We start from the raw sequence: 71692 nt of genomic DNA, 5'->3' as shown, positions 1-71692 counted from the left end.
TCTCTAAACAGCAATGCCCAGGATTCCATAGGATGTTGCCATGGCAGTTAAAGTGAAATAATAGCACTATGAGAGTATAGTGTTCTGTCCTGTCCTTGGATTGTGAATAGGTACAGCTCCCTCTGCATTCTTTTCTGTTTCCCCCCCTTTTTTTCTGCTTTGGTTCTATTCCATTATTTATTCTTCCCATCTCTCCTTTCAAATCTGCAGAAAACAAAAATGTTTGGGCATCAATTTCCTCTTTCTCTCCCATTGCTCAGTCTCCCACTGTTGACTTGACTAGCTGAACCACCTCCCTGTTTCATTCTTTTCTGGATTTGGACTTCTGTGAACAATGTTGACCCTTCAGAAGTTTTACTTATCCCACCATCCCCTTTAGTGCTTAATTTCTTTCAGTTCAAGGGCAGCATCAACAGATATGAGGACATCTCCTGGGCCCTCTTTGATTCCATAGAACAAATCATCTTCTTCCACTTTCTGTATGACATGGTGTTCCAGTAGCTCAGGTACTGCCATGGCCAAAGTTCCATCTCTTGCTGTGGCAGGAACAGAGCAATGGCATTGGTTTGGTGCCATAATCTCACCATTGCTCCAGCCCTGACTTTCCATCATCACAGAATCAATCAAGGCAAAATCTTCATAGCAAGGAAGTTGGAATCTGAGCTGGCTTTCTGTTGTTGGAAACACAGTATTTGGGGCACTTTTCCACCTCTGTAGAAATGGACTGTTGGAAGTAGATTCCATTGAAGAGGTATCCATTTCTTCTTGCAGTGAAGCTAGTGGTGCTTGGCTTTGGGACTTCTTAAATTGGCTGAAATTTAAAAAAAATTGAAGGTCATGGTTGCCAATGCTGCTTGCTCAACTGTTTTGTGTTTCCACTGGAGAGTTTACAGTAAACCAAGCAGGATAGATGTTAGACTTTTTCCGGAACACCTTTGGTTCTGGAATGACCAGATTCATTTTTATTAGTTTCTCGGGCTAGTTTAAAAACCTTGATCTTGCCAATTCATCACCAACATTTGATATATTTTACACTCTCCTATCCCCAAAGAGAGGCAAGACTTTAACTAGAGGACAACTAATTCTACCACTATCATTCCTTGGTCTTGTAAAGTGCCGGCACCTTTAATGTTACAATTTCTCACAACTGTAATCTCTTCACTAAAAACCAAAGGAGAACTTTAGGTCTCCAAGTTATTTGCAGTTAGGCACGCCAGTTCAATTTTTTAAGGTCAGGAAAAACAGTGTTCTGCAACTGTGAAATCCAGCTATTGTTTTGTTCTAAACTAGTATCCAAATAAATTAGTGTTGCCTAATGTTTGTGCACACTTGACTGTCTATCTAATCAGTTGTGACTGGAAACTACACAAATACAGACTTCTTTGTAGAATGTCTAGAAGAGGATCATTACACTGAATTCACATCTTCCCTCAAAATCATAGTACCTTACCTGAGACTTCTTCAACGTAATGCCTTCTAGATAATTTGGATTAAAACTCCCATCACCCCCTTCCTGTTCATATGTTGGATGTGAAATTTATCCCGCAGATATACCAATCCTACATTTCTCTAAAGTAGTTTGCATTTTATTTATTTTGTGTGTAAACCTTGACATCAGCTGTCAAGATGTTTATGAGCATCCCATGGTATCACATTAGCTCTGGTCTGTGAAAACCTAGTAAGCTATTCTGTTTGCCCTTGATTTCCAGAAAACATATCCACTAGTGGCTGGTGGCTTCATACCAGTGGCACCAGGAATCTTGCCAAGAATTTGGACTAAAATCTGGAGCAAATTCTCAGGCATACTGACATCTGAGGTGCCAGCTGTCTGTCTGTCTGCCTGCCTGACTATCTATGCATCAAAGTATATGTTGTGGTAGAAGCTAGTCCAGTCTGAGATTTGAACATCTTTGAGCATATAATGGGAATGAGAATGTTAATCCAATTCTAAAGCTGTGACATATAAAAATATTTTATCCATTATGTCTATATATTACAACTTTAGAGTGGGATTAACATATATGTTAACAGCCCTTATGTTTTAGAAAACAAATATTTTCTGAACTAAAACCACATTATCTGTTCAACCAGAAAGAAGCAGCTGGCCAATCACTCTATGGTCTGGTGAATGGGCTTTTCATCAGCTATTTATTTCCAATCCTCTGACTATGAATCCTTGCATGTCTGCAGAGTATATAACAGAAACAATTGAAAGGGAAAGTGGACATAAGGAAGTGGTATACAATGCAACACTGCCTCAGGGCAAATTACAAGAGCTACTCACAAGTGCAACTTTGTTGCTCCCCTCTGTGATTCTGGATCCTTGCAAGTATCTCCATCACACTCTGAATTCCTGTGGACCTCTGCTTTGGCCTGGACAAAAGGCTGGATACACCCTCCTGCCTTGATTTGTGGGACTGGGGTAGGGAGGACTCCCAAGTGTTCTGCAGGGCTTGCCACAGTCTTCTGGACCTGTTCATAAGATGGCAGGCTTTTCTCATAGGCTTCAGATTCTTTCAAGCTGGTATAAGGTGTCTGTGAACTGCACAAATACAAGCATTAGTGGGATACCACTTCTCCTGGGACCTTTTCACACTACACAGTTATAGTGCTATATCCCACTTTTAGTGTCATGACAACCTCCTATAGAATCCTGGAGTTTGTATTTTTATGCCACACTAGAGCTCTATCTAGCAGAGAATTCTTAACAACTGCAGATCCCAGGATTCCATAGGATGTTTCCATGGCAGTTAAAATGGAAATTATAGTGCTATAATTATGTAGTATGAAAGGGTCGTTTATTTGTAATCCTGTTCCTTTTCATTACAGGAGAAGAAGCTAATTAACTAGTGATTCAGAAATCTGCATGACTTCATATTTTTGAGCCAATTTGGTTTCAGTTTAATGCAGAGCATGGGAAAAATTACTGTTTGGACTATAAATCCCAGAATGCAGGCTTCAGATTCTGGAGTTGTAGTCTAAAGAGTAATTTCCCAACCTTTGTTTTTACAAAACTAATTGCTTTGCTGTTTATTTCTAAACTGGAGCTATCAAAACCAATTCTATGCCCTATCATCCATTCCTGCTTGACTGACTGGGGAAAGAAACTATAGACTGATTTGTTCATTCCCCTGGCATGGCCATTTAAACATTGCTGAAAAAGTGGAAATGAATTCACTAAAACATAAGAACAAAAGAGAAAATACATTTGTCTATATTTTCTATTGACCGCTTTATATGTAGAAATGAAAGTTTAGAATCATAATAGAAGTAAGGCATTTCTAGGAGGTTGTTCCCACTATGGTTTAAACCGGATCTCGAGCCGGTTTAAACCAGCATGGTTCCCACTTAATTCGAATCCCTGAAGCAATTTGGAAAGGGGGGGCATGGTTTTTACTCATTTTTACCCATTTAACCCACGTCAAAGAGATGCTGGTAAAATGGGGCGTTTTTTGGGCTGAATCGATTTATTTGGAAATAAATCAATTCGCCCTAAATGGGAACCAAGCAGAATCGAATCAGATTCGAATCCGCCATGGTTCCTACTGGCAGCGGCTTTCCCAGCCATACCTCCATGCTCCGTCTTCAGTCCTCCATCCTCTCGGCCTGCCACTCTCCTTCTGCCCCAGCATGCCTCAGTCCTCCCGGCTTGCCTCTCTCCTTCCACCCCGGCCTCTCCTCCGTCCCCGGTATGGCCAAGAAGGACAGAGGGAGACATGATGGGGAAGCCGCAGGTCTCGCTTCCTGCATCGATTCTTGAAACTGGCACAAACATAGTGGGAACTATGCTGTTTGCTGAATCAGTTTCAGGAATCAGTGCAGGAAGTGATTCAAGAGGTAAGTGGGAATGAGGCTTAGGAAAGACTATGCCCAGATTACTAGTGAGGGGTAACATGCCAGTAGGCTGCCCATTAAAAATATTCATAATAGAAGTAAAAGGTTATTCCACATACTAGTAAAGACTATGCCCAGATTACTAGTGAGGGGCAACATACCAGTAGGCTACTATGTAAACATCATGTTCGACTAGCTAGGCCTTTGGCTCTCCCTCACAGATTCCTGTTTTCCCATAAGGTTCTCTGTCTTCATACCAGAGTTGGATTGGATATATCTTGGACTGGTTATCTCAAACAGAGGATGCCTCACACACAGGACTGTCCTCTTGCAGACCTTCAAACAGAGCAGGGCTCTACAATCTCTTCCACTCCAGTGGTGTTGAACTCCATTTGCCAAGAATTGTAGCCAACTTGACTAATGATAAGGCATGATGGGCATAATAATTCATCAACATACAAAAGGCCAAAGATTTTCGTACCCATGGAGTACAATCTTCATTGCACAGGACACAGGGTCATGTTATATACTACGGTACTGAGCCCATTGTATAGAAATTGCTCCTCTAATGAGTTGATGAAGAAGGTGGCCAAAATGAATTAGAGGCTGTAGATAAAGCAAATTCACTCACCAATATGTTAACATTCAAAACAAGCCCTTAAATGGGGATCTTCTCCTTTCTCCATCAGAGTCCTAAAGCCAGAAACTGTGCTGGGATGGAGAGATGTGCCACTATAGGTCCCATTAAGCCAAACCTGAACAATGATGGACCCTGTCTAGAAGTTACATTAGGATACATGAAAGGACTCCTCTATCCTAAAACTTACCATGAAACAGATTTATGAAAGATTGGTCCACCCTAGCCCTATTGAAAGACAGCCATTTAAGACACACTGATTTAAAATCACACATTTGAGCAAGAAAACATGTCTGTCTGGGGAAGGACTAATCCACAGTTTCCTTAATTTTATTGCTAGTCCCACTTAGGCTAAACTCACTGAATCAATGGAACTTACATAGTGTTGACTTCCCAAGCTTCCATTGATTCAGTGAGTCTACTGTAGTTGGACTAACAATAGGATTTAGGACAGTAAGGGCTGTCAAAGTCTTAAATCAGAAAATTAATGGCTTACTGGAATATATACAACAGGCTATCCTCTTACCCTTGCTCAGTATTCAGTTGAGAGGCACTGAAAAGGGAGCACTGGATTTCAGCTGGTGGACAGAAGACAGGGAAGATTATTTTGGCTAACAATTTATCTTGATTGGACAGTTGTAGTTTTCACATATCTGAGAGATGAGAGCAAGGGAGATGCTCTGGCTGTTGAACTGTGGAGTTGCACATGACTCTATCTCCACTCCACCCCCAGACCCTCATCCACATTATTCACTTGAAATTCTGGGAGATGTTATCCAGAGATTTGGGATCAGCGCCACCAGTAAGCTGATGATGAAAATATTTTTTACTTTCTGTCTGTATCCAAAAAAGAGTCAAAATAGGAAATCAGGAAATCAGTAAGATGGGCTTACACTCCCCAAAGATGCAGGTTTGCAGTTTGGGTCTACTCCTGGGTGGGCATTCACACTTACTTTTTTGTAGCGAGGAGAGCTGGGTCTCCTCAGGGATCTCATACCAGATCGAAGTTCCCACTATGTTTGCCACAACTGAATCTCTTTATGGTATTTTATCCCTGTTGCCATTCTCAGGGGGTGGGGGCAATAGGGATAAAGTGCCACAAGAGATTTGATTATGGCAGGAGGTGGGGGACGGAGAGAGGAAGAGAAGGAGAAGGAGGAGGGAGAGAAAGGAGGACAAGGGAAAGAAAGGAAGCACAGCAGTGGCAGATGGTGGGGAGGAAGAGAAGGGAGGAGGAAAAGGCACCAGATCATTTTGAAAATGGAGGCACCTCCATTTTCAAAATGGCCCCTTGTGATCTGGATCTCTTCAGTAGTGAGTTCTCACTACCAAAGATCCAGATCATTGTGATGCCACAAAAAACTCACTAGATGACCTGGTGTCAAATACACCGCATAAAGGGGGTTTTGGGGCTGCTCCACCACACACTGTACCAAGTGCAGTCATGGGGAGTATGAATGCCTATGAAATAACCTGTGTTCCACACTGGTTTATTTCATAGCGTAAATGGGCCCCTGGATTCAATCCTGAGCCTGGATGCCCAGGCTACTAAGGAAACTGGAAGTGCACTTGACCAGTTAAAGTTAATGCACCAAATGAACCATTCTGGGAGATGTATAATATTGCCTTGGTGACATATACATGCCTTAGTAGCAACCTGTTTTGTAAAATGGTCTACATGGGGTTGCCTTTTAAGACTTGAAGGAAACTGAAGCTGGTCCAAAATGCTGCAAACCAACTACTGACCCAAGCTGGTTACAAGGAACATTTAATTCTCATTTCAACATCTTTGCTGGCTGCCAGTCTATTTCTAGGCACAATTCAAAGTGGTAATTAAAACATATAAAAGCCCTTAACACCATGGTTCCAGGCATTCTAGAAAATAGTAATTCTAGAATATAGATGCCTTCTGTAGGTTCTATCAACTTCAGAAGCACCATACTTGCCAGCTGTCCTGATTTGGCATGGACAATCCTGATTAATCTTCTGTTGTCCCACTTTCTCAACTGCCTTAATAATGCTCCAATTTGTCTTTCCTCCTCCCACTTTCTTTTGCCTTGGCTTATGAACAGTGGTGCAAACTTATTTCAAAGAGCAAAAGTAGTTTGCACTGCATTGACTCAGCCTTGGAGGAAGGAAGGGGTGGAATCTTACCCTTCTCAGTAGATTCTAGCAAAAGCAAACTGCTGCAGTCTCTCATAGCTTGTCTGTTCTATCTAATTAATAACTTCTGCCATCTTGACCACACACTGATTCTGCTTGGCCACAGGCGTCCCAGTTTTAATCTGTGAAATGTTGGAGGGTATGACATGCTTTTGGTAAGGACACAAGAGAGGGCTTTCCTGACGGCCATTACCAAATTCTAGAACTCCCTTCCAAATCAGGTTATGCTAGACCCCTCCTTGCTGTTCTTCTGCCAGCAGGCAAAAGCCTTTCTGTTCAGGCAGTCTTTGAACAACTGATTGCCTGTTATACTCAGAGGATTTAAATGGATGTACCAGACTTTTTAATATTTCAGTTCGTATTTATTATTAGGAGGGCCATAAACTATTATAATTCATTTCATTTGTAGTTCAATAGGTCTAATTTATTGTGTTTTTACTGGAACCCTTTGCTAAATTATGTTGTAAGCCACCTTACACCCCAGACCTGGTGGAAAAGTAAGACACGGATTAAACAAACAAACAAACAAACTACCCTTCCCTAACCAATATAACTTCCTCAACCCACTATAACTCCTTGAATTCTGGACGGCAAGGAATATTCGAGGATTTGTACTCCAACATATCAGGAATTGTTATTTTGTTTGTTATTTATTTTGTCCTGGGCTAACTTTTCTCTGAGCTTGAAAAAGCTACTTTTTGGACAAAAATCCCAAAAAGGTAATTGAGAGGTTCTGGGAAAAGTAAAAAATTTCCAATATCGGTATTTGCTGGATGAGATGATATATATATAGAAGGCCAAGACACTGAAATGAGGCTAAATGTTGCAGCCAGAAGATCACCCTTTATCTTTCCTGAACTTTGGTCTCCAATGTTGTTCTGTATCTTAAAAATAATGAGCAAGATGGTGCTTTTCTTGTGCTTCTTTAGCTTTAAATAGACATAACATTTCAAGTAATTCATTTTCTCATGCCAAAGTTTCCAGAGAGTGACCTTGTCCCCTAGGAACACAGTTTATGCTATGTACTACTGATTAGCATTCTAATTAAAAAGAAGATTACATACTGTTGAGTGGAAGCCTACAAGTCTGGTTTTCTTAGATATACGTACCTACTCTTCTCAGGAATCTCATTTTCAACGCATGAAGTACTAGGCTTTTTTACAAGGAACTTCTCCGACTCTGAATAAACAGAAACAATTCTGACCTGGGGGGGAAAGGGGAGAAGTTAGGGGAGTTGGCTGAACTGAACAAAGTAGGGGGGCATAGCTTTCTTGGGGTACGTTTGACACATGCACATAGCTGCATGCTTTGACTTGTGTTCACTTCCACATGGAATGGGTAGCATTGATGGACACCTGTCAAGACCTTCATAGCTGCCGGGGACTCACTGCCAATTTATTATTTGTTAGTTAACTGTAAACCCTGCCTTTCCTCCAAAGAACTTAAGACAGCATACATGGTGCTCCTTTTCCACACTTTATCCTAACAAAAATCCTGTGAGGTGGGTCAGAGACAATGAAACAGTCAGAGAGATTGACTGGCCCAAGGTCACCTCAATGGGTTTCATGATTCAGTGGGGACTTGAACCTAGATCTAAGTTCCAACTAGCAAACTAGTACTCTTATCACCATACCACCCTGGCTTTCCAATCCCCAGAATTTCTTGTCCCTCTTGTGCTTCCTTCTTGCTGTTGCACAGCCTGTGGATTTGCTGTTTTTGAGTATGCAAGCAACTGTAAGAATATTGACCAGTTATGAGAATTATGTGGCCATCCTGATGTTGCTGGATTACAACATCTAGAATACCAGGACAACACAGCCAATGGTAAGGATTGCTGGGAGCCTCAGTTCAACAATATCTGGAGGTCTGCACTTTACCCACCCTGGTACAGATATCAGCATCCTCCATTGGCTTGCACTCTCCCTCTGGACAGGTATGTGGATGAAGCCAAGACAGAGGAGGCAAGTGGATTAGCAGCAGTAAGGAAGAGTCCCCCCTTCACTGACATAACACACACACACACACTTGTCCCATGTGGGGAAAGACACACCCTTTCTCTGCAAGGTCATCAAAATTTGTGGAAGCAAATGTAATAATGTATGGAATAAAGAGTAGAGCACCATCTTTCCTGCTGCTGTTTCAGTCAAATTGGAACCTATGCACAAATCAAAGCTTGGAAATAACACTTCCAAGTTACATTTCCCCCTTTTTAAAACAAGGTCCTGGTAAGTGGGAATTAATTACTTTATTGGTAGAATGAGTAACATTTTCTAGCTAGACTTCAGAGGCATAGCTGTGTTAGTCTGGAATATTGGTATGCAAAGGTATCTTGTAGTACATTTGAGATTGAAAGAAGTTGTAACATATGCTTTCGTAGACTTGACATCTGAGGAACTAGACTAAGTCTATGAAAGCTTATGCAGCAACTTCCTTCACACAGTTAGAGTCAAAGGGACTGCAAGATCCCTTTGCATACTGATTTTTTTAGCTATTTATAAAAGTTACTTTTTAAAAAGATCTTGAGGCATTTTTAAAGCCATTTGGGCATGAATGCTTTTTTACCGTTATCTTAGCATTCTCACGGAGTTATGCCTCATTTATGCTATGCCACTTTGATATAAACCAATGATGTTGCACAACCAAATTGCACATTGTGCAAATTGCTCATCCATGAAATCAATGTCATTACAACTATCGTGCAATGGCACAACTATTGTACAATGGCACCATGTGCATAGCTCCACGTATATAAACTTTAGCCAAAAAAATAGAAAATGCATGTGCAGGTGAACTCTCACATGCATAAGACACCACTAGGATGCCAGCCAGTATCTTAAAAATTACCTAAAACCTCCAATAGCTCGGGAATTCTTTTTGGAGACAAGAATCATATATAAAGTACGAAGAAAGAGAGGGAGAGAGAGAGAAGAGAGGGGATCATTTGTTGAGGTCACCTTTTTTAAAAAAGAAAGATTTGTTCCCTACCTTTGGGTAGCACTGGCACATACTCCAAATGATCCCGATTACTATGGTCAAGGCTCCCAGAGTGCAGAAAGTGATGTAGATCTGAGGCTTCTCTACGCTCATGATGAACATGCCAATCATCACCAGAAAGAACCCCACAACGATGAGTCCATAGCGAAAGGTTTTATTTTCATCCATTGGCAGCCACACCCCCAAGAAACAGAAATCAAATTCAATTTAATTTCTGAATAACTAATTCACAGAAGGGGGAGTTGCCCTGAAAACTGGGGTGCAAGAGGGCAAGAAGAGACTCCACAAAGGCTGGGGAGTCCTTCACCTGTCCCTGACCCAGACAGCAACCCTCAAGGAGGTGCACTGCAAAGAGGTATGCCAGAGGCTGTAAGAGGATGAAAGTCAGCTGCACCTTCAGACCAGTCCTGCCCAGGTCTGAGCCAGCCCATTTTGAATGGGTTTGTAATGAATGCAAACCAGATATTTAAATTCACACTTGAATAACACTGCCTCCAGGGAAGGCATAAATGTCACCTTTGGTATAAGCAGTACCAAAGCTAGGAATACTTTGGATCTTTCTAGTCAGAGTCCCACTGCTGGGTGACTGACAAATTGAAAAAACAGGCAGATCCCACAACAAGGTAGTGTCTGGGTCACATATCAGTGCCTGACACAAACTTGAAGGGGTTGGAAAAATGGTTCCTTATCTGTGCTTAAAAATGTTGATATGATCTTTATGGCATATTTAATTGCTCCGATTTATTGTTTATCCTTTCTTTTATCAAAACTGCTTCTCTTCCAGAGGATTCAGGGTCAGTATACAAAAGTGAGACCAATAAAATACTTTTCCACACAAATATATACAGCAGTGGAAGCATTGGCAGGGTCTCGAGGAAGTGAAGAATGAACATGCCACTAAGAAAGGCAAAAGAGGAGATGGTTTTGCAAACATTACTTGTTTGTACATGTGTTACACTGCAGCCAATGACTACCATGTCAGCACAGCGGACTGGGCCATGTTCTACTCATTGCCTCAAGGGGATGCTCCCTCCCCAAGAAAACATAAGCTGCATTACTTTCACAACAGAGCCTGAGAAAAGTTATTTTTGGATTCCAGCTTCTGGTTCAGGGATTCTGGGAACTGTAACTTTTCCAAGCTTTGTTTCACAAACACAAATACATTTAACTGAGCTATGTAGGTGAGAGTAAATATATAGCCCTCACAAAGATTAGCATTATATCCCCCAAGATTTCACAGATGAAAGCTGGGACATGTGTGGATAAGCAACATCATAGTAGAGTGAAGATGGCAAAAGTTATTAAAGAGGAAGCACACACAAGCGAGGAGAAGCTGCAGCAGTTTGCTTTTGCTTGAGTCTACAGGAAAGTCCAAGGCTGTGCCCCCTTCCTGTGTTCTCTCCCTACTGAACTGAATAAGAACTACAGTACTTCTGCACTTTAAACATTGTTTGCAGCAACTGATGTATGCCAGAGATAAAGGAGGAAAGTGGAAGGAAGAGTGAGAAACTAAGGGTGTGTCTACACTGCACAATTAAAACTGTTTGACACCACTCTAACTGCCATGACTCTATCCTACAGAATCCTGGGATTTGTAGTTTGGTGAAATATTCAGCCTGGTCTGTCAGAGATGTGTGGTGCCTCATCAAACTACAAATCCCAGGATTCAATATGATAGTCATGGGAATTAAAGTGGTACCAAACTGCTTTAATTTTGGAGTGTGGATACATCCTAGGACCTTTTAAACTCTTCTGAATAAATCAGATTACATAAAGCTAACTGAGATTGCCCCTGCCAGATCAGGACAGCTGGAAGATATGTAGCACTTCACCATCAAATGATCTCCATCACTTTTCATGTCAAGGCCTTAGCGTATGTTAATCTGTTACAGATTTGTTTTAACAAACTTCAGTCATCTCACTAGTTTTTAAAGCACGTGTATGGGGAATACATTTTCTTCCATCCTTCAAAGAACTGTTATCTCTTTAGGGAGCATTCACACAGTCTTGTGACAGCCTGTTCATGTTGAGAGTAATTAATGGAAAGATTTTAATCACCAACCCATTCTTCAAATGTTCTTGGATGAAAGTGAGTTTTTCCCCCATTGCCTTCTCTTAAAATTGCTACACAGTCATTGAGATCTTTCTTTGGAGGAGAAAGGGTTCATACATTCACAAGGTTCCAGGCTTGCTAGGGTTCTGACTCTTTCTCTTCATGGGAATAAATACTGTAATATGTTCTTTTCTTATACTTTTCCACCATCTTACTTACAGAAACAAAGTACTGGGTATAGTTTGCCATCTAGTGGTTTTTTTGCATAGCTACATCAATGCTTGACACATGGCAAAACCCAATGTCATGGTACTGTAAATTAAAAATTTTCAGATACTGTTTTTCAGAAGCTGATGTTTTTCATAAATCCCTGTGCTCTTTAATTTAAACATTCTTTCTTCCTCTTCTTCCTCCTCCCTCAGCTGTTCAAGCAAATACCATCAGTCCAGTTGATGAATAATCTACAAATGATGGAAGAACTTCATTTGACAACCTTTATGGCTCATATTATGAAAGCACGGGGGGGGGGGGGGGGGGAAGGTTCCTGAAGGGTCTGGGATGGTTTGGACCAAGATAATCAGTGGCCAAAGGGAATGATTAATAGCTAAGGCTTTAATAACATGTAAAATGCTGCTTTTTGACACCCTTGCAAAGGCAAAGATAGTAAAACAGGGAATCAGCTGAGAATTACAAGAAATAGTTAAAAACAGGAAACAGTTTGCTAAGTTAGCAACAAAATTTGCTAAAAATGGGAATTAAGAGCAGACTTGTGGTCAGACTAAGGAGATTATTGCACTAGGCACTTTTTCCCAGTCTGGGCATGGGCTGAGGCTGGGCTAGGAACAGGTGCTACCTCACAGCTCCTTGTCCAGATTGTTACCATCCTGTCCCTCTCCTTAAAAATGTTTCTTTTCCATCATGGGAGCCATTCTGGGGCAGGATAGTAACAATCCAGGCACAGAGCTGTGCTGTAGCACATCTTCTCAGCCCGTGCCCAGATTGGGAAAAAGGCAATACAATAATCTTCTAAGTGTTCAACAGAAATTAAAACAAGGGAGGGGATAGAGTTGCCATATCCCGGGTTTGTCCAGGACATTCCTGATTTTTCAGCCTTTGGGAATGTCCTGGCCTGGTTTTAGAAAGATGTCCTACCATCACTTTGGTGTGGCAGAGGCAGCCTGTGAGGCCTGGTGGCCTTGCCAGGCCTCACTTGGGACTGGGGAGGGAGGGGTTGGGGCCTCCTCGGCTGCCACCACAACTGCCTCCCTGATCCTGATCCGGTGATGTGGCAAAGCCAGGGAGTCCTTCCTGGGCCTGAGGCACAGGTGGTTTGGCAAGCCCTCCCTGGAACTGGAGGTGAGGCGCAGTTTGAATTGATATTAATAGTTTTGTGGTGTTTTTTAATTAATGTTTTTGGGTTTCATTTGTCACATCCCCTATTTTTCTTGAATGTCCTACATTTTAAATAAATAAATAAATAAATTTAAAATTGATATCCCGCCCCTCTCTCCAAGACAACTGGCGCGGCTTACAAGTTAAAACAGTACAGTCCCAAACCCAGTATCTCACTCCCCTAAAATAACAATTAAACAAGTGACAACTTAAAACATACCTTAAAATAAACAATCAAACAGTCGCTATAGCAGATTCAGAGAGGTAACGGGTTCCGATCTTTGGTGGCCAGTTATCTATTCAGGGAAAGCCTGCTGGAAGAGATGTGTCTTAACAGCTTTTTTAAAAAGCTGTTTAAGCTGGTAATGTGACGGATCTCCTCCGGCATGCTGTTCCATAATCTGGGAGTGGTTGCCAAAAAGGTCCTCTGGGTGGCTGCTGACAGCCTAGTTTTCATAAGCTGCAGTAGATTCCTCCCAGAAGACCTGAGTGCATGGGGTAGTTTGTAGTAGAGAATTATGGCAACACTAGAGGGGGCTGACCACAGGAGTTGGCCTCTTAGTGCCCAATGGTTTATTAAACCCTCATTACAATAATAATTTTGATACCCACATGGTGGGAGCTGGTCTTATAATTTGGGTTCACCTTTGGGAGGGTGCTCAGTACAACCAAAGTGATTTAAGAGGTAGGCAGGGAAATAGGAGGTGTTATTACATGTGGACTAGCCAAAAAACTGCACTCTTGCTTTTGTACCGCTGCCTGGCAAGGTATAAAACCACCTGTGTGTGGCCATGTCCTTTGAAACCTCGTTTTCCTGCACTAGCAGATGAGGCCGGTACTCGCTTGCAAGCGAGTCTACAAATAAAGAATCTCTTTTATTATGATCAAGGAGTCTTCGTTACTGGGTTGCACTGGGGCACGATAACAACTGTTTTAAAGATTTAGGTTTATTTCTTAATCTCTACTGAAAATATCCAAATATCCATTCTCTAGTAAGAATTGCTCTTTGTACACCATCAGCAATAGATGAATCATGAATCTTGTCTACAGTAGGTGTGAAGCCCACCATTCATAACTGATGGATTTGGATCCAGGTAGGTCATTTTATGAATGTAGGGCTCCCACTTTTCATGGAAGACACTGGGATCCAGTACAGGAAGTGGACACAGAGACCATCTTCACCCAAATTATTCCCTCTGCAGCTTTTCTGGCAGGCCCCTTAATCCTCCAGAACAACTCTTCAGGAGGTACAGGGGTCTGCAGTGGGAACAAGGTATTGCAAATATGACCTCCCTGCCCCTTACCTCCAGCTTGAATGCTCAGGACCACTATGGATCCAACCTAGTGATATTATTCCAGATGTTGCTGGACTTCATTTCACAACACCCTAGCCAGTATAGGGAATCGTCAAGATTGCTGGGAGTTGCGGTCCAACGCCATCTGAAAAACCATACCTTCCCCATCCCTGCAATAGATTCTCACTGGTAATTTGGAAGTCTTGTTTTTACAAAAGAAGAAGCAGTCAAGTCAGTTCTAATAAGCTGGTGTGAGAACTGATATATAGGTATACCTCAGATAATGAAGTAAATATGTTCCAGAGCATTACTTCTTTAACAAAAAATTTGGTAGCAGACGTAGAGATAACATGGAAAGAATAGGGTTAGGTTCCTGTATCACCAAAAAGGGGGGAAAATTGAATGAAAGAAGGACAGTTTCATGCGTTTCACTGAAGTTTTCATTCAAAACTAAGCCTCACATAAGTAAACAAAAAAAAAACAATTTGAACCTACTACAGCTCATTTAAAAGTTTCTTCTAAAATGCATTTTTCTTTCACCAGCCTCCATTTTTCTTATGATTTTCATTTTGGTTTCTAAACTTAAAAGGGTATCTGGTAAAGGCAGGCTAATTCACTTGCCCCCTTTCTTTCTGCTTGGTTGTTCAGTCAGGCCCAGTAAGGAATTCTAGAGGCAGCTGCTTTGCCTGTTTTAGGCAGGTACAGATAACTAGAATAGGATTGATTGAGAAGCATCCCATTTGTCTCCAGCTTGAGTTTTATTGCACAGTTTAATGCAGAGATACTGCTGCAACTTGGCAATTGAGTGTCTGTTTCTCCAGTCCTTCACAATCCTCCCAATGTTAATGCTGTATGGAAGAAAACTTCCAACTAGACAGAGAGCAAGGAAGAAAAGAGGAGGGACTGGGTGGGCAGAAAAAGACTTTGGCCTGTTACAGACTGCCCAAATAAATCTGCTTCGTGTCTCTTTGGAAGTACTGTATGCTATTTAAATGATGCATGGGTCCTAAGAGTCCGGAGGTTGCACCAAAGCCACACTCCATTCCTAAGCACTGGAGTGCAGCTTTGGTGCAGCTTCCGGATTCTTGGGATGCATGCATCATTTAAATAGCATACCTCCAAAGAGACCCGAAGCAGCTTTATTTTGGCAGTCTGTAACAGGCCTTTGTAAAAAGGACCTTCTTTATCAGAAGCTTCGTTAACATCTTTTACATCCTTTGTTACATGCTCCTAAGTTTTACTCTTGACCTACCCACAGGTCATAGGCTATAGGGACCACTTATCTGGGAATGGAGATATGCCAGCCTGTTCTGGACGGGATCACACTTCCCCTGAAGGACTCTGTTCACAGCTTGGGGGTGCTCCTTGACTCGAAGGTTCACTTGACAGCTCAGGTGGATGCGACAGTCAGGAGCACCTGTTATCAGCTTTGGCTGATATGCCAGCTGCACTCCTTCCTCAAGCCGGGAGATCTGGAAACAGTAGTACATACATTGGTAACCTTTTGATTTGACTTTTGTAACATGCTTTACATTGGGCTACCCTTATGCTAAGTTCGGAAACTTCAGTTAGTATAAAATATAACACCTGTATTGAAATCCCTTCACTGGCTCCCAATCAGTTTCCGGGCATGGTACAAGGTGTTGGTTATTACCTCTAAAGCCTTACATGGCTTGGGTCCAGACCACTTGCAAGAACGCCTTCTTCCATATACCCCGCAATGTTTGGTCATCTGGGAAAAACTTATTACATCTTTAAAAAATCAAGATTATCTGCTGTGATCCGGAGGGCCTTTTCCACTGCTGCTCCTAGACTATGGAATGACCTGTCGGAGGAAATCTGTCTTATTACCACTTTAACGGCCTTTAAGAAGGCCATACAGACGGATTTCTCCCAGCAGGCCATTCCTAATTAGTCACACACACACACACACCCCGAGCAAGTCACTTGTCTGCCCTGCAAATATAGACTATCCCGCCTCTGTCTTTTATTATATTTGTTCTTATTTACTCTAGTTCCTTGATTGTAATTTTTTAATTGGGTTGGGGGCTTGGGGGAAAACTTGTTTTAATAGTAACTGATATTTTACGCTATTGCATTCTATGGTTTTTAGGATGTTGTAACCCGCCTTCATTCCTTGAGAAAAGGCGAGCTATAAATAATAATAATAATAATTATTATTATTATTATTATTATTATTATTATTATATCAAAATCTATAATTTTCACCCCAAAACCGGCCCCCAATGTATGCATGAGGTCAAATTATGGTCAAGTGGCAGTTCTTCAAGTGGGCAGTAAATATAATTTCTACCCAGCCAAAATCTGCATACTGACTAGAGATGTAGGAAGCTGCAATCCAACACATCTCAAGGGTGCTGAGTTGAAGGAGGCAGGTCCAACCAGCCATTACAGTCAAGGAAGAAAGGCATAAACCTGAACTGGAAAACTCAGGCCTTGGGGCTGAATCTGCTTACACACCCCTGGAGCCCTGCCAGATCCTGCTCATTTTGTCCAGTTCAGTGAACCAGTCTTCTGTGAGATAACAGCAAAACTTTTAGTCAGCAACCAAAGCAATTAACAGTTTGACTTCTGCTAACCGAAGTACTGTACAGTAAACCCCTCCACCTCATTACAAACATATAGAAAGCATTACATTTTCCCATTTTCCACAACATGCACACATTTGCTCCTGTCCATTCACATGCCTCTATTCTCAGATGCCATTTCTTTATGTGAGATTGACTTTGGTGCTTGCTGATAGCCAGTGGGGTATAGTTGTTAGAGCATTGGACTAGGACTCTAGAAACCAGATGTGGGCGGGGCTGGCATAGCAGGCTCCATCTTGCAAGGCAACAGACTCCTCCCCTTATGTTCTCTCCCACATGCACAACAAACTTACTCAGGCAAGTGTGGTACAACTGTACCTTTAATAAGAAAATAGCTTTATATCCAGTAGATGATAGCTCAAAACATAAAGTCCAGTCTTTTTAGTCAGACATCTCCACATCCCATCGGGACATGGCTTGTTTCCCAGGGCTTCTCTTGTGGACTCCACCACTTGTCCTCCAAATCCTCAAGGCCTCTGGTTGTCCACTCCCCAGAGCCCGCAAAAGCCCAGACTCCCTCCTCTCGAGGGTTCTGTCCCCTCTCCTCCACTTGGGGCATCTGCTTTGGCCTTAGGGCCCTTCTTGGAAGAGGCACAGGGACTCTGTCCCTCTCTGGCCTCCTTAAACCCTGTTCTTTCCCTTCCCCAGCCGCTGCTGCCCAAACAGCTCTTCCACATCCATCCTCTCTCCCCACACACTTCAGCCCTTCTGCTTTTATAATCCTTCCAGCTCCTCCTCCTTTCTCCACTGGCTCCACCTCTGGGTTAACTTCCTCCTTCCCCTCAACCTCCACCACCTGGCTGCCCTTAGTCCCTTCAGCTCTCTCTATCTGGGTGAGTACCTCACTACACCAGGGTTTGAATCCCAGCTTGGCCATGGAAACCCATTGGGTGACCTTTGGCAAGTCACACTCTCTTGACCTTAGAGGATGGCAAACCCTCTCTGAAGAAACTTGCCAAAAAACACCATGATAAGTTGATCTTAGGATAGCCATGTTAGAAATAACATGAAGGCACACAACAAGAACCAGTATTACTCCTCCCCTGACATTAGCCAGCCAGCCAGCCACTGTGTATGAACACTACATGTCCCATCATGCGCTAATATATATATGCCCTCATTAACTGTCTTCAACTCATACTACTTGAACTCCACTTGAACATAACCATAAGCAGTAACATCATAAATATCAAACCCCATCTAATAATAGGTAACAAATTCAGACAAAAGACAAAGCAGCCACATACCCACAACCTAAATGTATTTACATGTATATACATATCATATGATACCCACAGCCTCAATGTATTTACATGTACATAGTTTCATGTGGTTAAAGTGAAAATTTAGTAAGATGTGATGTTTTTAACTAACGTTTTTTAAAAAATTAAAAAATAAATTTTAAAAAAGTTTAAAGTGGCCTGTTACAGACTGCCAAAATAAAGCTGCTTCGGGTCTCTTTGGAGGTATGCTACTTAAATGATGCATGGGTCCTAAGAGTCCGGAGGTCGCACCAAAGCCACACTCCATTCCTAAGCACCAGAGTGCAGCTTTTGGTGCAGCTTCTGGATTCTTAGGATGCATGCATCATTTAAATAGCATACCTCCAAAGAGACCCGAAGCAGCTTTATTTTGGCAGTCTGTAACAGGCCAATGTAATTTTAAAAACTCCAGTCTGGGGCCTCTCCTTTCTCTTCCCACTGTGCCTTACCCCACTCACAGCATCTTTTCATGTAAGTGAAGGCCACAGCCTGGTTCTGCTGAAAGCAGTGGCATTGCTTGTATTACTATATTTTGAGTATTTTGAAACGGCCCTCGGGCTATTCAATAAACTTGTTTGTTTAGAATGTCCCCTAGTGCATACCCCACACACTTCTAGTGATGCCACTGCCTGGAAGAGGTTCCCCACTCTTGTGCTGAACACTTGTCACCCTGCCAGAATTATCCAGATTGTCATTTGAAAACTGTTTCCTCAAGCAGGCTCATGATCACACAAATCCTGCAGAACCTCATGATTGTTTTATCATACATACTGCTGATGATTGACAAGTGATGAACTACTGTATTTGGAGAGCTTTTGACACTAGAGAGACCAGTAAATCAGGAGCAAAATGTTATGACAAATGTATTCATGTGAGGGTTACAAGGAACCTCTTGAGCAACTCCACAGTCCCACTAAAGGGCTTTTGGCTTCTTTTGAAAGGATTACTAGCAAAACCCAGGATTTCTTTTTATGATCGTTTTAAGATCTTAAGTCTCCCACTTCCACCTGTTCCATCTTTATAAACAGATTGTAGTCTGTCTCTGAGGCAATAATGTAATTCGAGGGCAACAAGATTAACCTTTCAATGAAATCTGAGATGGCAAATATAATGATGTTATTTCTTTTGCTTGTTATATTTCATGTAATCTTGCCAGTTCCCCCTCCCCCTCACACCTCCCAGCCATTGGCCCTGTTCAGAAACTATGTTCTCTATACTTAGGGTTGCCATATCTGAGGACCTCCAAACTGGGAAAAATGTAGGACAAGGTTTAAAAATGTAGGCCAGGAAATAATTAAAAAAGGTCCTACATTTTAAAACCTTGTCCTCCTTCCTGGCTTGGGAGGAAGCCTCGGCCTCCTCTCAGGCCGGGAAGGGGTGCGGGGTCCGCCCGTCATCGCGGCCATCGCCGCAGTGGCAAGCGGCCTCCTCCTCCTCCCAGACCCCGGTGAGGCCTTGGAGGACTCCGCGATTGCGGAGCCGCCTCCAAGGCCTCGCTGGGGCCTGGGAGGGAGCGTCTCCGCGGCCAGAGCTCTGGCCGCGGAGAGCGCTCCCAGGCCCCGGCAAGGCCTTGGAAGACTCCGCGCGCGTGTGGGGGCGGAGGTGGCTGCGGGTGGTGCCGTCCCGGTTTTGGTGCCAAACCGGACCAGGACCGGGTCGGCACTGCCCAAAGCGGGATTGTCCCACCTACAGGCGGGATATGGCATCCCTACTTTCCATATTATGGCAATTACATTATAGGGGGGGAAAAGGCATAGGAGTAGAGTTGTCAAAAAGCTGGCAACCTTATGTCCTTAAGCTTATTGGCATGAAGGTTATGACTGCTACCCCTTGCCACTTATCTAGGAATTAATCCCAAAGGACATGTAGGATTCATCTCTGAGTAAACATGCTTCGGACTGCGCCATGTATTTGGCCAGGCAGCTGAATAGTATGGGGAAAGATTGCAAAAGAATCCACTTTGAAAAGATAATCTAATAAAATGTACCATTAATTTCAGAGCAGAATGTTTCCCTGTAACCAGTAAAAGGGTGCAACCTTGCTAAAAATATCGGAGACTTAATTGCATTCCTGATGCTGCCAGAATCATTGTCTAACACCCACATAACCTATTCTTTAGTTTGAGGGAAGAAGTGATCAAACATGTGACAGAAGGTACCACTGCATGCACATTCCTCCCTGTCCTTGTGTTATGAGAAAATGAATTTGAGAATTCTAGCTGTAAAGTTTGCCAGAGCTTCAGTTGTTCAAGACATCTCTAAATGAACATAAAACTCACATATTCTTGCTCCTTTGTTTTAGTGACTTCAGTGATCATTAAAACATATATTTAAACTGTTAGCAAAATTCAAAGCATTACTCACATATTCTTATTAATCTTATTTCTTCTGTTCAGTGCTACTATTATTGCTGCAAATGCCGGGCAGAATCCTGTTGGTACATTACTCCGGCATAAGGCATCTTTTGGAATGGGAGGGACATGCAAGGCACCTTTCTCTCCTGATGGAAATGTCCTTTGTTGTTGTCTTCACTCCCACATTACTGCATTACACTCTTATAGTGCTACTATTCCACTTTTATTGCTTGGGCTGCCTCCTGTTGCATTCTGAGATTTGAAGTTCAGTGAGGCCTAAGAGCTTTCTGGCTGAGAATTCTAAAATGTTCCTCCCTCAACTGCTAATCCCAAAATGCTACAGGAGGCAGCTAGAGCTGTTAAAGGGGAATAGCAACTCTTTAAGAGTGTAGTGTGGTTATCTAGTCCATCTCCAGTCACTACAGTGGCTGTGGGTATTTTACCCATGCCACCATGCTTCCTCCACCACTATGGTTCCCAGATGTAAGGGCCTGGATACTCTTCTCCAGTCATCCTTGTGAACAGGAGGAACTCAGAGTGAGTGCTGCCTTGAAAAGTATGTGTGTGCATTTTCCTAATTTGTTAGACTTGATGATTTTTATTTGAACGGCACATTCTGTCATTGTGGGCTGGTGCAGAATAAATGCAGTTTGACACCACTTTAACCATCATGACTCCATTCTATGGCATCTTGGGATTTGTAGTTTGTTGTGGCATCAGAGCTCTCTGAATGAAAAGGCAAAATATCACACGAAACTACAAATCCTAGCACTCTGTAGCATTTGGCCATGGCAGTTAAAGACATGTCAAACTGCATTAATTCTGCTGTGTGGATGTACCTTTGAGCTATTATTGTATGGCTCCATTCCCTAATGCTACGTATTCTATAGCAAGAAAACAAAACAGCAGCTGTGAGGTAGACAGGAGTGTAGGATTGGAAGATTTTATTTTTAAAAATGGAAATAGAATGTTTGTAGCCCTCAAAATCTCCAGAATTCCCAGACTGATCTTTTCCTGGTGTTACCCCAGGATCCAGCCCTCAGTCACCCCTCTGTGACCCTTGATGTCAAATCAATATTAAAAAGGGAGGTTGCTGGCAGTAGCCACCAGGAGGCTCCCCAGCGCAGGAAGCCATCCATACCACATTGGGACTTCTGGATGGCTCAGCATGGGAGAAGCCAGAGGCACTTCTCTGAACTGATTTAAGATTGTAATCTTCATAATCCTTCACTAATGGAGTGATGATAGTGAGCTGCACTTGGAAATTGTTTACATACAACAGACAAAGGGAGTTTCCTTCTGGGAATGAAACTCTTTTGGTCTGAAGACATTCACACCAATTGTCTTGACAGCCTTGCATATTGCACCCCACTCGTTTCCCTTGGGAAAGTCACTTAAGCCTATCAACTCCTGAAATACTGCCCTCAGGACCCATTTGTTGCTATATATACATGAGCCCAGACAATGGCAAATCAGTTTAGTCTGAAACCAGGCAGAACCTCTGTTCAGTTTCAACTCAACACCTCAGTAGCCAGCCACTTCATGTGTCGCAGGTGGCTACTCAGCCATCCTCATTCCAGTAACCCTGCAACTGGATCTTCACTTCACTGCAACACACTGTTAATTCCTACCTTTCCATCGTTAGTTCGTGTGTGTGTGTGGGCATGAAAGAGTGTGTGTCTGTGCGTGAACTCCCTTTCTATATAAACTAAATTAATTTGGACACTGTCTCTGGAGTTCTCTGAGTATGGAACTATTATAAAAAGGCGGAGATCCTGGCTTTATGTTACTGAAGCTCTCTTGCTGCTTCCTATTGAGCTAAATTAATTTCCCCATCAAGTACAATTTGTGGGTGCCCTGTCGGGACGCCCTGCAATTAGATAACACTGGCTAAAATGAGATTGCTTGTATTAGAAGTCACATAGTACAACATTTTTACTTTTTAAATCGGTTTTAAGGCCTGCCTGCATTGTATTGTTTAATGTTTTTTAAAAAAACATTTTTTGAGAACCAGAAGTAGGCTTCTGGGAAGTTTGAGCTTCAGTTTTATTTTTTGGTAATCCTTTTGACACATGGATGGTTTCCGGGCATAAAAGTGGACCTCGGATCTGCTACAGTTGCCCACCCCTGGTTTATAAACACACAGGCTTACCATATTCCAGTCCATCATATCCAGGTATCTAATTTGCATACTATACAAGTTATTATAATTATGCATATAATTAATTTGCTTTCTGATCATGAAATTTCAACATATTAACTACTGCACTTTCTACCATTTTCTACTGTTTCAACATCAGCACCAGTACCAAGCTAAAAGCTGTCCCCCCCCCCCCCATCTTCTTTTTACCCCTAGCTGGTGTGATGAGGAGACTTCCAAGCAGCCCCAGAGAGTAAGGGGACTCCCTTTACTATTTTACTATTTTAACTGTTGTAAGCCGCTTTGGTTGTTTTAAAGAAAAGCGCGGTATAAATGAAAGTTTTATTATTATTTATTAGGCTATTAGGAAAGAAAGTCCTAGGCTCAAGCTGCCAGCACAATCAGGACACAACATAAGGCCATTATGCTCCCCTCTTTTCTTTTCCCATCTTCTGGGCCTTTTGGGGGAAGGCGGGAGGGATGCTACACCTGTGCAGTAGCAACCAGAGCCTGCAAGGCAAGATGAAGCTCCCACTAATGTCAATCTTCTTGCACAGTTTCCTGCTTCATAACATTTTAATCTACCCATCTGCTTTTGACGCAGGAGAAATCCAGGACTTACTGCTTCAACTGGCCCAGCCAGCCAGGACATTTTTTAGACCCTTCAATACAGGATTTTCCATGTTCTCTGGGACAAATGCCAACCCAACAAGCACACAGTAAGCAGAAAATCAACACTTGTATCTTTTACAAACCATGGAGATGCAACTAGGTAATATCTGGAAACTCTGCTTGTTACACAACTGGCAAAAATAAAGGAGTTTTGCCATTAAAAAGAAAAATGTGGCAGTTCAATATAGGGTGGATCAAGATGGGGAAATGTTGCTAAAGGCTGTAATATTTGTACCTGTAGTTCTTGGTTTCATTTGGAAGAGTCAGATAACATTCCTTTCATCCTGGGACATTCTCTAGGACCTCCAAGGCAAAACCACACTTTTTTGTGCCCACCCCTCACAAGTTTTACCTCCATGTTCTGTTGTATCCCAGAATAGTTCAAGATAAACACTACCCCTTTTGTTCTAGCCAGTTTTAAAAGGATCAGGAGGTGATGGCCCCTGTCTGAATGCAGAAGCAGCCACTGGGACAGTATGTTTTGGCACGTTCTGCATCTTTTTTTCCCCTTTAGTCTGGAACTGCCCATATTTTCATTCAGATACTGACCAAAAAAAGAAGGATAAAATGAAACCAAGAGATGAAAAACAGACCTGAAAAACACAATGTAGTGGATAGCATCCAAGATATGAACCAAACATCTTTTTAATGGCAAACATACTAGAGGTGATTTTAAAAAAAAAAAGAAAAGAAAACAAAAAATAATGGTTGGAAATGAATTGAAAGAAGATTACAAATACTATGGAAGCAAAGATGTCCTTAGTAGTTACTAGTTGGCTTGGAAAGCAAATAAGTCCTCACATGACTAACTTTGACCATCTCATCTTCCCGTGAGGAGCTATGTGTCTAAAATTGCTCCCACGTGAAAATCTCCAAAGTTACCATGCCGTCAGTAAAAATGTTAGTTCTAATGGGTTTCCTTTTACGTGTAATGAGATTTTCACGTGGGCAAAATCTGAGACAAATAACTTCCCTTGTAAAAATGAAGCAATGAAGTCATTGCTTGAGGACTCTTATCACCTCAAAATAAACATGTGACTCAGTCCTAATACTCCCACATAACAATCCAAAAAACAAAACAAAATGAAAACCTAAGAAAATAAGCTGATCCTTTTCATCTCACAGGCCCTCATAGGATCCAAATATAGTCTCAGTAGTTCCATTCTTCCACTGATCATATTTTCAGCTGAAAATAATTTTGGCTGCTCCTTTCCCTTTCTATGGCTGGGTTAATTAATACAGTAACCACAACCAATGCTCTAAAAATGAATTGCGTTATGGTTGTGTTTTCTTTTGTTTTTGCAACATATCCCACTGTATAACAAACTCAAGGATAACATGGTGATTCCCTCCTAAGAATCCCACCCTATTAAGCAGGCCATCACTGTTAGTTAGGATCAGATCTAAAATAGCTAATCTCCTTGTTGCCTCTTCCACCTTCTGGACAATGAAATTGTCTACAAGGCAAGTAAGGAATTAGTTGGTTTTTATATTTTTGGCGGAGTTTGACTTCCACAAAATATCAGGATAGTCTAAATCTCCCATTACTACTCTATTTTTCCTTTCTGAATGTCTAGTCATCTGTTCCAGGAAGGCATCCTCCAAGTTCTCAATCTGTCTTGGGTTCTGTAGTAGATTCTCACAATGACATTCCTGTTGTTTCTCTCCCCCTTATTTTTACCCAGATGCTCTCAATCCTGTTTCCCCGTGGGATCTTCCAAGATTTAAGTCATGGATCTCTTCACAGGTGTAAATACCCTTGACATATAATGATGCTACTGCTCTTTTCCTTTTTGTTCTGTTTCTCTGAAATAGGATATACTCATCTATTACTACATTCCAATCATGAGACTCATCTCATTAGGTTTCACTGATACCTATTATATTTGTTTTGCTTGTTAAAGGTTCACATTCATCTAATTTCCCATACTCCATGCATTTCCAAATATGCTTTCCATCCATACCTTATATATAGTTGGGGAGGGGTTCTTTGGAAAAAGCTCATCCTATAATTAGACAAAGTAAGGCAGCTTTAGATGCTGGGGAGCAAGAAAAGGGATTGTAAAGTATTGGTAGCCTTTTATTCTCTTGTGAGGTGAAGACCACTGTCGCATTATGTTTGACCCCTGAATCAGAAACAAGTATCAACAATCTGCTAAACAAAGAATCTTCAATTTGCTATGAAGTGGCATAGATCCATGGTGGTCTGATGGTTACAAAACTGACTCACTCGAGCAGTGTGCACTCTTTTAGGAGTTGTTTTCACACTAGCAAGATCCCATGGGGAAACAGGATTTAAATGAGAGTTAGAGAAAACCCAGAAATGCCCAAAGCTTATCACACGATGTCACTGTTAACATGAAATGATGCGAAGTAAAACTGAAATTAAACTGGAGAAAAATGACAGCTTTTTACTTTCAGGAAATTCCAAAAGTAAAAAGGTGGTGTTTTTCTGTTTTAACTTCACGTCATTTCACTTTAGCAGCAATTTGGTGTGATAAACTTCCCAAATTTGCATATTCTGTTTAAATTCAAATTTAATTTAACTCTTGTTTAAATCCCATTTTCTCACAGGATCTCACCAGTCTGGTAAAGCTTAGACACATTTAGTCCTAGATTTTGACTCTCTTGCAGTCCTATTTTTTTTCTCTTGTTAATGCTTCAAGTTCTGTATGCATTGTGACAGTTTTATACGATATTCATCTTCAGCAAATGAGTATCAGCACAAGAACTGGGGAACTGTGCTCTTCCTCTTGTGATACAAAATTTTATGAAAAGATTGGCTAATAGTTACATGTAATGGCAATGTGTTACGCTCATAAATTGAACAAGTTAGAATCTGACATACTACCCTTTTCTTTTACAGAGGAAATCAAAGAGAAGGAAATCTCATAGGGCATGCTGGACTTTCCACCTCTCATATCCATCTCTAGATAGGGCTTTGTAATTCAAAGTCCTGGTCTTCTCAAACATGATGCTACCTTGCTTCTCTATTCTGCTAGTTGTGGCACGCTATAATACTGACCTGCAGCGGGGTGGGCAACTTGATGGACTGCAAATCCCATCATTCTGTCTACTATTGCTAGAGAACATGGGAAGTCAATCAACACTGAGGAGGTCACAAGTTATACACACTGTTCTATGGATTAATTTGTCTGCTGTTTTTAAATCAGAAGTTCTACCTTCATTTGGGACAAATTAGAGACAAAACTATGCGTGTCAGTCAAACAGTTAGTAATGGTGTGAATAGTTTTTAGCCTAAATATGAAAAGTGGGTGTTCCAGATTTGATCAGGACCCTGGCATTGAAAGAAGACCCGCAATACTGGGAAGGTCATCAGGAATTTGTCAAACGATCACAATGGCTTCTCTCATCCAAAGTCTAAAATAATAAAAGAAAGTGCCCTTACTAATCACTTTCATGACAATTTCAATAGAGAGCAGGGTTTGTAAAGTTATTTTGCTACTACTGCTTCCAGAATCCCCCAACCAGTATGGCTTTGTCTGTATTCTGGGAGCTGTAGTCCAAAAAACAACTTTCCCAAGTTGAGATAGGAAATAAAGGTGCTACAGTACATCCAAGCTGGCAGAAATACCTAGAAGAGAAAGTCACTTGCCACTCCAAAATCTCTACTCTTCAAATGCTTCTCAGCAGTTCCTCAGCTAAATGGCCATTTTGTGCCCATGTTCCCATGGAGCTCTGTCTACCAAGTTCTGGGTCTTCGGGGAGAAACACACACCACTATGCATATAATATCTATATGATTGTCAATTAATCATCAGTTTATTAAATAAGTTTCAGAAACACTATTTTCCAGAGATGCATTCTGTATCATGTTGTTGTCCTGTATCAGTATATGCCTGTGTAAGTAGTGCTGCTACTTAGATTTTACTTTTAAAAGTTTCAACATATCCTGGATGGTCCTCCAAAGCATCTAGATACACAAGGCATACTGTATATATATGAGCCATGCATGGAAAAGCAATGTAGAGACTGGCCTTTGATCTTTTGTCAGCAGTTCCTACAAAAGACAATACAGTACAATGGTTTAATACTTTAATAGTTATTTGCTCCCATTCTAAACCAGCTTGCCACAGGAAAAGACAGTAGTCAATAGCAATTTAGATTCTCAACAAGCAGTGAATGAGGTCTCTAGATCATCCGTCACATGAGCCAATACTCTCATAGCTAGGTGGTGGTGTGTCACAGACAACAACTGCTTCATCCCACGATCCTGACTCTCGATTTGGTAGAATACTCCGGAACAAAATAGTATCAGAGGAACTGCGTCTGCGGCCTCCATGGCACATGCTGCTTTCATCCACCACTTGATATAAAGAGGAGTTGCTTTCTTTCAAAATATGAGATTCTGTGTAACTTGGAGCATTTCCAGCAGGCTGACAATTCAAAGCTTCCTCATAGGTGGGGACATTACTGGCTTCCCAGGTGCTGAAACAAAACCATGTAAAAAACAACAATAATGAATGTTGTGACCTGCCTGCATCTGTACAGCACCAAGACACGTGTGCACTTGTGCATATTATGTTCTACACCAAATGTCTTTGACTGTTTGGCTAAGGGCAGAGAAGAGTTAGCTTGGAAGGCTGTATTCATATACTGTATCCAGCAACCATTAATGAAAGGATTTTGGCTCTGTTATCTATCTCTATTATCAGGTGTGTCAAGTCTACTGATCAAATGATTGAAATACTTAATATCCCCAGGCAAGACTCTTGCTCTCCCAGTATGTCATCCTGCAGTTAGCAAACAAAGTAGTATTGGACAGGAAATGGCTAAAATACAAAAGGTCAGCTCATTATTTATGTGATTTCTTTCTTAAGCAGCTGCCTGTCGTGAGACATTACTGTTTTTTTAAACAAAGTAAAATCTTTAGGAAGTCCAGATGGACATTCTTTTGTTTATAAGGTCCCTTCTGGTTCAAAGGAACTTCTGGGCCCTAAGCTTACTTACCTACTTCAAATCCTTTAACAAGATCCCAGATTCAAGGGTAATTTCTTCTGTGGATGGAATATACCTGAAGCTTCAATCAAGGGCTCTGAGAGATGGCTTATGGAGGCATCATGCTGGTTTACTGCCTAAGCCTACATGTTGCTCTTATTAAGCTGAAATCACATTTTTAAATCACATGCAGAATCTGGGATTTTGGTTATACAATTATTTTTAGGTTATTCTTTCTATAATAGTCCTTTTCTGACATAAAGGACCTTGGTTAGCTTGCCTTCCTCTTTCACTACTGCACCTGGGTGTTGCTTCTGTTGCTTCTCCCCATGAAAGTCCAGTGGAACCAAGAAGGAACAGCAGCTTTTGTCATCTCAAAAATCTCTTTTGAGAAGTACTTCCTCTACACATTGTAACTCCCCAGTTCATCTCCCTTTTCTCTAATGGGTGTGTGTAAGAGAGTTTTTCAACCCTCTCTTTTTAGCAGCCCTAAATTTCAGATTGCTTAACCTCAAACCTTCCCAGCCTTGCAAATTTCCTTATTTGGGTCAGTATTTCCCTATCCTAAGGCAACTGTTCTCTTTTAGGTACTTATTTGTATCTTGCATGCACTATTTTTATCATTTATGAAGTTCTACCATAGTATTTGCTACTCGCTAATGCAATTATTGTGTGTATTCAGTAAAATCCCCCTTTTAGATACTTGTATATATGGTTTACTGACTCCAGTTTACTTAAGACACACTATTGCTAAATGTCACTAAATCCTTTAAAGGCATATATACGCAGAGCATGGATAAATTCACATATGTGCTTAAAGAGCACACCTGGTAACATAATGGGGGGATTGAAAAGATCTATATTTCATTGTAAAGTAACCACTGCAAAGATTGCTTTGTGTCATTTTTCAAATCTCAGCATAGACTAATTTCATGTGTCCATTAAGAATAATTTCACATATTATATTAAGAGCACCAGTGAAGCCAAAGTTCAATGCAAACTTACATAGGAATAAAACCTTTCCAAGAAAATTACATGATAGGTTAGCCTTAAGGTTGCCAAAAATTGGAAACAAATTGAAGGCACACAAAAACAAGGTATGTTAGAACTAGATAAGTGGGCTAGAAGCTGGATAAGTGATATATGAGAGAGGGGAAATGTTTAAATTTTTCTCTGCAACAGCTGCCTTACATTTTATTGTAGTGTCTGAAGAACAAGGATCTTTGTATACTTAAACATTTTTTTAAAAATCCCGCATCAAATGTGACCATATTCCCACTAATTAAATGTGCATTTCATGGGCCACTTGATCACACATTGCTGTTCCTTTCTCCATTGTATCTAGTAAGCAAACATGATTTGTATATAGGCAAAACTCTCCCATAACCTTTGATCATCTCACTTCCTCTTTTTCAAGGAGAAAGGTGTTCAGGGGTGGGAACCAGTAACATACTAGCATCACAGATTTCACTGTGAAACAGGGCCACCTATGGAAAATGTTCTTAAAATTATAGGTTCTCTCTTTTCCATTCTCTCATTGTGTAAATGGACAAGTAATTGGGTATTAACGGGAGTTTTCATTATTACCCAATGAAATGTCAATTACAGTTCATGTACGGGACAGAAATGGGAGAAGTGCAGGATGTGTGTGACAATCTTCCCCCTGATTGTGCTATTACCACGTTTTAATCACGTTTTAATGATGCTTGCCTCCCATGTGAAAAACTCCTAAGAAAGATAATTTTTCATTCCTGGTGTGAAAAGAATGTCTCAAAGCCATCATCATATCACCCTTTTATACAACAGAGGTCAAATCTGTATGAGCCAAAATCAAAATTCCAGCAGTTCAGATATGTTTTTTTACAACCCTGTTTACTTTACTAACCTGTGGGTATTACTTTTGAAGCAAAAGGCCCAGTAACACAAAAATTCCCAGCGTACTTTCAGTGATTTTATGAGATTTTAAGACAATACCTTGGGAATTTGAGTTGAGGAGAGTGGGTGAGAGTTCTCTCTCAGAGTTCTACATACTTTGATTGTGTATTCCTGCATGGCAGGGGGCTGAATTGATGGCCCTTGAGGTCTCCTTCAGCTCTATGATTCTACATATCTCATCAAACTACAAACCCCAGAATTCCACAGAATGCAGCCTTGGCAAGTAAAATAGCGTGAAATCAATATAACTGTATAATGCAGATATATCTCAGTCATGCCTCAACAAGCAAGTTCCTCTATCCAAAGAGTTTCCCCTCCTTCAATGGAGCCAATGGTTTGTGCCAGTTTACATTGGGATATCCCTTCAGTTCAAAGTTAAAAGCTAAGAAAGGAGTACTTTTTATTGCTTCACCATGTCATTTTGCTTCCTTACCAAACTTTGTACATAGAGTAATTGAACCTCTCTTTCTCACTATTTCAGCTCTAGCAGATTAACACCTCTTGACTGCAAATACTACAGTTGGCCCAATTTTGTGGTGGCAGTCCATATTAATCCTCTGGTATTCCACTTTTAAAGCTGGCATTGTCACATTCAGATGATGCACAGCCCAAACCTCAGTTCTGATGTGAGAAGTCCAGACCACATCTCACATGCTCTGCATCCCAGCATGTCCCACATCAGAACTTGAGCATAACACACTTGCAACATACATTGGCATTCTTACCCCTGGTGTCACCTGGTGTGGAGGAGGCTGCTAGGGGGGTGGCAGCAGCCAAAAGGGCACACTCAGTCTCCTCCTTTGCCATGGCAGCGGAAGTCTCCTTGTGAGGAGGCTGGAGCTGCCACGGCAAAGCTAGGAGAGGGGTGCTCAGTCCTCTACCACCATGGCAGAGGTCTCCTTGTGAGGAAACCTGCGCCACCACAACAAGCCAGTGGAGGGGCACTTAACTCTCTCCTTTGCTGTGCAGCTGGAGGTCCCCTTGTGAGGGGCTGAACAAGCATCACCCTTTTACTACAATATAACCCAGTGTGGGCTGCACCCCCTGTACCCCCCATAGCACCACTAACAACAAAGTAGTACCACACCATACAAAATCCTTAATAATTTTTTGTACTAATGTTACTCATAAATCATAATTCTTGCATATGACTGAATGTAATGGCAATAGTTGTGATATAAAACAACTAGCAAAAATAAAATTATACCTTTAAATTACAATAGCATACGAACAGCCTAAATGTATCTACATATACATAGTTAAATGTGGTTGAATTGAAATACTGGTAAAAGATGATGTTTTAAAAGAAATTATTAATATATATATATATTTTAAAAAATAAACATTTTAATTTTTTTTAATTAAAAATTTAAATTTAATTTTTAAAAAACCAAGGCCCTTTTCTTTCTCCTCCCACTGAGCCTCAGCCCACTCCTTCAGCATTTTAAAAGGACACAGGTGAATGCCACAGCCAGTTTGAGGAGCAGTGGTGCGTCACTCCCCCTTAAGGTGTCACCTGGTGCCATCCACACTCCCTAGTTTTGGCATTGTCTGTGCAGACAGCAGCGCAGGCACAGGATCAGAGACCAAGGTAACAAGGGGAGAATAGGGCAGCTATGGGATCGGGATACTCCAGGCTGCCCTTGGAATATTCCAGCCAGTACAGACAAGGCCTCAGTTTGTCCCCCCCTTCTCCTCCTTTGTCCTCAGCTTACTTCAGTTGTTGCAAATTGAAGTAAGCTGAGGACTTTTCAAAGTGGAAAGTACTTTGCACTCCATTAACTCAGCAGGGAGGAGAGGAAAGGAGGAGCAGAGTTTTGCCCATCCCAAGAGGCTCAAGGAAAAGCAAACTGCTGCAGTCTTTCCTAGCTTGTGTGTTCTTCCACATTTATATCTTTTACTATCGTGACATCACTCTGACGTTGCTTGGCCACATTTTTCATCTTTAAAATGTCAGTGGGTACGTGACTGTTACTCAACAAGTGGCTCAAACAGCCCACTATCCCTATCAAATATGGTCACAAAAATCTTGCTAACCTGCAGGTCTGCTTTTCAAGAGGCTCAACAGTGGAGTAAAGAAGGTCCCTGGAAAAATGGTACTGATAATGACGAGAAACTATTCCAGTGTTGGCTGACCACAGGAGGCCAAAAAGGAGCAGGAGGCCACCAATTCCACAACAGAAGAAGCTGATGGACCTGAGCATTGCATTTGAGGAGGTAGAGCTTGTCCCTGATTCAGCTTCTCCATGAGGCAGGACCTTCAGGTCACTACTAGAGGCAGTCACCCCCATTTCACCATCACTCCACCATGCAAAACAAAGTGTCCCTATTACCAGCAAGATAGCTCCAGTGATGGTCACTCCATGACGCAATGAAGCTGTTACCATTTTAAAGACCAAGGCCTACACAGAACAAAAGTCTTCACAGCAAGTCAGGTCTGATACTCTGGTCCATGCTGGAGGGAAAGAAGAAGAAGAAGAAATCATGAACATATACAGTTTGTATGACTGAAAAATAAAAACACAAACCCCGATTTCAAAGAGTCCATACAGTTCACTATGTGGCTTTTAAAATCTTTGAGCTTACCCCCTGAATTGTCCTAATTTGGCAGGGATAGCCCTGATTAAAGTGCTGTCAACCCAACTTTTCAGCTGCATTAAAAAGTCTGTTTCTCTTCTCTTGTATCGCTTTCTCCCTTTACCCTTAGCTTACTTCAATTGTTGCAAACCATATTCAAAGTGCAAAAGTAGTTTGCACTGAATTAACCCAGTAGGGGCAAGGGGACAGGATATGAGGGGGTGGAATCTTTCCCTTCCCAGTAGACTCAGGAAAAATCAAACTGCTAAAGCCTCACCTAGCTTGTGTGCTCTTCCTCATTAATAGCTGCCATCCTGACCACACTCTAGTGTTGCTTGGCGACACATTTTCATCTGTGAAATGTTGGAAAATATGTCCATGTCACCTCCTTAATGGCAACAAGTATAAAATAACATTTTCAGTCTTTATTTCAACAGAGAGTTGCTTCTTTTGAGGCAAAAATTATCACATTAATTTTTGACATTTCATGTCAAATCTTGTTGGATCATAAATATTAATACACTTTCTTATCATACATATATAAAAACTAGTTCCTGAGTTCCAGTTCCCTCTGTCACATTCTAGTGATTCCAAGGACTGAAATCCATGTTTATAGTCCACAGTTTAAGATGTATCATTTGTATGTAGAATGGACTATATAATAATTCATTAAGTCTGAGGTCAGCTCCTCTACTGTTAACACTAGAATTCAACATAAGGGCAATAAACCTTTAGTGAACCAATGATATGCAAGCTATTATCCTTTGCCCCCATATCTTGAACATCCTGCCATGATCAATACCCTCCATACTATTTAGATTCTATAGTGAAGGCTGCACATGATGTACCCATAGATCTAGTCTATGGTGTGATTTGATCACTGCAGTTGTGTGGCTGAGTCAATCATGATAGGAAAAAATGCTTCATATGAATCAGACCTTAATCACAAATATATTTAGTTTCAGATTAAATGGAAAGGCAAAATGAAATAGAGACAGAAAGATGGATATCCCAAAAGCTATATTATTTAGCCCAACAATAAAGAATCTTATGCAAGATGCACAAATTCAATTACTAGAAGAAAGCCTTTAATATTTAGATTTTAAAAAAATATTATTATTAAACACCTATTAAAATTCTATAATTCTATAAGTAAGCACTGCACAAAATAACTGTAGAGTATAGTTCAGTCTGAAGGTACACTTTAGAACATGACAGAAGTGTGTATGGGCTGTGTTTGTTAAGAAATCTTTTAACAGTGAATAGTCACATCTGTTTGTTCATTCTGTAATACATATCTAACATCTGATGCATATCTGAGTTTCAAATATTTTTTTCCAGAAAAATAATATTAACTTGGCATCTAACACAAATGAACCTGTATATTGCACATGAGCAGAGCTAGCTGAGTGGAAAGGAGAATTATGTCAGGCTGAAAGAGATCCTTCATGATCTTATCCATGTTTAATGAAGAAATGTGATGAAATCAGATGTATTGGAACTGAAGATAGGCTGGATAACTCTGACATTAATGAACCTTGTGTATCTTTCAAGATACGGTATGTCTCTCTGGCACAGCCCAATGATCCTTGATTCAGGTCAACGCGAGACTCCTGCAGAGTCAGTTCTGCCCCATACATAATTTCCAAGGGCCTTCAGTAGGTATTACAAAATCTAAGAAGCAGTAGTCACCTGTACCTGAACAAATTCAAAATTAACACCTTGGTGCTACATAAGTTGTTTCCACTCTCCTCTCACTCACATGTCTGGGTTCTTCTCCCTTCCTTTAATTTGACTTCTAAAAAATCTAGCTGGCTCTTACATTTTGCAAGAGCCAGTGTGGTATAGTGGTTTGAGCATTGGACTACAATGCTGGAGACCAGGGTTTGAATCCTCACTCTGCCATGGAAACCCACTGGGTGATCTTGGGCAAGTCACATTCTCTCAACTTCAGAGGAAGGCAAAAGCAAACCTCCTCTGAAAAAATCTTGCCAAGAAAACCCTGTCACCATAAGTTGGAAATAACTTGAAGGCACACAATCAGCCCACATGCAGACTCATTTTACCTGAGATTACTTGGAGGGAAAAGATTCCACTCCCTTCTCTCCTCTCCCCTCTGCTGAATTAACTAAGTGCAAACTATTTTTGTACTCTGAACTCCTTTTGCACAAACTGAAGTAAGGTGAAGACAGTGGGGAAAGTGGGGGGAAGACAATGAATCTGGGACACTTTAAATGCAGCTGAAAATATTACTACAATCTATAGTATTCCCTCTTCAGGGAGGGAAAATTTCCATCAAAATTAAAACAAGCAGTGATTAAACCATTAAAAAAAAACCTCCCTGGATCCCCTGGCAAGAAATAATTACAGACCGGTCACCCTTTTACCATTCTTGGGCAAAATGATCGAGAGGACAGTTGCCTTCCAACTCCAAGTTGTCTTGGAAGAAGCCGAATATCTGGACCCATTTCAAACTGGCTTCAGAGTGAGATACAAAGTTGAAACTGCCATGGTCACCTTAGTTGATGATCTCCGTCTGGGCATCGACAGGGGAAGTGTGACCCTGTTGGTGCTCTTGGACCATGGTATCCTCTTGGAACGCCTGAGGGAATTAGGCATTGGGGGCACTACGCTCCAGTGGCTCCGTTCCTACCTCTCGGGTAGATTGCAGATGGTGAGGCTGGGAGGGGGCATTGCTCTTCTAAAAGAGAGCTGACATCTGGAGTCCCTCAAGGCACCATCCTGTCCCCCAAGCTGAGTCAGTAATGGGCTGGATGAGGGAAAACAACTCAAGTTGAATCCAGAGAAAATGGAGGTAATAGCGATAGGTACCCCAAGTCTGGGGAAGAAAAATTGTCAACCTGTCCTGGACAGGGTCACACTTCCCCTAAAGGACAAAGTTTGCAGTACTCTTGGACTCGTCCCTGCAGTTCTCATCTTAAATAGACGAGACAGCCAGGAGTGCTTGGTATCAGCTTCAATTGATACACCAACTGCGCCCCTACCTGGACCAAAAGGACCTTGAAGCAGTGGTACACACACTGGTAATCTCTCGTATTGATTTCTGTAATGCGCTCTACATGGGGCTACCCTTGTACCAAGTTCAGAAGCTTCAATTAGTTTACAATATGGCAGCCAGGTTGGTCACAGATTTCTCAAGGGTTGACCATATTACACCAGTCCTAAAAGACCTTCACTGGCTGCCAATTAGCTTCCAGGCACAAAACAAGGTGTTGGTTATTACCTTTAATGCCCTACATGGCTTGGGCCCGAGTTACTTGTGGGAACGCCTCTCCCTACATAATCCTCCCCGCACTCTCAGAATAACTGGGAAGAACCAGCTAGAATTACAAACAACTAGACTAGTTTCAATGTTCCAAAGAACCTTCACTGTAGTGGCTCCAAAATTATGGAACAGCCTCCCGGAAGAGACCTGTCTTATCACCTCCTTGGGTGCTTTTAAGAAGGCAGTTAAGATGGCTCTCTTTCGGCGAGCTTACCTGCCTGACCTCATATAAGAAATATTGTTCCTTGCCTCTCTGAATCTGTATATTTCCATTCCACTGCCAATTTTTGATAGAACTTGTTTTAACAAAATTATTAGTTAATTTTATTGTAATTTATTGTTATGCACTGTATATTTTATTGGGTTGTAATCCCGCCTCGAACCATGTGAGAGAGGCGGGAAAATATAAATAAATTATTTTATTATTTTTATTATATTCAAGTTGTGGATACTTGAATCTATGGATATGAAGGGCCAGCTATATAGGCAGATGCTGAAATTAGATCCAACTGTGTAGTGTGATCCTAGAATTAGTCCCATTACAACAACACTTTGATGTTTATCACACTATGCTCTTAAAGAGCTACAATTCCAGTGTGACTCCTCTAGCAGCCTCCTGTTGCATGCTGGGATTGGCAGTTTTAAGAAGCTGAACTTCTCTGCCTGAGAATTCTAAATACCCCTCCTTAAAACTGCCAATCCCAGCATGCAACAGGAGGCAGCTAGAGGAGTCACACTGGAATAGTACCTCTTTAAGAGCTCGTCTGATAAACACCACTGATTTCCAAGGAATGCCTTCCTGGGCCTTGGAAATATGAGTGCATCAATCCATTTAAAATACTCTTGAAGGATTTGCATTATCCTGAGCTTAGGCCATAGTACCAATGGTATTACAATACCAATTAATTAACCTCATAGAGACTGCCTGCTTAAATAAATTAGATTACAGGATCAGGCTCCTTTCATATCAGATCCTACATAGATTGCTTCTTAGTTTTGTCAAGACCAGAATTTCAAAGCAGAGAGCTATAACTGAAAAGCTGAGAACTGTTTCATTAACTAAAGTGCTTCAGTCGCTGCTTCACTGACTCACACAAAGAGACAGAAAAAACTTGCTCATCCATTATATGCCAAGACTGCAGGCAATGTATGAACCAGTGTTCTAGATCAGACTTCTCCAACTGGGTATTGGACTACATCTCACAGGACTAGGGTGAGGCCAGGGGGGTGCATCCTTATATCACAAAGCATCTAAAGAGCTGTAGCAACATTGCTCATAACAGTACAATTCTATATATACCTTTACTTAGATGCATGAGTCCTACATCGACCAGTGAAATTTACTCCCAGGTAAGTATACGTAGGATGTGAACCTCAGACTGAAAGTTGCATAATCCTCACTTTAAGTATGTGCTCAGCCAGGAACTCACTGAAAAAGCAAAAACACTGGACCTTATCACACATGGGGAGGGTTGCAGCTCAGATCCGCAGTCACTCCTGTTCTAGCAATGCAAAGCATGATGCTTTTCCACACCAGATCCAGAGTCACTCCTCTCTAGCAATTCGGATTGAGGTTAAAACGTCATGTTTTTCCACACCTGGTTGCCTTTCTGTTGTCCTTCTGAAGTGAGGGGCAAGCGAAGTCTGTTCAATTCCAAGCCAGTCACGTGATGTGGACTCAAGCAAAGGGGAGTGAGTGCATATTGTATTACCACACCAGAGCATACTTTAAGGGGTCAACGATTCGAATCGGCACCTTTGCACATGCTCAGTGGGGCTCTGGATGCTGCCCTCCTTCCCTGCCCCCTCCTTAGCTGTTATCCTTCATCGGGGTCTAGGAGAAGGCAGGGGATGATGGGATAGCTCACTGGGGATCCCTGGAGCCAGGATCAGGATGCAGAAGCAGTCAGGGGATGATGGGTTAGGTGGCACAGGGGTGAGATCAGGATGGAGGAGCATTCAGGCGATGATGGGTTAGGTGGCACAGGGGTGAGATCGGGATGCAGGAGCAGTCAAAGGATGATGGGTTAGGTGGCACAGGCGGTGAGATCGGGATGCAGGAGCAGTCAGGGGATGATGGATTAGGTGGCACAGGGGGAAGATGGGAATGCAGAAGCAGTGAGGGGATGATGGGTTAGGGGGCACAGAGGGTGAGACGGGGATGCAGGAGCAGTCAGGAGATGATGGGTTAGGTGGTACAGGGGTGAGATCGGGATGCAGGAGCAGTCGGGGGATGATGGGTTAGGTGGCACAGGGGTGAGATCAGGATGCAGGAGCAGTCAGGGGGTGATGGGTTAGGTGTCAGGGTGAAGGAGGGGAGCTGATCGGGATCTAGGAGGATGCAGGGGATGATGGGATCAGCTGGTTGGCAGAGAGGAGGAGATGGCATGAAGGAGGAGGAGGGGAATGACAGAGCAGGACGCAGGGGCCACGGGGGGGGGGGGTTGGATCGGAGTGCTTTTCCACACCAGACCAAATTGCAGTGCAATCGAAGGCCGCCAGGAAGCGAATTCTCTGAAGCCACTTTTTTCCGTTTTAACCAAAATGAGGGGTGACTTCAGAAACGCTGCTGAAGCAATTCGAGGGGCTCCCATAGAAATCAATGGTGTCTGATAAAACGGTCCCTTTATGAGGGAAACCACATCGTTGGAAGTGCTATCACTTCGGAAGTGAGCTGGAACTGAGCTAAAAAAACACCCAAAAGCTTCGTGTGATATACTCCACTATCAAAGCAAAATAGAAAACCATGTGCTTTGCCTGCAATAGGTTACAGGTTGAATCCTGGCCATCTCCATTTAAAGGAATCAGGCACCAGCTAATCAGAAAGAAGTCACCTCTCTGCTTGAGACCCTGGAAATCTCTTGTTCAGCAGAACAGAATTTTGCGTTATATAGAGAAATGGTTTAGCTGATATTACACTCGCTCCTGAATTTCCAGGTAGCCTTGCAGAAACCATCATAGCCACCCAACTCCCAAAGTCCTATAAAGATATTATAACACTGTACTGCCATACAAGGCTGAACAGGAAAAGACTGCACATATGTCTTTGGTGTCCAATTTTTTTTTGATAGCACATCACAAAATCAAGTATTGTTAATGTTACACTATTGGCAATTTACTACACAGGGCTTGAGGTTAGAGATGGAAAAATTTGGGCAAAATTGTTTCCTTTTTATCTCCAAAATGTCTGGGAAAATGTTCCTTATGGAATTTATGAAAACATTATGGAATGTTTTCTTTTAGAATGATCAATAAAATTCTGAAAACAAAGTATTCTTATAACTATTCTGCATTATTTCTAAAATCTATGAAGAAGATTGACTTTTATGTAAAACTATGTAAAGCACTTCACATCATTGAAATTCTGGCTCTTGCTTTCCTTTTCTCACCTCTTTTTATGGGAACAAGTACTTTATGTCTGCTTGGCAGTATGGAGAACTAAAGGAACCAAAATATTTTTCTTTGTTTTACAAATACTGATGTTTTCTCCTGTTTTTTAACCAGGTTCCTTCCTTCCTTCCTTCCTTCCGTCTTTCTTTCTTTAATACATAATAATAAAAGATTTATTTCTAGCCCACCTTATCACGGAGAATCTGGGCGGATTACACCAGTAAAATACATCAAGGTTACAATAAAATCCAAAAAAGAGGGGGGGGGGAATCAATCCCTATGCCCACCCCCCAATCCCAATGCGAAAACAGGATTAAAACAATCATAATATAAAAACAGTAGAGCAATAAAAACATTCAATTAAAATTTGGAGGAAAATAGGCAGATGAGGAGGTATTTTTGTAGTCGTGATCATGTTCATGTCAAGTTCGTATCCAGATCTCTATATCCAGATCTCTATATCTCAATATCTGGGGAGGGGAAACTCTTCTTTCTTTCTGCCAACTGTGCAATAACTGGGAAAATTGAAGAGATAGGTTATAATTCAGCTATTCTATACTGTTCATGACCTTACAGATCCAATTTTAACAAAAAAATTCAAAAGGGAAATCAATTTGAAACTGTTTCTGAATTAAACTCTACTTTAAATATATCAAACATAATAATTTTATACCTAACCAGGTTATGCATAATGTATTTTATGTTCCTAAAATAACTTTCAATATATAAAGGATGATGCTGTTGCTTCCCCCCCCCCTTTTCTAAAAATGCCCAATTTTCACCACCAAAAAATGGAGAAAATTATGCCACCTCTAATGGCTTCAACATTTTTGCCAACTCCAAATTAAAATGTTTCTTTTTCCCAGTATGCTTTGACAATATACTTCCACTGCAAATTCAGAAGTGCTTGTGATGATATTTAAAATCCTAAATGGCTTGGGATCTTGAGAAACAGGACCATTTATAAAAGCCTTTCGACCTCACTGATATAACTCAAATGTAAAGGGTTTTAAACTGTTTTAATCTTTTACATCTATTATTAATAAGTTAAAATAGATGTTCAATATTTTTGTCTGTTTAACTTATTGTTATTTTAAATTGTTTTCATTTGCTAGTATTGATTTTACTTGTATTCCGCCCTGGGATCTTTTCTTGCAGGTCACGATAGAAATATTTAAATAAACAATAGCAATAATAATACTATTTCAGATATTAAGCTCACTTTGAAATTATTTGAATTCGCTGCTATTATTCTACACTTGTTTGTATTTTGAATTAACACAAAATATTTCCAAGTGGCTAGTTTTCAAAAGGCAGTTAAAGAGTCATTACTTTTACAAGAGTAATTTTACATAAGCAATTTTACAGGGCAATTAGGAATCATTAGTTTTACAAAAGATCTACTCCTAGTAAAAAATAGAACTAGTAAAACAGAGCTGGCCTAACTCCTCTAAAGGTACCAGATTCCATCTCACCTCAAAAGCCAAGCTGGATCAGCTGTGGCTAGTACTTAGATGGAAAACAGATAGCAGCCAGACCTTGTCCTACATGGGCAAATGCTACTAAATAATACAGTGGACCCTTGTTATACGCTGGGGTTTGGTTCCAAGATCCCGCGTGTATAACAAAATCCGTGTATGCTCAAGTCTCATTACATATAATGACATAGCAAATTGGTGTCCCTTATAAAAAATGGAAAATCAAGGTAAATGTATACTTTTTGGAACATTTTCAAACCGTGTATGCTTAAATCCGTGTATAAAAAATCCGTGTATAAGAAGGGCCGACTGTAATGCATTCATAATTTAATTGCAGTGTATGCAAAGATCTAGGCTGTCCTCACTATCCAAAAGGCACCAGGTCCCAGAAGCTAAACAAGATCAGCCATGGTTAGTGAGACGACCAAAGAATACCTGGCAATATTTCAGGCAAAACAACCTCTTTGAGTATTTTTTTTTCTTTGCCAGATACAGTGATGGTGAACCTATGGTATGCGTGCCAGAGGTGGCACTCAGAACTCGTGCCGTCGCCCCAGCACAGAGTTTGCCAGAGTTTGTTACTAGAAAGCCAGAGGGACATGGCACTTTGCAATAAATAAGTTGGTTTTGGGTTGCAGTTTGGGCACTTGGCTGCTAAAAGGTTCACCATCACTGCATTCAGAGGTTAGCCATAAGTCAACAGGTAATTTGATGGCACATACACACACACACACACACATATCAACACAACTGCCTGATTTCCTGGATTCTCTTTGGAGGCACCGTTCTTGTCATTATGATTGCCTGCACTACAAAAGACCACCACTGTTTAAGTAACACCATCTAAACAGATATCTGCTGGCTGCAATAGATCTAAAACTGATTCTAGTAGTCTTTTTGAACACTAGAAATGTGGTACTGTATATCAACACTATTGCATTGTTACTTGGTTATTTAAAAACAGAGGTAAGTGACTTTCAGGTAATCCAAAATGGGCCACAGAACTACCAAAATGCTCTTTCCCACAAAAAACCCCCCTAGCAGTAGCCAAAGTTTAATTCTGGAGGAGAGGGGAGTAGAATAGAAATGTAGCCCTCCCTGGCACTAGATCCAGGTACTACACCTTGCTTTAGAGGAGAATCACTGCTCCAAGGAGTGATGAGTCTCTTCTTTATTATTTTTTTCAGGGGGTGGGACTGCAAAAATGGGGAGGCAGGTCCATAATCTACATAGAATCATAGAATTGGAAGACACCTCAGGGCCATCCAGTCCAACCTCCTGCCATGCAGGAACTCACAATCAAAGCACCCCTGACAGATGGCCATCCAGTCTCTCTTTAAAAATCTCCAAAGAAGGAGACTCCACCACACTCCGAGGGAGTGTGTTCCTATTTATCTACATTGTTATCCTGCTCTCCAGCTAAAACACAGCTTACATCAGCCCTCCCAAGCAAAAGCAAACAAACACAAAAAAATCCACAAGGTAACACAAGAATTTGATCTTACCTGGAGGCTTACAAAAGACACAGAAACAATGATCCACAAGAACGGAGGGTTGGACTTACCTGAGAGACGTCCTTTTCCAGCAGAGAAGGTCCGAGCATCCTGACTTCGGGTGGCTCCGCCTACAAGGCTCCTGATAGGCAGGTAGAAAACAAAAGAGATAACCGGGGCCTAGCCCCACCCCACGGGCGGAGCCACCCTAGAGGAACCCCAGTCAGTTACCAGCTGAGGAGAAACTGGTCAAAGTGTAAGGAGAAAACAGAAAGGTCGCCCACCCGCGCCAGTAGGCAAGTTAGGGTGGGGAGGATGCTCGGACCTTCTCTGCTGGAAAAGGACGTCTCTCAGGTAAGTCCAACGCTACGTTTCCCAGCAGAGAAGGGGCGAGCATCCTGACTTCAGGATGTACAAAAGCACACCCAAAATTTAGGGCGGGCCGACTGGCGCGGAAGGCGAATCAGACACCACCTGTTGTAACACCCTCCGGCCGAAGGCTGCCTCGGCTGACTGGAAAAGGTCAAGCTTGTAGTGTCTGACGAAGGTGGAAGGGGACTTCCAGGTGGCTGCTCTGTAAATCTCAGCCAGCGGGGCATTGGTGGCCAGCACCGCCGAGGTAGCCGCACTCCTGGTTGAGTGCGCTGTGATGCCCCCTGGTGGTTGTAGGTTTAATGATTTGTAGCAGAGGGCGATGCATTCTCTAATCCACCTGGCCAGGGTCGAGACTGACACCTTTTTACCTTTAGAATTAGGCCTAAAGGATACGAACCGGGCCTCCGATTTTTTGAAGGTTGTCATCCTCTTAAGATAGATCTTTATGGCCCTGCGGACGTCGAGAGTATGCCAGATCTTTTCCAAGTCTCTGGAAGGTCATGGGCAGAAGGAAGGGAGCACAATGTCCTGGGATGTGTGGAAGACAGAGTTGACCTTAGGGACGGTCGGGTCAGGTCTCAGGAGGACCGAGTCTGGCCTGATGATGCACAGCTCTTTGCGAACTGAGAGGGCGCCTATCTCGGAGACTCGCCTTGCCAAGGTGAGCGCCGTCAGCATTAATGTCTTGAGGGTCAGGAACTTGAGGGGCACCTCCCTCAAAGGCTCAAAGGGGGGACTGTCAAGGCCTTAAGGATCTTGTGCAGCTGCCAGGACGGGAACCGATGTTTGGTTGGAGGTGCCCTGTTGGCGACTCCTTTGAGCAATCTGCGGATATGGGGATGGAGGGCTATCCTTGCTGCGTCGTCATGGGGAAGGATGGAGGTGATGGCTGTCACCTGTCTCTTTATGGTATTAGGTCGTAGTCCCTGGAGAAATCCGTCTTGGAGGAACTGAAGGACCATAGAGACTGAAACGTTGATGAAATCTTTGTCCTTGTGTTTACACCACCTTTTAAATGCCCTGAATGTGTATTCGTAAATTCTAAGAGTGGAGAGACGCCTAGATGACAGGATGGAATCGACCACCTCTGGAGAGTAGCCGTAGCCGGTCAGCATGTGGCGTTCAATTTCCAGGCATGAAGCTGTAGCCAGGTTGGGTCTGGATGGTGGACCTGTCCCTGGGCTAGGAGGTCTGACCTGGCTGGTAGGGCAAAACTCTGGGTTGCCATGCTGAAGATTTTGGAAAACCAGGGTCGCTGGGGCCATGCTGGGGCCACTAGTAGAACCTGAGCTCGGGTCCTGTGAATTCTGGACAGCAGCTTTGCGAGTAGAGGAGTAGGCGGGAACGCGTAGAGTAGTCCTTCTGGCCAGGGACAGTTGAGAGCGTCTACGTCTTCGGCCCCCTCCGCTCGGAACCTGGAGAAGAACCTGGGTGTCTTGGCGTTGGCTGGAGAGGCAAAAAGGTCCAGTATTGGCTTGCCGAAGCTGTCTGTTATGGCCTGAAAAATCTCTGGATGCAGGCTCCACTCTCCGTGGTCTATGTCCGACTGGCTTAGCCAGTCGGCTTGGGAGTTCAGGGATCCCTGAAGGTGTTCGGCCTCCAAGGCCGTGAGGTTGGCCTCGGCCCAGGACAGCAGGGACTGAGCTTCGAGCATCAGGGACCGGGACCTGGTTCCTCCCTGACGATTGACGTGAGCCTTTGCAGTGATGTTGTCCGTCTAGCGGAACAGGCCTGGAGAGCTAGGCGAATCGCTCGCAATTCCAGCCAGTTGATGCTGTGGGCCTGTTCCACTAGACTCCAGCGGCCTTGGGCTAACTGTGTCCTGCAGACAGCTCCCCATCCGTGGAGACTGGCGTCCGTAGTTATTTGGACCCTGGGGGGTTTCCAGATCAGGAGACTGTGGTGGATTGCTTCGGACGTCCACCAACGAAGGAACTGGTGCGCCTCGCTGGAAAGGTGAATCATCTTGGGCTTCTTGAGGGAGATGGCTCGCTGGTGAGGCAGGAGAAGCCACTGCAATGGCCTGGCATGGAATCTCGCCCACGGTAGGCACGGGATGGCCGCAATCATGAGACCCTGGAGGTGAGCAAGGAGCTGGAGACTGGCTCGCGGGGCTGAGAGGGCCTTCGATATGGCCTTGTGAATGGAACGGATCCGGTCCGGAGGTAGCCTTACCGTACCCGACTGTCTATGACGGCTCCCAGGTGGTGGATCTGTTGGTCTGGAACAAGGGTGCTCTTTTCCAGGTTTATCAGGAATCCGTGTTCCCGCAGAGACACGAGGATCTGGTTGGTGTCGAGAAGACCCTGACTTCTGGAGGATGACCGGATCAACAGGTTGTCGAGATAAGGGTAGACATGGAGCCGGAGTCTCCTCCAATGGGCGACCAAGGCTACCAAGACCTTGGTAAAGACCCTGGGAGCTGAGGCCAGACCAAAGGGGAGTGCACGGTATTGAAAATGTCGGTTGTCATATCTGAAGCGGAGGAAATGACGCGAGGAAGGATGAATCAAAATGTGTAGATAAGCGTCCTGTAAGTCGAGCGAAGAAAGAAAGTCGCCGGGTTGGAGGCTGTCTAGGATGGTCTTTAGTGTCTCCATCCTGAACTTCTTCTTGAAGAGAAATCGGTTGACGCCCCTGAGGTTCAGGATGGCCCTCCAGGAACCGTTTTTCTTTGGAAGATAGTTGAGTAACACCCTTGGCCTTTTTCTTTTGTGGGCACCGGCTCGATGGCGTGGATGGCCAGAAGGCAGTCGATGGCTTCCAGCAGGTGGCGATGTTTGAGCGGGTCGGCCGATCTGGGAGAGGGCAAGAACCTGTCGCCGGGCTTGTGATGAAATTGTATCTTGTAGCCGTGACGGATGGTGTCGATGACCCACCTGTCTGAAGTGGAAGTCTCCCAGATGTGGCTGAACTCCCGAAGTCTGCCCCCTACTAGGGGGATCCCGTCATTGCGGGGCATTTTTGCGGGGCTGTTTGGAACCTCCACTCTCCTTGGCTGGAAAAGAGGATTTGCCCTGCTTGGAGAACTTGGCGTCTCCCCATCTGGACCTGTTGGGTCGGGACTCCCTGGCTCGAAAGGATTGGGAGTTGGAAGGGTAGAAGGACTGAGAGGAGCGAAAGGAAGAGCGGTATCTATACTGTTTCCTGTCGTCCTTTTTCTTAGCTGTGGGAAGAGCCTTTTTCTTATCTTTACCCTCAACCAGCACTGGATCTAGGGATTCTCCGAAAAGCTTGGATCCCAGGAAGGGAGTGAAGGCTAGGTTCTGCTTGGATTTGGAGTCAACGCTCTAGTTTTTAAGCCAGAACTGCCTGCGAACTGCTACGGCTGCGGCCTGGGCTCGGGTGCACTGTTGAATAGTGTCCAGGGTGCCATCGGCTGCAAAGGCTGTGGCCTTGGCCAACTTGTTGATGGTTTGCCTGACCCTGGTGTCAGGATTGGGTAGGAGGTCTAGGAGTTGGCGGGACCACTGAAGGCTGGTGCACAACACCATAGAGACTGTGGTGGCTGCCCTAATGGCTATGGACATGGCTTCATGGGTCTTTTTGAGCACCCCTTCAGCCCTTCTGTCCTCTGGGTTACTGAGGGCATCCTCACCATCTCTACTGAACACAGCAGAAGAAACGAGCACCGAAACAGGAGCGTCCACCAATGGGACCTTTAGCTTCTCCATAACAGCTGGCTGGAGAATGTAGTGCTTGCGGATCATGCTATGGTTAGACCTGGCAGAGGCAGGCCTGGCCCATTCATCCCGGACAATCTGCATGATATTAAGGGGGCAAGGGATTTGTTGGACAGGCGAGAGGAGACTGGAAACAGCTCCTCGCTCACCATGGGGAGATCAGAGTCCGAAGGGGTGGGCTGCCCTGGGGGCAAGGAGATGCCCAAGGTCTTGGTTGCTTTTCTAATGAGTGGTACATAGTCCTCTGGCTTGAAAAGGCGGGAAGAAACCTGGGGTTCGCCATTGTCCTCCCCCTCATTCTGTGACAACTCCCCCTCCTCTGCCTCAGAGGCTGAGGAATCACGGGTATGCTCAAAGGCCTCTTCATCTGAAGAGTGGGAAGAGCAGGGACGCTTGCATGAAGAACCCCTGGCAAATCTGGGCCGTTTGGCAGGTGGCCGATAAGAGTGCTCGGAGTCGGAGAAGGAGCCGGCTTCATCCTCCTCCTCCCCTGAACTATGAGGCAATTCCTGGAGGCCTAGTTGGCTGGTTGAGGGCTCCGATGGCCTGTTGCCAGCAGATGGCACTGTGGCATCTCTATCGTGGCCCTCTCGCCCTCAGCGCCGACAGCACTCCCTAGTGGAGCGGGTCTCCTTGTTAGCCCCCTGGGAGGCGGGGGAGGGATCCCCCCCGCCCCCCAGAGCGGCCTCCCTCAGCTGCGGCCCCTGCGGCTTGATCATGGTGAAGGGCGTCCCCAAGCTGGCGATGCCCATGGCCCGCTGCGCGGCCAAGATGGCTGCGACCATCGGCAGCCGCATGGCCAAGATGGCAGCGCCCATGGGAGGCTGCATGGCCAAGATGTCCGACTTCCGGGTCATCTGGAAGTGGGTGGGCTGACCCGGGGGCAAGATGGCTACCTCCATAGGAGCAGGCATGAAGCCTGGGCTGCTTTGCTGGTTGTCCCCGGCTCCTGGCATCCCCCACCCTCCAGGAAAAAGGGGCCCTGGCCACATCAGGAAAGGGGACTCCCCTGCGAACGGCATGCCTCTCCATGCCAGCGGCGCACCTGCAGGGTTGCTGTCTCCCTGAGGGGCCCTGCAGAGGTGCGGGGCTTCCCTGGCGATGAGGGACCTGAACCACCGCCGCAGATGCGGCGGTGGGGGGGTGTCACTTACGTCCTCCTCACTGTCCTCCGGTGTCTCCAGTGAGGGCTCTCTCTCCTCAGACCCTGGCCGGGTTGTTTGGGAGGCCCTGGCTCCATCAGCAGGAGGGAGGGTGGGCTCCTCTGGCCGCTGCGGGCGTGCTTCCGCCACCGCTGGTGTAGGGGAAGCCCCACGGTGAGCAGCCGGCAAAGCCAGGGCTGGCCTGGGCTGAAGCTAGCTCCCCTAAGGCCCGCTCGTCCTCGCTGGTCATGGCTGGTCCGGCCATTGGGACAGGGAGGGTAGGGAAACAAAGAAGAGAGGGGTTTTTTTTTTTTAGAAAAAGGGGGGAAAGACAGAGGGAGAGAGAGAGAGAGAGGGAGAGCCAGGCGAGTCCAAGGGAGCTAAGTATTCCAATTGCTAGAAGCGAAGCAGAAATCCATCCTACCAGGAGCAAGGCAGGAAGAAGACTGAGGTTCCTCTGGGGTGGCTCTGTCCATGGGGCGGGGCTAGGCCCCGGTTATCTCTTTTGTTTTCTACCTGCCTATCAGGAGCCTTGTGGGTGGAGCCACCCGAAGTCAGGATGCTCAGACCTTCTCTGCTGGGAAATAAAAGGATAGTGAGGGAAGAGAAGAAACATGGCACTGAAGGATTCTATGAACAGTGGTCCAAAAGCTAACTCCTCCAAATTCTGTCATAATTGATGCGTTTGTAATTTGTAAGTATACAGCAACAGCAGTTGAACAGATATTTCTTTATGACTGGTTTTCAGGATAACAGTTCTTTGAAACTCACCAAAATATTTTAAAAAGGCTTTTTTTAAAGGGTCTGGCTCCTGGGCAGTTGATAGCCTGCTGATGGTACATTTTTACCTTGACATGAGCATATCCTTCACATCAATTGGCATACAGAATTAAAGATAATTCAAGAAAGCTTTTCTGGAGAGGAAAGTTTTTCAGGCGTTTGCTTGTGAATTACTGGAACACCCATATGGGCCATTGTTCTTATCTTTCTAATACAGAAGGAAGAATTTTGGCCAACTGACGAATCTCCTGAAAACTAGATATTTGCTTTCTCCAAATATATATGCTTGATGGTTCTAAGTATTTGGCCTTTTCCAAAGATACTTTGCTCAATGTGTTACATTTATAAAAATATATAAACATTTACAGTTTCAAAGATGTGTAGAATCTGTATGAGGTTAATTGCTCAAAACCCCTTTGACACTGTTCATTTCAATTTGGAATACCATGAATTCAGTGTTTCTTCTAACATATGCATCCTGTGCTTTTCAGATCTGCAACCGTACCAAGGCAAGGTCATAAGCAAAATAAACAGGAATCTGTCCTTGTGGGGTAAGAGAATTACAGATTATAAACCAAACATGAAAAGCTGGAAGATAAGAATTTCTCACCAATTCAGCTGAGACTATCTTACTCATTTTTCTGCATTTGAAGCAAAGCATAGAATAGTTTCCAGCTCAGCCTTCTAGGGATGATTTTTGTGGGGGAGGTTAACAGCTTAACACAGTTTTTGTCGCTTACAAAATACTAAAAGAGATTGACAGTTTTGTAGGGGGAAAAGTCCTCTCTCTCTGTATAAAAGCTGCAGCAGCGCCATTTCCAGAGTCCCCAGCCCACGCTGCCAGGAAAGGGGGAGAAGAGAGAAGTATTGGATCCCTACACCAATTGTTGCTAGATTTCCAAACAATGCAATCCTATGCATGCTTATTCAGATCCAAGTTGTAGAGATTTTCAGTGCAAGGTCTCCAGTAAAATACATTTAAGCCTGCACCTTAAAGATCTCAGCTATTTCTGGCAAAAGGGATCTGTCTTTAAAGTTTTTGATGGATTTTAGTGGTATTTTTTCTTTAATAGTTTGTTTTCATGACATGCATTAGAGATTTAACAAATGTGGGTACTGGAGTGAGGAACAATCTTACACAAATATTTGCTTGATACAATTTTGTTTTCAAAAATCCATTCCTTCCATATCTTCCATCAGGTTATGTTTTACAACTCAGGGGTGTCGTGACCTGAGGAAATTCAGTCTCCAGATTTCTAGTACTGCAGAGGGTTAAGACTGAAAATCGTTCATACCTACAACTATTATATTTTCTGTGTTTACATTCTGTGGGCAACTTTGCCTGTCCCTTTTCTTTGGATGCCTAAGCTGTACTTCTGAATGCTGACCTGAAGTTTTAAGTTATTGCAGTGCTAGAAATCTGGGGACTAAAGGACAATTTTAGGGAGGGATTTTAGGGAACAGTGCCCTCATTTTGCTCCTCTTTACCTGCATTCATTACAAAAGTACCCTGTCCTTCCTCTGAAGAATTTAAGTGACACACTGTGAATTAGCTGTCAGCTTTTATCATTATAGCCTGGGTGATGACAATCCAATGAGCTTCGTGGGTTAGTGGTTGTACACACCTGTCTTCCCAGTCCACATCCAATATTCAATGCAATATAAAGCGATGTGAAATGTATTAAAACTACCATATGAAATATATGGTAAATCCAACATAGAACACAGGGTCCTTATCAAGTTTGACTCACGAATTTCAGGAGATGTTCCAGACCTTGGAAATATCCAGCCAGTAGAAACACTGCCTGTGATATATATGGTTTTCTAGGAGTTACAATCCAAAGAAAAAGAAAAGAAACTTCTTTTCCAAGCTCTGAATACTACTGTATTGAATTTGATAGGGGTTATTTAAACAGGGGAAATCCACTGTGGTGTAATGGTCTGAATACTGCATTAGGATTCCAGGATGCCAGGGTTCAAATCAAAGCCACAGAAACCCACTGTCTGACCCTAGGCAGATTATGCTCTATCAGTCTTAGAAGAAGGCAATAAACAAATCTCCTCTGATTAAATCTTATCAAGAAAACTGCATGATAAGGTCATATAAATCAGTATGGTCTTGAGGGCACATAAAAACAACAATTTAGGCAGAGTTGGCACAATGTATTTTGCTGCCTGAGGCAAAAGACAAAATGATGCCCTGTTCTCATTTCATGCACAGAAGACAGCTACACTGGCCACTGAAATTTACTTCATTACTACAACAGAACAATGTTCACCAACACATATTTCTGTACTGTATATGAAACAAAGTCTGTGTACAATGAACCATCAAGAAGCAAAAATGTCACTATCCCAGTCAATAATTTAAAAAAAATTTTGGAATAGTTTGGATTTCGGAATTCTGGATAAAAGAGATTCATTCAACCCATTTGAAAGCCACATGTCAAATTGACCGTTTGTTCCATCACTTCAATCCATTCTAGATTGGAGAGGTTCAGAACAAAGATACTCATAGCAGGCCTTGCCCACTGCCATCTCTTATTGTGGGTCAACTTTAGGTTTGAGAGTTGATAAAAAGGTTCAAGAGTTGGTAACATGGGACCCTTTGCTCTGCCAGCCTGAATGTCTGCAAACAGCTGTACAAAAATCCTCATACATATGAAACAATATCAGGATGCTGGGCAACTAGTTATTCAAGTCATCTTGGGACCAGCCAAGATGGTGACTGCCTCTTCTCTTCCCCTCTCTCAACATCTTCTTAAATGTTACTCAGATTTCAGCCAATTTTGTTATGTTGCCATAAATGAGAACTACAGTATGGCCAATCCCACACTTAAATACAGTGTCTAGGATGCAGGGATCAATAGAGTCTCATGCACACTCAGAGGTTCAGTGCTAAAGAGAAATATCTAGCTGCCACACACATGAAATTGCATGTGTGTATTTGAGCATTATGCTTGCAATGGCCAGAGCTTGGAAACATTGTTTTTTCACAGTACAACCTTCACTTCCCCAGCCAGCACAGACACATTGACTGGATGATTCTAGGGAGTTTATCATGTGGACGGCAAATTGGTAAAACCCTATGCAGAAACGGAGTTTTTAAAATCCAGATGTTGTTTGACAGATGTGTTGGCACGAAAGAGAAATAATGCAAAAATAATCCAAATGGAAAGCTCTTTTGTACTTTTCAAATTTAGTGAAAGTAAAAAGGAGCTGGTTTTGACAACTTTGCGTTCAGGTTACTTTTGCGTTATTTCTCTTTCACGCAAATGTTATCTGAAAAACATCCTGCAAATGCAGGTTTTTCAAATTTCTATTTGGGATAACCCCGGATTTCGTCTGAAAAAGAACCCGCAAATGCAGGTTGTTTCGTCCCATGTCATAAACTCCTATCTAGGAGTATCTTTTCTGAACTCTGGCAACGATTGCAACCATGCAAGATGGACCCATAAGCAGCATGGACATTTCCTTTTTCTAGACTGAACACTTGTGGTATTAAATTATCCACTCTATCAACCTCAAAGGAAGGCAAAGGCAAAACTGCCTCTGAGCAAATGTTGTGATAAGGTCACCATAAGTCTGAAATAACTTGAAGGCACACAACAACAACAACACCTTGTGCTTTACACAGGGGTTTTACAGACCACCCCAAAGGGGCGGCCTGCAGTCACCCCTTTTTGCACTGGATCAGGCCTTCCAAGGGCGCAAAAAGAAGCCACAAGGGGCATGACTATATGGTGCCCTTTCGGTACTGCATCACCTGGACAGTGCCAGAGGCGCAGTATGACACCATGTGCTGTCTGGAGCAGCGCACGGTGTCAGGGTGCCCTGGGGGGCAGAGTCAAGATGCTGCGCCCTGACTCTGTCCCCAGGCCGGCCTTTCAGGCCGATCTGTTAAGGTCCACAATCTCCTAGACTGTGGTAATTACTCAAAGTATTTTAATTTCAGCAGACCTATGGGCCTATTCAGCAGCAATGTGGATGTTCCCATGGCAGTCAAGAAAATAGTTGCACATCACCATAGAGTCTGAACCAGTGTTATGAAACAGGTATTACTGTATATACTCGTGTACAAGTCGACCTCATATATAAGTCGAGGGAAGGTTTTAGGATCAAAATCTTGGATTTTGAAATGCCCCGTGGATAAGTCGAGGGCTGAATTTAGGAGACAGATTTTAAGGTTGGCTTCAAAGTGGAAGTGGAGGAGGGGAAGCTTGATTTTCAGTGGAAACGCAAGGAGGAGGAGGAGGAGGAGGAGCAAAGGTTTGGAGATCAGCTTCCAGAGAAAATGGGGAAATGCAAAGAGGAGGCAAGGTTTGGAGATCAGCTTGCAAACGGAGGGAAATTGGGGAAATGCAAAGAAGAGGCAAGGTTTGGAGATCAGCTTGCAAACAGAGGGAAAATGGGGAAATGCAAAGAAGAGGCAAGGTTTGGAGATCAGCTTGCAAACGAAGGGGAAATGGGGAAATGCAAAGAGGAGAAAGAAAAGTTTGGAGATAGGACTGAGAAAGGAATCACTACATGCACACTCACACTGTTGCCTCGCAGCTCTTTCAGCAAGCGCTGCTGAGGCATGGAGAGTGGGACATCAGGGCTACTTTTTAAAGGAGCTTTATGAACATTATTACTGCTTGTTGTTGTTGTAAGAGTGATTCAAGCCCCATATAAATACTAAGTAGAAAGACAGACAGATTTGAAGGTGCTTACAAATAATATTTTCAAGCATGCACATGTTTCTAGCAGTACATCCCATGGAACACAATGAGAAAGTTCCAATTAAACATGCATAAGGCTGTGTGATGAAAGGTCAGGACAACCGCTCATGGAACCAGGTGCTTAAGAGAATTTGGAAAAGTTACTTTGTGACTTCCAATTCTCAGGGGATTGTAATCCTATTTGGATTCTAGGATTTATAGCCTGAAAAGTAATTTTTACAAGCTTTCTTCTGTCTAAATGATATACATGCACCAATCTCATGCCCACCCAGCAGGCCGCACTGTCATTGCAGACCACTGCTTCATGTGAAGATCCAGATGCTATGGTATTAAAGGAGTGAGGCAGCCTTCATTTTAAATCCAGGAACATATCATGATCTAGCTCAAGGTGGTAAACATTTCAGATTAAGTATTCAGATACATAACCATTTTGAATAATGTCTTCAGCCTTTCCCAACCTTGCAGCGTCCTGATATGTGAGACTTCAAAATCCATACCCCATCATCCCCATCTATGTTGTATTGGGATAATGGGAGCTACAGTCCATATGGAGGGTGCCAGTTTGGGATGAGGCTGCCTTTGACAAACAATTCTAGCCTGCTGCTGTTGCGTGCCTTCCAATCGTTTCCAATTTAGACCTTAAGGTGACCCTATTATGCAGTTTTCTTGGCACATTTCTTCAGAGGGAGGTTGCCAATGCCATCCTCTGAGGCTGAGAAAGTGTGAGTTGCTCAGGATCACCCAGTGGCTTTACACGGCCAAGCTGGGATTTGAACCCTGGTCTCCAGAGTCCTAGTCCAACATTCAAGCCAATACACCATGCTGGCTTTGACAGACTAAAATTCTAGTCTATGAAAGGCATTATTTCCAAAGCTGATGAAACCAGGTGTTAAAGAGAATTTGGAAAAGTTACTTTGTGACCTCCATTTCCCAGGGATTTGTAATCCCATCTGGATTCTGGGATTTATGGCCCAAAAATCACTTTCACATCCTGCAGTTGTTGGTGGACTGCAAGTTCCAGCATTCCTCACCAACAGCTATGCAGACAGACTGCTGGGAGCTGCATCCAGGGTGACAAAAAGTGTTTGAGAAAGCAGGCACTGCCTTTAAAAAAAGCCCTAATGTTATAGAAAACTGCGATCTTAACAGTTTGGACCACTCAGACGAGCCCCCAAATTTTCTATAACAGTAATATGAAAGTCCTCCTTTCCACCACAAATTCTGAATGGAGGCAAATTTAGAATTTTCTCCTACAGAACGTCCCAGGAGGACATACTGGGAACTTCTAAAAATGGCTCACAGCCTCTTCGTTTTTATCCGTTATCGTCTTTATCACTTAATTGCCTTTAAGTGGCTTGGCTGATTAGTAATTCAAATGCTTTTTCTCCTGAAGAGACATGTTTGGTAAGTTTTAATTGCCATCTACACCTATTAGAGATTACCCCCAAACCACGAACGCAGGCGTGTAATAAAAGATTGTGGTAGAAGAAGGTGTTCTATATTGTTTAATATGTCTTATAAAAAAACCAGATCGTTGTGTAAATTTCTCCAGAGTTTGCACCGATAAGCCAACAATCCTACCCCAGGAGCAAAGAGATTTGTTCATATGTGTAGAAACAGTTCAGTGGTGAAACTCCCTTTATAAGCTGTTGTGGAGATAGCATCTTTACAGATTACAGTTTCAAGTTAATGACTGTATCCAGGTGTACCACATAAGCCTTTGCATTGTAAACCTAATCCCAGTGTTCCATAAATGACAGCCCTGTCTGATTTATTACAAAGGCCTTCCAAGACTGGTTTGATATTATTGTTGTGTGCCTTTGAGTCATTTTTGACTTGAAGAAGCACTAAAGCAACGTTATCACAGGGTTCTCTTGGCAAGATTTGTTGGGGAGGGTTGCCTTTGCCTTCCTCTGAGGCTGAGAGAGTGCGACTTGCTCAAGGCCACCCAGTGGGTTTCCAGGCCTGAACACGGATTTGAACCCTGGTCTCCAGAGTCATAGTCCAAGGCTCAAACTGTAAAACTACCCTGTTCTCACTAGACTGCCGACTCCATCAAAAATGCCTGAAGCGAAAGGTCTAAAATGGAAAGGGGGAAGGAATGTGAGTTTAGTGAACATAGACTCGACTATAAGTCGACCTTATGTATAAGTCAAGGGCAAGTTTTAGGGCCAAAATGATGGATTTTGCTATGATCTGTGGATAAGTCAAGGGTAAAACCTAGGGGCATCTAGCAAAGGATCTAAAGGATGAAGCAAAGCAAAACAATGCCAAAGAATTTACAAAATCCTAGCAGATATCCTTCTTTCTGCTTACTCTTAAAACTGGATGGATGAGAGAGTAGAGGGGGCTGGGGCTTCCAGGAGAGACTGTACTCTTGCTTTTCACCCAGGGATGGTGCCTCCTTTTAAATAAGAGTTAAGATATAGTACTTACCTTGTCCTGTGGATAAGTCGACTCAGGTTTTTGGGGTCTATTTTTTGACCCAAATTTCTAGACGTACACATCAGGATATACATTATACAATATACACTTCCAAGGTTTTTGGACTGTCCTTCCTATCCGGAGAACACATACCACTTACGGTACTTCCCCCCCTCTCCTTTTTTGTGTAAACAGCCCTTTTAGCCACCACAGAAATTCTTCCTCATGAGGGGAATAACAGAGAAGCAAGTGCACAATTAAGGGCACATCTGCACTGTAGAAATAATGCAGTTTGATGCCCCTTTCAGGGCTATAGCTCCATCCTATGCATTCCTGGGATTTGTAGTTTCACATACACACCTGCCTTGTCTACCACAGGGTGCGGGTGCCTGAAAAACTACAAATCCCAGGATCCTTTCGGATGCTGCCGGGACAGTCAAAGTGGTGTTAAACTGCATTAAGTCTACAGTGTGAAAGTTAAAGAGAAACTCCAATTTCCCCCTGGCTACTCTGTCACTCACTCATACACTTCTAAGGCACTGGGCTTTTAAAACTATAGATCCCAAACACACTGCAGAAATCATCCAGTTTGAGAGCCTGTGAACTGCTCTGGCTCAATGCTAGGGGTTCCGGGAGCTGTAGTTTTGCAGACCGCTTTGAGCCTTCCCTGTCTGAGAGCTCTAGGGCTACAGTGAACTACAAATCCTACAGTAAACTACACATTCCCCAGGTAAAGCGGTCTTAAGCTGGACGATTTCTGCAGTGTGTTTTGGGACCATAGTTTTCAAAGCCCCAGTGCCTTAAAAGGAACGAGAGAGGGAGGAAAGGCGATTTCCCCCTTGAAGGCTAGAGGGTCCCTTCCTCCTGGGGGGCATCCACACGGCAGAAAGGCATGCAATTTGACACCGCTTCAAATGCCAGGGCTGCATCAAACAGATGCAAGGCGCTTGGGGCCCAGAAGGAAAGAGGACAGAAGCGCAGCTCGAGGGGCCACCGCTAAAAGACCACCCCCTGAGCAGGGAGCACTGTCCAAGCGGTATGAAACCGGGTTATTTCCGCCGTGCGGATGCCCAGGGGGACACCAGGCATGGTCCCAAGGGGAGCCAACTCCTCCCAGGAGCTTCAACTCACCCAAAGATCGCAAAGGGCGAAGTCCTTCCTCCTCCTCCTCAGCCCCAGCAGCAGCAGTGGCCCCTTCCCTCGCCTGGCCCTGGGCTTGGCGCCTGGCTCCTCCCGGGCAAGAGCTGCTGCTGCACCCGATCCCCAGGAGAGCTCCGCCGGAGAGCCAAGCCTCTCCCCTTGGCAAGGCTTACTTGGCAGCCCCTGCAGCACCCTCCGGCGGAGGAAGAGCAGATTGCCATCGCCCACAGCCAAGGGGAGCCTCAAGGCACGAGACGAGAGCCTGAAAGAAAGACCTTGGCAGCAGGAGCTTTCATATAGACTTAAGCCTACTTCCTCAGATGCATTAAAATGCACCTGAGGAAGTTGACCAAAGCCTGCAGTCTAGATGGACAGACTCAGTTGGGGGGAACTAAATAGAGAAGTGGAAGACTGGGGTTCTGTCACCATGAGCTCAGGTCGACTCAAGGGCAAACGACAACAACAACATATCACCAAAAGTCAGGTTGGATCTGCACTGAAGAAATAATCCAGTTTGACCCCACTTTCACTGCCATGGCTCCATGCTATGGAATCCTGGGATTTGTAGTTTGGTAGTTTCCTTCGTCTTCCATTTCTTATACATGTCTCTTTTAAATCTCAGCCTATCTAAAAATTCTTTGTACATCCACCCCGCTTTCTTTACACACCTTTTCCCCCCTCTCATTGGGATGGTTTGCAACAGTGCCTTCAATATTTAACCTTTAAGAAACATTCATGCATCATGATCTCCCTTCTGTTTGGGCATTTCTGACCACAGGATCTCACCAAATATTTCTCTAAGCCTATTGAAAACAGCTTTTGGGAAGTCCAGAATGAACGTTTGACTATGTTTGGCTTCCCCTTTCCTCTGTATAACAAATCCCAAGAGAACGTGGCCACAACCACAAAAGGACCCTTCTGCTTAAAATGATAGAAGTATAGACTTGGAACTAAGGGGCCTCATAGACCATTGAGTCCCATTCCCGGCTCAGTGCAGGAAATCCAGCTAGAGCATCTCCAGCAGGTAGCTGTCTACCCTCTTTTTGAACATGTCCAGAGAAGGAGAACGCACCACTTTTCTAGGTAATTGATTTCATTGTTGAACAGCTCTTACTATCAAGACGTTCCTTCTAATGTTCAATCAAAATCTACTATCCTGTAACTGTAAACCATTAGGCCTGGGCTGTTTTCTGGGGCATCAGATAACAAACCTGTACCCACTCGTTCCACTCCATTGACAATTTATCTCTGTTAGTTAGGATCAGATCTCAAATAGATGATCTCATCGTTGCTTCCTTTGCTTTCCATACAGTTGAATTGTCTGCAAGGCTAGTGAGACATTTGTTGGACTGTACACTCTTGGAAGAGTGTGACTTCCAACAACTATCAGGGTGGTCTCCCATTACTAATATATCTCTCCTTTCTGGATATTTAGTCATTTGTTTTAGGAAGGCATCATCCAGATCTTCAGCCTGGCTTGGGGACTATTTGTTGTTGTGTGTGCCTTCAAGTCATGACCCTAGGGCGAACATATTGTGGGGTTTTCTTGGCAAGATTTGTTCAGGGGAGGTTTGCCATTCCTTTCTCCTGAGGCTGAGAGAGTGGACTTGCCCAAGGGCACCCAGTGGGTTTCATGGCTGAGCTGGGAATTGAACCCTGGTCTCCAGAGTCATAGTCCAACACTCAAACCTTTATGCCGCACTGGCTCTCTGCCTCTGTTGTTTCTCTCCACTTTCCTTTTTTACTCCAAGGTTCTTATATAACAACAGATAAGAATCTGCTTGCATGATAAGAAATACAAGAGAACATGGTTCCAAAACTGTGAAATAAAGGGAGATGGAACTTGGCATGGTTACTAAGGGGAACTTAGGTGCGTGCACCCAAAGTGGATTAATTAACTTTGATTAATTAAAATCTGTCTGGAGTCTGCAGTACCATCTTCAGTCAATAAGTGTCAGACTTCCCTAACCCAATGGTGGAGCATGCTCAAGAAATCTGGTTAGGCAGCGGATGCAAGGAAAGAAAAGAAAGAAAAAGAACTGGAAGCATCTGATCAAAACTTGATGTAATGGAGAGTGTGTGTGTGCCTTCAGGTCACCTAGTGACCTATGGCAACTCCATGAATTTCATGGGTTTTTTAAGGCAAGGAATATGCAAACAAATCTTCATAGAATCATAGAGTTGGAAGAGACCACTAGGGCCATCCAGTCCAACTCCCTGCCATGCAGGAAATCCAAAAAAAAGCATCCCCGACAAATGGCCATCCAGCCTCCGTTTGAAGACCTCCAAGGAGGGAGAATCCACTACACTCCGAGGGAGTTTGTTCCACTGTCGAACAGCCCTTACTGTCAGGAAGTTCCTCCTAATGTTGAGGTGGAATCTCTTTTCCTGCAGCTTGCATCCATTGCTCCGGGTCCTAGTCTCTGGAGCAGCAGAAAACAAGCTTGCTCCCTCCTCAATATGACATCTCTTCAAATATTTAAACAGAGCTATCATATCACCCCTTAACCTTCTTTTTCCAGGCTAAACATCCCCAGCTCCCTGAGTCGTTCCTTGTAGGGCATGGTTTCCAGACCTTTCACCATTTTAGTCGCCCTCCTTTGGACACGCTCCAGTTTCTCAATGTCCTTTTTGAATTGTGTCGCCCAGAACTGGACACAATATTCCAGGTGGGGCCTGACCAAAGCAGAATATAGTGGAACTATTACTTCTCTTGATCTAGACACTATACTTTTATTGATGCAGCCTAAAATTGCATTGGCCTTGTTTGCTGCCGCATCGCACTGTTGACTCATGTTCAACTTGTGGTCTACTTGGACTCCTAGATCCCTTTCACACGTAGTTTCATTCAGCCAGGTGTCCCCCATCCTATATCTGTGCATTTCATTTTTTCACCCTAAGTGCAGTACCTTACATTTCTCTGTGTTGAAGTTCATTTTGTTAGCTGTGGCCCAGCTTTCTAGTCTATTCAGGTCATTTTGAATTTTGATCCTGTCCTCTGGAGTATTAGCTATTCCTCCTAATTTGGTGTCATCTGCAAATTTGACAAGTATTCCCCCAATTTTTTCCTCCAAGTCATTGATAAAGATGTTGAACAGTACTGGGCCCAGGACAGAGCCCGTGGGACCCCACTGGTCACTTCTCTCCAGGATGAAAAGGTGCCATTGTTGAGCACCCTTTGGGTTCGTCCGGTCAACCAGTTACAAATCCACTTAACAGTTGCCTTGTCTAGCCCACATTTTACAAGCTTGTTTGCAAGAATGTCATGTAATCTTCAATTAAATGCTCTACGTTTTAAGTTGCAGCATTGCTCATCATCATCATCATCATCATCATCATCATCATCATCATCTCCCAGGGCTGGGACTCAAGGCAGCTTACAACTTTAAAAGATACCCTACAGTTAAAAACATACAAAAATAGTATATTAAATTACTACAATAATTAAAACAAATTCAATGCTAAAATCAAGTACAAATATTGCAAGGGGTTAAAACCTGGTGCCTGCTACAGTGGACCTGACATTGGAGGTGACACCAAAAGGGGGGTGCCCTTTGGAGGACCTGCTTTGGGAGTGAAGCGAAGATGAAAGCCAGTCCCTTTGTCTGGGAAGGAAGCAGTTCATGGTTTTTATAGTCATCCCTTCCCTTATGCGGGGGATCCGTTCCGGAACCCCCTGCATAAGGGAAAAAACACAGATGCTCAAGCCCCATTCAAATGAATGGGACTCGTGCCTGCGGCGGTGTAGCAGTGGCGCATGGGGCGCACGCCACAGGAGCGCACGCCATTGTTTTCTTCCAGCAAAGAAATTACACATTTCTACCACCATTGCATCTGCCCAGTGTCATCCAATGGGGTGGTCTTGAGTGTTCAGAGGCTTTTTACACTCCGGCCCACAACAAAGACCACCCAACAGTCCACTGTAAAGAATTTGGAAAATGCTTTGCAAACTAAATCACATTTCCATGTTGAAATGGCAATGTACCACCCTCACTCCATGAGTTCTCTACGTGGAATGCTAGACATGATTATTGTATGTTGAGAAACTTGTGAGTTGACAAATATACCATTGACTGAGATCCTGGGGATTACACATAACTCTGCTTCTAGCACTTTGATGCTGATATATTGTGGTGTTCAGGTTTCAGCAATAGCCAGGAGTGTACTTGCGCAGCTAAAACTAGTGTGCCAGCTGTGTCCATTCCTTGATATATCAGACCTAACTATGGTGACATATGCCTTGATTACATCCCAGTTGGACTACTGTAACACACTCTATGTGGGGCTGCCTTTGGAAACCGTTCAGAAATTTCTGAGAGCCAAACTGCTGAGGCCAGAATACTAGCCAGGGACAGTCACAGGGAGCATATAACTCCCTTGTTAAAACAGCTTCACTGGCTACTGGTTTTCTAGGCACAATCCAAAGTGCTGGTCATGACTTACAAAGCCCTACATGGTTTAGGTCGAATGTAGCAATGGAATGTAATAACAGAGGGGTATAACCTTAGCCAAACAGGAAAGGAGGAGGAAGAGCATTATATGTAAGGGATGTTTACACCTGTGAAGAGATCCAGGATGTATTTCCTTAGGGAAATACTTAGGGATTCCATGATCAGGAATACTAAAAGAGAAGGGAGTTCAGGATGGATGGAAGTTTCTCAAAAGGGAGATACTGAAGGCACAATTTCAAACAGTTCCAGTGAGGAGGAAAAATTGAAGGTGTCTCAAGAAATGAGGATGGATGACTAAAGAACTTTCAATAGAGCTAATTGGTGCGTGTATAAGAAATGGAAAAAGGGGGAAATCACCAAAGAGGAATTCAAACAAATAGCTAGCACATGTAGGGGTAAAGTCAGAAAAGCTATAGCGCAGAATGAACTCAGGCTTGCTAGAGAGGTTAAGAACAATAAAAAGGGTTTTGGGGGTATGTCCTAGCAAAAAAGAAGAAGGAAATGGTAGGGCCACTGCATGAAGAAGATGGAGAAATGCTAACAGAGGACAGAGAAAAGGCAGAACTGCTCAACGCCTTCTTTGCCTCAGTCTTCTCAGAAAAAGAAAAGGGTGCTCAAAATGAGGGAAATGGAGCAGAGGTCAAAATATATAAGGTGCTAACACACAAAGAATTCTTGCCTCGCAGACAAGCCTTGTGTGAACAGTGTGTGTGTGTGTGTGCTTTGCCATACTGTGCACAGGTGCAGAGAAGCTGTGTGTCTGATTTTTTCCTTTTGACGTCTTAACTTGTGTGAAGCTATAGTGTGCATGCTTGGTTTGTCTTTCTTTTATTTTACTTGCCTCTAGTTGTGTGTATATAAGCTCTGTCATTCTTTCATTTTGCTTGCTTATATAAAACAGGCTTTCTCAAGACCAGGACTGAGTGGTAATTTTGTCAGCCTCTTACCCTGAACCCACAGGAAACTCAAGCCAAAATCAGGCTATGAGTGTTACACACACACACACCTGCAGTTTTATGTAAATGTTTTTAAAAGTATCAGAGGAAGCATAGAGCCCTGGGGAACCTGGATGTCCAGCACTGTGTCCCTGATTGTTCAGCCAATTTTAGGATGGGAGTCACAGAAAAAAACTGTGCATGCAAGTCCTGCACCTGCCATTTAGCCCAGGATATCCAGCAGCCCAATGGTATCAAATGCTATTGTGTGATCCAGCAGACCCCTGTCCAGGTCCCAGCGTAGAAAATCCACTAAGGCAGCCAAGGCTTTTCTGCCATCAAATCAGTCCAGAAGACATGTTGGAACAAATCCAACTTAGTCTATCTCATTCAAGAATTTTCTGGAGTTGTGTTGCCACCACTTTCTCTAATATCTTATTTTTAAAGAGAAAGATTAGAATAAAAACAAGTCCAAATGGGTACAAAACTTTTACAAAAACTACTTTATTTTTGTGAAGCCTCTGAATCAATGCTGCCCGTATTGCTGGTGTTTCATAAGGTGATCACCTGCAGCTATTAATATTAATGCCATGAAGTTTCTGGGTTGTCTTATGGAAAGATTAAGCAAGTATTTTCCACACTTCAATGGGAATGAGCTGAAGAAACTGCTGGAACATGTTTCCTTTGCAAAATAAATAATGGGTCATTGGCAATGTCCCAAGACATTTCCTCAGTTTCTACTTTGATCATATCATTTGATGACAGAGCCAGGAATTTATTTCACAATTGTAATTACACCAGGATCATTCTTCCTCCGTGTAGGGCTTACCACATAGAACCATACCTATTCTGCTGTCTTCCCCTGGGCGACAGTTTGAAACATGCTTCTTTTTATTAATACAAAAAAACCATTAATGACCTCCTTTTCTCACTTCTGTTGTGCCACAATTTCCTGTGTGTATGTTCCATTGTGCTTTTATGCTGGTTTTTGATGGCAGGTCAGGGGATGTGCTTTGGTCCATTAGTCCACATCATCACAGGAGAAAGGGTGAGAAAGAGAGAAAGGGCATCTAGAGGGAATGTAGAAGGGATGAGGGGTGTCTCTTCCTCCTGGATCTCTACCCTGCAGTCACTGTTACATTCTGATGATCATCCTCATGGCTCAGCCTCCCAGGCCCCAAATCCCACCTCTCACTCTTAGTGCTCATGAAAATTTAAAACCCAGCAGCCACAACAGCCTCTTGCTATGTTATAATGTCCTCATTCCCTCTCTCACTTAAGACAGCCTTCAATTTAATTTCTGTGGAGGGGAGGAATCTGTCTGTATGTGTCCATGCATGTGCCAAAATAGAAAAGAGATGGTACTGAGTGGGGAGTGCCAAATGCTGCCAAATGCTATCAGTAATAAGGTTTTTGAGGGAACAAAGGCGCCAATGCCATGAAGATTATGAAGATGTGAAAGGGAAGAAAGTAGTCTCAATGAAATAGTGCTTTTGGAAACAATAGGAGAAAAGCCTTGTGCAATAAAGCTTTCAGTCTGATGAAACAGTCCAGTTCTTGTTCCTTGATTGACCCACATTTGGCACAGTTTCCGGTAATATCTGTTGCAGCATTTTTAATAGTTTTGTTCTGCAGGCTGAAACTGATGGATTGAGGGGAACATCTTCACAGTCGTTCTTCATGCATTTCCTAATGAAACATGGTACAGAATCCATTGTCTGTTTTAGAACTTCTTCTGTGTTTTTTTCCTCTTTGACTTTTCATTTCCATCCGCCTCTTTTCTCTGATATCTATTCAATATATTTTTGAATAATAAATTAACAGGAAAAAATAATTAACAAAAAAGGTAAAGGTTTCCTTTCTGACATGATTGTCAAGTCATATCTGAGTGTAGGGGGCTGTGTTCATGTCTGTTACTAAGCTGAAGAGCCAGCATTGTCAAAGACAACCCTGTGGTTATGTGACCAGCATGACTGCACAGAATACTGTTTACTTTCCCACCCAAGTTGTACCTGTTTATTTACTTGCATTTTTACATGCACTCGAACTGCTAAGTTGGCAGAAGCTCGGACAAGTGACAGGAGCTCACTCCATCATGTGGCACTTGGGCCTTGAACTGCCAATCTAGTAACCTTACGGTTGTCAGAGTTGGTGTCTAAGCCACTGAATCCCTCAAGAATAATAAAAGCATAATAAATAAAATTAAATACAAATGCAGTCATTCTGACTTTATTGTTTTGACTTTTTTATTTATAAATCAATCAAGTTTTTAAAAACATGCAAGTTCTGATATTCAACGGATATATTTTCTAATATGTCTGATTTTTATTTTTTTATTTTTTTAAAATTAAAATGTATCATACATGTTGAGTTTCCCTTATCCAAAATACTTAGGACCAGAGGTGTTTTAGATTTTGTGTTTTTCAGGAATGTTTCCGTAGACATAATGAGATAATTTGGACATGGGACCCAAGTCTAAACATGAAATTAATTTATGTTTTGTATATACCTTATACACATAGACTTAAGGTAATTTTATACACAATATTTTTAATAATTTTGAGCATGAAACAAAGTGTGTATACACTGAACCATCAGAAAGCAAAAGTGTTAATATTTCAGCTATCCATGTGGACAAGTTTGAATTTTGAAATATTTTTGGATTTAGGAATTTTGTATAAGGGAGACTCAACATGAAATTTTTATTCATGTTTTCACCTCTTAGCTGCCATGTTTTCTAGTACTGAGTGAGGAATGGGATATAAAAATATTACAGAAATAAATTTAGAGAAATAAAATGATTAATCTCAATATCCTGTCCAGCCAAAATGTATGAACTTGTGAATGTATGTGCATATGTGTATGCTCTAAGTCTATTCATTTACATCTCTTTGTCAGTCATAACAAAGGTGTCTAGAGTAAATGATTTCCATTTACTCCTGTTGATATTGCCAAACCAGCAACCATACTCTGACAAAACTGGACTATCAAAACTTCTGTGTAGTTGAGCCTCCTTAGGAATTATGATTCAGAAGAACACTAAATGATAAAACACTAAGAAATATTGAGATAGTTGCATGGGGAAAATAATTTTCCCTCCCCCTGCAAGTATTTGCAAGTAGGCAAAATACAGTGGGCCCTTGGTACAGTATCTGCTGGGGTTTGGTTCCAGGATCCCCTATGGATACCAAAATCAGTGGCTTCTCAAGTCCCATTAAATGCAATGGCAGAAAAATGGTGTCCCTTTTATAAAATGGCAAAATCCAGATTTGCTTTTTGGAATTTATTTTGGAATATTTTCAAGATCTGGCTGGTTGAATCTGTGAATAAAGAATCCATGGACACTGAGGGCTGACTGTAAATAACAACCTGCCTGTCAATGCTGAGACCCCACCCCACCTTAAAAACAGTTCCAGGGTCTCTGTTTGCGTGTTCAAGGCCAAAACCTAAGGACCAGGGGACAAGTTGCTTTGCATTCACAGGAGGTGGCAAGGTGTCTCACAGAGCACACATGAGGTCTATTACACATGCTCTTGTGTAGCAGTTGCAAATTATGTGTGTGCACACATGTGCAATCTTACATGAGTGGCAAAGACTGATAATGTGGACTTCCTGCATTATCCTCTAAAGAAATAAATGCAATACATAAGGCAGGAGGATCTAATCCTATACAGGCAAATGCTACTAAATACTAATGCATTCATAATAATTTTAGAACATCCAAAGATCTAGGCTGCCTTAAATATCCTAAAGGCACCAAATCCCAGAAGCTAAGCAAGGTCAGTTCTGGTTAGTACTTGCATAGGAGACTGGCAATAAATATCAGGTGCTGTAGGCTATATTTCAGAGGAAAGAACTAGCAAAATCACCTCTAGCTATTTCTTGCCTAAGAAAACCCCATGGAATTCATGGAGTTGCCATAGGTCAACAGCCAACTTGAGGGCACACACACACAAAGAGCTGTATAGCAGATTCATAATCAGCCGAGATCCTGCATCAGCAGATGTAGCTATGATAAGGGTCCATTATCACAGTTACTTCTACCGCCCCTCCCCCCAAAACAAAACAAAAAAGGAACCTACCTCTTAAGACAGGATCACCCCAGCTGAAGGATTTCTGAGGTGCTGCAGATTGGGACTCCGGGAAATAATGACTGCAGTGCTCTCTGTTTGAGATAAGTAGCTGGAGAGATCCCATGGGGTCCTGCCACAGCTGCTTGTCTCAATGTGCCCCATGACCAGGATTGTCCTACAGATATCATTTCCCAGCACCCCAAACTACAGTGCCTCAAAAACCCTTCACATAGGACACTGTCTAGCTTAAGAAGCGGATGCTGGCATTCATCTTCATTCACTGACAACCCATTATTATTGTTGATTTTATGTTTTTAAATGTGGTTTTAACTTGTGTGATAATAATATTGTAATGTTTTAATTGTATTTTTTAAACTCTGTTGTGATCCCGCCTCGATCCAATTGGGAGAGGTGGGAAGATATAAATAAACTCTATTATTATTATTTTAAACATGAATCCCCAAAGTTATTATATCATACGTTCAGCTTATGAACTCATAAGTACAGTGGCCCTCTGTATCTACAAGGGATTGGTTCCAGGATTCCCCATGGATACCAAAATCCATAGATGATCAGGTCCCTTATATATAAAGGGAGACACAAGGTGAAACAGAAGCAAGGCTGGAAAATGTGAGGCTGGAAACTGACTGAGGATCTGTTAAATGACAGGAGGTGTGGGTTTGCGCCAAGCACTACACTTGGATCACTGCCATTTCACAGATCTTCAGTCTCTCTCCAGTTTCCAGCCTCATTCATTCGCTACTTGTGTTGTATATTGTGTACAGTATTGTGTTGTGTAGTTAGAATCAATGGGTGGTTGAATCCACAGATCTGGAGCCCACAGATAAAGTGAGCCCACTGTATTGAACAAGGTGTCAGCCAATTATTTCCTATATATTTTCACCTGTAAATTGTTATGTATGACTTAGGAGCAGTACAGACCATCCCTTTCAGGGCGGTCTGTAGGTGTCCATTTTTGGTCTGCAGGATTGTCCCAAGCAACCAAACTGCGTGGCAATGCTGTGAACCAAAGAAGAAACTGCTCTAGGCGGCTCCTTTTAGGGATGTTGTAAGGACTGTGTCACATCCTCTTCCTGCACATGACATGTGGGCACTGCGACACCCACACGTCATGTACATGCCCCTTGTGTGGGCGGCATGGCGCTGTAATAGCACCACCCATATGTTATGTAGGGCTTAGCAGTGACTGTTTGGTATGCGCGGCTGAGCCCTACTGGTGGCACAAGGATGTTGCGTCCTGGTGGTCTGTACTGGGCCTAAGAAACTGCCATATTTTAACTGTTATTGCAGCTATTCATTTGTATAACTAATTAATTTGATGTTACTACAGAAATGTCTGAATCACAGCTATGTAAGGGCAAGTCTTATTCACTCTTCTGCTAGAGTGAAAGATAAATGGTAGAATCACCTCCTCTAAAACAAACAAATAAATTTAAGGCCATCATAAGTAGTCTTCATTAAGTACTGTGCAGTATGCTCTCGGCATATGCGCCCTCACCGTACATGGGTTTAAGCTTATGCAGACAGTGAGCGTGCTACCATTCAAATCAATAGGACTCCAGCATACGTGAAATTTGGCTTACACAGGGGTGTGTGTGTGTCCAGAATGGATTCCCCGCATATGGCAAGGGCAGACTGTATATACTCATGTATAAGTCTAGAAATTTAGGTAAAAAAAACTGACCCAAAAAACCCTGGGTCAACTTATCCACAGGTCAATGTAAGTACTGTATCTTAGCTCTTATTTAAAAGAAGGAACCACCCCCTGGTGAAAAGCAAGAGTATAATCTCTCCTGGAAGCACCAACCCCCTCTACTCTCTCATCCATCCAGTCTTAAAAGTAAGCAGAAAGAATTATATCTGCTAGAATTTTGTAAATTCTTTGACATATTTCTGACTTTGTTTTGCTTTGCTTCATCCTTTAGATCTCCCCTGCTTGCTCCGATCTTCCCAGGCTTGCAATCTGTACCCTTTCCAGCCCTGCTTCCTCCAATCTTCCCAGGCTTGCAATCTGTACACTTTCCAGCCATGCTTCCTTTGATCTTCCCAGGCTTGCCCTTTCCTCCACTGCCTTGCTTTGAATGGACCACAAAACACACACACACACACACTCCATATGCTGGTCTCTTCCTTCCTTCCCTTCCTTTCTTCCTCCTCCTACGATTATATGATTGATATTTGGAAGCAGCACAAATGGGGACGAGAACCATGCCAAAAAAAAAACCCACTTTACACTGGGGTAAGGAAAAATCTGTTTTGTAGTGAGAATGAGGAACCTATTGGAATCAATTTCTGACACACAGCAGCCGAATCAGAAATCGAGTTATACTTCCAGTGGGAATGAGCACTTAGTTTCACCCTTGACTTATCCACGGGTCAAAAGAAAATCCATAATTTTGGCCCCAAAACTTGCCCTTGACTTATACATGAGGTAGACTTATAGTCAAGTAAATATGGTAGGTTTTATGTAGAACAATTCTGAGGAAGACCTTTTTAAAATAAAAAAGATTAGACATCCCTTCAGACAATACTACATGAATGAAGACATGCAAATAATTTGTGAGTCCAAACTCATAAAATTCAGATTACCTCCCCTTAATGGAACCCAGAGATTCATGAGCAATATGGTATGTTTTAGGGTTAGTGCTTAACAAAAGTTTGCATTTAAAGTGGAGTAGTGCCTGGTATTTTGGCTTAGGATTTGGGAAAGCCAGGCTTTAGTCTCCACTTAGGGTTGCCATAAGTCAGGAGCTCCAAACCGGGACAAATGTAGGACAAATGTAGGGCAACATTTTCAAATGTAGGACACATTTTTTTAAAAATGGAGGACGTGCAAAAAATTGAGGATTTTAAAAAAATGTTAATATAAATGCATGTTTTTAAAGCATGATCAAAATGGAGGACATTTTGGCATTATTCTTAGACAGATGGCAGAAATGTATTTGCCCTCGGGTTCAACTGTACTTCTCAGAAGTGTGTACTTGGTCAAGGGACTGTGGTTTTTCTTCACTGCGCATGAGTTTGTAAAAATCACAGCAAGTTACATTGGCCGTGCCTCAGAGGCTTGTTGATATCAATATCACCACCACCACCACCATCATCATCATCATCATCATCATCATCATCATCATCATCATCATCATCATCATCATCATCATCACTATAATTGTCCAAGAAAGGCAGACTTGTTAGCATTCAAATCACCATAAATACACAGAAAATGCACTTGCATATATTTAATAATAAAAAATAATGGGGGAAAAATAAAAAACAAGGCAGGGGTGTATATATTTCATAAAAAAATTAATGTAATAAAATAAAACAAGCAATAATAAAAATTAATGTAATAAAATAAAACAAGCAATAATAAAAATTAAAGAAATAAAAAAGCAATAATAAAAATTAATAAAATAAAATAAGTATTTTATATTTTTAAAAATAATTTAAAAACCCCAAAAAAACAAGGCAGACCTAATGGCCACTGACTCAGCTTTCCTCCTCCTCCTTCGCCCCAATTCTGCCCTGGCCCCTTCAAGGCACCCTTCCTCCGGCTCCTTCCTCCTCCTCCTCCTCTCCTCCCCTCCTCCTCCTTAGGATGGCTGGTGCGCACGCGGGGGGAGGGAAGCTGGGCAGGTGCGCGCGGGGGGAGGGAAGCTGGGCAGGCGCGCGCTGCCGCTGGCCCCTGCTGAGGCCTGGGCGGCGCGCGCCGAGGAGCCTGTCCTCTTTGGCCAGCTGGCCAATGGCTGGCTGGCCAAAGCAAGGGATGAGCTCCTGTTTTGGAGCCCCGTGCGCGCGCGCGGGCAAGCCCTGACGAGGTGATGGCGGCGCTTCTGCCGCCGAAGAGGAGGAGGAAGGCGGAGCCGGAGGAGGAGGTGGGTTGGCACTGCCCAGCCCACCATGAAGAGGAGGAGGAGGAGGTGGGTTGGCGCAGCAGCCAGCCGCATTAGCGGCAGCGGCTATGGCCGCAGGAGGAGCGGACCTCGAACCGGGAACAAGGCGTGGGGGGCCCCCAAACCGGGCCGTGACCGTGAGGGGCCCCCCAAAAGCGTGATTGTCACGGGGGCTGCCGGGTTATGGCATCCCTATCTCCACTGAACCATGAAACTCATTGGGTGAACTTGGGCTAGTCACGCTCTCTCAGCCTGACTATCTCACTGGATTGTTGTGAAGATACACTAGAGAGCAGTAAGGCCACATGTGCTACCTTGAACTCATTCGAGGAACGATGGGACATGATCAAAATTGTGATATATGTTAAAAAGTATCAATTTATTAAAATATTTCTATCCCACCTTCATCTCCTGAGAGCCTCTTTGTAAATCCATTGTAATAAATGTAATATACATCAGCTATGGCATGTATTCACATTTACCAGTTTGCTCCTCCCAGATCAGTCGGCATGTACCAGCCATTTTGGCTATAGATGCTGCCATAAATGTTCAACCAGGATGAAGCAGGGAGACATGGGGATGGAAACAATATGGCTGAAAAGAGCAGAAAATCATCAATGAGCTCCCATCTCAAAACAGATGCAGAGAGGGAGGGAGGGAGAAACCAATCAGTAGGCATGGAATGGGAAAGGACATAGAACAGGCATGATGGTAGGAATCTGAGTCAACAGGGTCAGAATCTGGATTAAATCCACTGAATACAATGACAACCCGGGTCCACAACCAGCAAAAAAATAAAATGGGGGGGGGGGGGGACATCCTCTGGGTGCAGGAAATTAAACCCAGAAGCTACAGTGGTTGCTGCCACTATCTGCCACTGTCCCAATTTAGCAGGAATAGTCCTAATTAATCCTCTGCCACTCCACTTTTTCAGATGCTTTTAAAATGTTCAAGTTTCTCTCTCCTCCTCCTGCTTTTCCTCTTGATCCTAGTTTACTTCAATCACTTCAAACTGATTTCACAATGCAAAAGTAGTTTGGCACTAAATTAACTCAGCCGGGGGAGAGGAGTTTAATGAGGAAGAACATACAACAAAGTCCGCATTTTTGTATGCTATAACACCTGTTTTTCCCCATTCAGTCCTGATCCTGTCCTGTGCCCAGATTGGGCAAATATGGCTGTGCAATAAACTCTTTAGTTTGTATGTTCTTCTTCATTAATAACTTCTGCCAACTTGACTACACTCTGATTTTACTTGGCTGCATGTTTTCATCTATGAAATGTTGGAAGGTATGCCATTCCTGCTTGGTCTTGCATCTTCACTGCATCAAGTACAACCACACACAAGATTTTTTTTCACTTCTACTGCGACCTGTTGAAGACACACACTGCCAGCCCATGGGAATTTTGCCTAAATATTGCTGCAATAACAAGATTGACTAATTATGTTTGATGCAGGCACTCTGTTCTTTGCCTTACGGAAAAAGACACAATGGGTCTTTCTACCTGCTCTTGGGTTTTGGGAGTACCAGTGT

The 71692-nt window shown here is 43.0% G+C and overlaps 2 protein-coding genes and 2 long non-coding RNA genes across 7 annotated transcripts in view; 2 read left to right on the top strand and 2 right to left on the bottom strand.

The window, feature by feature from the left end:
* BSND (barttin CLCNK type accessory subunit beta) overlaps window positions 1-10288 on the bottom strand; it is a 10298-nt gene extending 10 nt beyond the window's left edge. Inside the window, exons 1-4 of the mRNA XM_042466208.1 lie at window positions 9620-10288; window positions 7744-7838; window positions 2285-2542; window positions 1-811 (exon numbers count right to left, since the gene is read on the bottom strand). The exon at window positions 1-811 is cut by the window's left edge and continues 10 nt beyond it. Coding sequence (XP_042322142.1) covers window positions 376-811; window positions 2285-2542; window positions 7744-7838; window positions 9620-9796 — 966 coding nt within the window. The 5' untranslated portion in view covers window positions 9797-10288 and the 3' untranslated portion in view covers window positions 1-375. The remainder of the gene's footprint in view (window positions 812-2284; window positions 2543-7743; window positions 7839-9619) is intronic.
* Window positions 1-12198, top strand: part of LOC121930051 — a 38608-nt gene extending 26410 nt beyond the window's left edge. Inside the window, exon 5 of one of the 2 annotated variants that reach the window (XR_006103808.1) lies at window positions 12104-12198. This is a non-coding gene — a long non-coding RNA (uncharacterized LOC121930051). Of the gene's footprint in view, window positions 1-8332; window positions 8450-12103 lie in introns of those variants that run through there. The other variant, XR_006103807.1, reaches the window with a different exon arrangement.
* An 11089-nt stretch (window positions 12199-23287) lies between these two features.
* Window positions 23288-27035, top strand: LOC121929781. The gene is made up of 3 exons (XR_006103740.1): window positions 23288-23451; window positions 25090-25153; window positions 26271-27035. It is a non-coding gene; the product is annotated as an uncharacterized LOC121929781 (long non-coding RNA).
* A 158-nt stretch (window positions 27036-27193) lies between these two features.
* TMEM61 (transmembrane protein 61) lies at window positions 27194-56931 on the bottom strand. 3 transcript variants are annotated; one of them, XM_042465671.1, is made up of 4 exons: window positions 56779-56931; window positions 33153-33228; window positions 32336-32753; window positions 27194-27853 (listed from the first exon to the last, which is right to left on the bottom strand). In XM_042465671.1, exons 3-4 carry the CDS (start codon window positions 32683-32685, stop codon window positions 27562-27564), a joined length of 642 nt encoding a protein of 213 aa, XP_042321605.1. In that variant the 5' UTR covers window positions 32686-32753; window positions 33153-33228; window positions 56779-56931; the 3' UTR covers window positions 27194-27561. The 3 variants fall into 3 exon arrangements, with proteins under 3 accessions (XP_042321605.1, XP_042321606.1, XP_042321604.1); XM_042465672.1 differs by lacking the exons at window positions 33153-33228; window positions 56779-56931 and adding exons at window positions 37462-37590; window positions 39551-41203; XM_042465670.1 differs by lacking the exon at window positions 33153-33228.
* Window positions 56932-71692: the final 14761 nt, after the last annotated feature.

This window comes from Sceloporus undulatus, chromosome 4 (assembly GCF_019175285.1).
Source record: "Sceloporus undulatus isolate JIND9_A2432 ecotype Alabama chromosome 4, SceUnd_v1.1, whole genome shotgun sequence".
NCBI lineage: Eukaryota > Metazoa > Chordata > Lepidosauria > Squamata > Phrynosomatidae > Sceloporus > Sceloporus undulatus.
The sequence above is the reverse complement of the archived record's forward strand: the minus strand, read 5'-3'. Positions and strand labels throughout refer to the sequence as shown.

Bases quoted from the DNA above. Each gene is read 5' to 3' on its own strand.
- TMEM61 (XM_042465671.1), bottom strand. From the start codon at position 32,685: ATGGTAACAGCTTCATTGCGTCATGGAGTGACCATCACTGGAGCTATC. The intron at 27,854-32,335 runs GTTAGCAAGATT...GTTTTGTTTCAG, and splicing joins CTTGAAAAGCAGACCTGCAG to CACCTGGGAAGCCAGTAATG.